This window comes from Pholis gunnellus, assembly GCF_910591455.1.
Source record: "Pholis gunnellus genome assembly, chromosome: 19".
Lineage (NCBI taxonomy): Eukaryota > Metazoa > Chordata > Actinopteri > Perciformes > Pholidae > Pholis > Pholis gunnellus.
This window is the reverse complement of record NC_136546.1, coordinates 17,355,668-17,419,667: the sequence shown is the minus strand read 5'-3', so window position 1 is coordinate 17,419,667 and position 64,000 is coordinate 17,355,668. Positions and strand designations below refer to the sequence as shown.

The 64,000-nt window shown below is 42.6% G+C and overlaps 5 protein-coding genes across 6 annotated transcripts; 2 read left to right on the top strand and 3 right to left on the bottom strand.

Moving 5' to 3' along the window:
• Positions 1-22,722: 22,722 nt before the first annotated feature.
• On the bottom strand, positions 22,723-31,635 carry LOC306711204 (E3 ubiquitin-protein ligase pellino homolog 2). Its single transcript, XM_079180024.1, has 7 exons — positions 31,345-31,635; positions 26,678-26,807; positions 26,200-26,301; positions 25,513-25,710; positions 25,235-25,420; positions 24,931-25,136; positions 22,723-24,781 (listed from the first exon to the last, which is right to left on the bottom strand). Exons 1-7 carry the CDS (start codon positions 31,422-31,424, stop codon positions 24,397-24,399), a joined length of 1,287 nt encoding a protein of 428 aa, XP_079036150.1. The 5' UTR covers positions 31,425-31,635; the 3' UTR covers positions 22,723-24,396.
• A 10,438-nt stretch (positions 31,636-42,073) lies between these two features.
• Positions 42,074-43,895, bottom strand: arf6a (ADP-ribosylation factor 6a). Its single transcript, XM_079180026.1, has 2 exons — positions 43,762-43,895; positions 42,074-43,636 (listed from the first exon to the last, which is right to left on the bottom strand). The coding sequence occupies exon 2, from the start codon at positions 42,927-42,929 to the stop codon at positions 42,402-42,404; it is 528 nt and encodes a 175-aa protein (XP_079036152.1). The 5' UTR covers positions 42,930-43,636; positions 43,762-43,895; the 3' UTR covers positions 42,074-42,401.
• Positions 43,896-46,051: 2,156 nt separating this feature from the next.
• Positions 46,052-53,423, top strand: prpf39 (PRP39 pre-mRNA processing factor 39 homolog (yeast)). 2 transcript variants are annotated; one of them, XM_079180023.1, is made up of 15 exons: positions 46,052-46,176; positions 47,000-47,449; positions 47,683-47,873; positions 47,974-48,099; positions 48,296-48,414; positions 48,624-48,791; positions 48,994-49,174; positions 49,591-49,698; positions 49,808-49,972; positions 50,409-50,535; positions 50,679-50,947; positions 51,350-51,534; positions 51,630-51,704; positions 52,456-52,567; positions 52,771-53,423. In XM_079180023.1, exons 1-15 carry the CDS (start codon positions 46,164-46,166, stop codon positions 52,858-52,860), a joined length of 2,379 nt encoding a protein of 792 aa, XP_079036149.1. In that variant the 5' UTR covers positions 46,052-46,163; the 3' UTR covers positions 52,861-53,423. The 2 variants fall into 2 exon arrangements, with proteins under 2 accessions (XP_079036149.1, XP_079036148.1); XM_079180022.1 differs by having other exon boundaries at positions 51,630-51,713.
• A 473-nt stretch (positions 53,424-53,896) lies between these two features.
• On the top strand, positions 53,897-56,124 carry faua (FAU ubiquitin like and ribosomal protein S30 fusion a). Its single transcript, XM_079180027.1, has 5 exons — positions 53,897-53,952; positions 54,394-54,475; positions 55,251-55,395; positions 55,667-55,722; positions 55,892-56,124. The coding sequence occupies exons 2-5, from the start codon at positions 54,401-54,403 to the stop codon at positions 56,015-56,017; spliced, it is 402 nt and encodes a 133-aa protein (XP_079036153.1). The 5' UTR covers positions 53,897-53,952; positions 54,394-54,400; the 3' UTR covers positions 56,018-56,124.
• Positions 56,125-56,918: 794 nt separating this feature from the next.
• fkbp3 (FKBP prolyl isomerase 3) lies at positions 56,919-58,924 on the bottom strand. Its single transcript, XM_079180025.1, has 7 exons — positions 58,812-58,924; positions 58,338-58,439; positions 58,143-58,241; positions 57,923-58,058; positions 57,747-57,814; positions 57,535-57,632; positions 56,919-57,271 (listed from the first exon to the last, which is right to left on the bottom strand). The coding sequence occupies exons 1-7, from the start codon at positions 58,914-58,916 to the stop codon at positions 57,217-57,219; spliced, it is 663 nt and encodes a 220-aa protein (XP_079036151.1). The 5' UTR covers positions 58,917-58,924; the 3' UTR covers positions 56,919-57,216.
• Between the last annotated feature and the right edge of the window lie 5,076 nt (positions 58,925-64,000).

Below are 64,000 nucleotides of genomic sequence, written 5' to 3'. Positions count from 1 at the left end.
TCATCTGTTTTGCATCTGAATCCACCTAAATACACACATTAGCGATGGCTGATTTAGATGTGAAAATATTTCCGAATGGCTTTGTATCATCTCTGTAGAAACATCACGCAGCCTGTTGTTGCAGCTCTTTTTGTACTCAGTTCATGGACTGATTGTTTTTTTTTTACTATTGAGTAAAGCAATATAACGGGCCGATTGGGAACAAATCAACTTGCCAATTAATGTCTGGAGAGAGGGAAGGCATGACGTGAAACATCAAGAAACATTTGTGATGAACAATTCATGATTTAAAGCAGCCTATCAGAGTTAATTTAAATAGACTATGCTGTTATCAGCTGTGCAATGTCACTGACAGGCATATGACTTTGTTTTTGTAAGAAGAAAAGAATTAGTGAAAGTACTGGGGCAACAATCCTGCACATTTGAATACAGTAACCGCCATTTGGTGATGGACCTGATTTCACGACAGCAGTTGCATAAAATAAGCGGATGATAATCTGAATGTAGTTTTCTTTCAGGAAGAAAAGAACACAGGAGATAAACGGACAGTTTGTTGGTGAGAATATAACTAAAGACTATTGTTATGCATAAGTATGTGTCCTACATTCCCCGAGAGACGTCTATCACATATCAACACATACATAATTCATCTCCGACAACAGCAGTCATGGGATCTCATTTAAATGAATGAAACAATAGTGTTTCTGTACTATTCAGACTGGCGGTTGAGGAATATGGTAAATGGTTAAAAGTACACAGCCGTAACTCTTTATGACCTTCTATCTGTGTTAAGCCACGTAATGGGACGAGTGATTTCATCTCGTGGATTACACAATTTTATGAGATTAAACTCAATTCTATCAGATGCACACGCTATAATGTTGCCATGTGATGTTTTAATGGGACTTAAAGCGGCACAAAATGTCCTTTTAATTGGGATCCAGGAATGCCGTGGGGCTGCTGATGAAGGCAGCGCCGGCTCAAAGAGAACTCATTCGGCTCTAATGTAAAACACTGTTTTCACATTCGTAAATTGTTTCTTGAAAAGGAGGCACAGAGTTGACAAAGTGAAGCAGAGCTCCAGGGGGAAGTGTTTGTTTTAAATGTTGCTGCTGCCGACAGAGCTCAGCAGGGGTGGAAGAAGTATTTAGATCCTGTAGTTCGGTAGAAGTACAACACAACAATGCAAAAGTACTCTGTTGAAAGTAAATTCCTGCATTCAAAATTCTGTATTATCAGTAAGATGTGCTCAAAGTAACATAAGTGAAAGCACCTGTTCTGCAGTACAAATGGCCCCTGGGACTGATCTGCGTATTTCATTATAGATAGTTAACACTGTGGCCTTAGGAGTGGTGCGATAGGGTATTGGCGATAACTGTGATATTCAAGAAATGAAACATTGATTTCATGTTAATAATACAAAAAAAACATAATATCGTGTAAATAATCCTGCACCTTTTAAACAGTAACTGTGGTATTTTTCACATGAATGGTCCAATGTTTTTGTGTCTAAGGGGCTAATGGTGACAACAACTTTCTGAGATTGGTCCATCATTGAATGAGAATGCTGCAGACAGCAGCAGCTAAACAGGCTGCAAAGTAGTCATATCGTACAAGTGCACATGTCAACGTAGGTCCAATAGAAGAACTTGTTTTTGTGACTGACAGGCTCGGATTGTTATGAGTATCTGACAACGTTTCGGAAAGGACCCTACGGAGAAATAAGATGTTTTTTCTTTACCTTTCACTTGATCCGGACTATTTGTTATTGTGTCGAACCAAATCTTGTTCTAAAATCTTGCATCGCATCTACATTGTCAATATCAGATAAATATTCAGCAATGACTTTGAGAATATTTTAGATAACAATAAGCTACGTTTTCTGGATAATAGAAAGGACCCTACAGAGAAATAAAACCATTTTTCTAACCTTTCCTTTGATCCAGTGTTTGTTATTGTGTCATGTGACTTTTACTGGAAGACAATGGTGGAAACATGAGCGGGAATTTGAGAGAGGAGTGTCGGTGTTGCCACAGATTGTTGTATTGGAATGCGACGCCAGACAAACAAGACGCACAATATACAAACAGACCGGATCAAGCGAAAGCTAAGAAAAAGGTTTATTTCCCTGTAGGGTCCTTTCATAATGTTAACAGACACTTATTATAACAATCAGAGCCTGTCAGTGGCAAAAACAAGTATGAAGGTGCATAATTACCTGATATTGTTACATGTGCAGCGTTCTCGCTCAATACCGGATCAATTAAAATAATTGTTGTCCCAGTTAGTCATTTTGACTCAATAACATTGGAAAATAGGATCCAGGTGGAAAATTACCAAATGCTTTGAACTAATTCTAACTACTTAGTATTGAGCTTAGCCGTTAAGTCCAGTGCTACTTAAGGGTCTGGCCCCCTCCAAAAGGGTCGCACTATAAATCCGAAGGGTCTGGTGATGATCGATGGGAGATGAAAGAAGAAAAGACAAAAATGTGTTGTGCAAATTGGTCTTTTTTGGGGGGTGATTTTTTTCTTTGGTGGAACTGCGAGTAACTCATATATCTGAAACAGGGCAAAGAAAACCATCAATACTCTGCTATTTAATGAGGTGTCAAAACAGAGAGACACTGGGTTTAATCCTTGTTGTTTTTTAATAGCTTATCATATGTTTTTTATATAAAATTGTAACCTGAAAAGTAAGCTCGATAGAGCTGTCAGATACACGTACTGGAGTGAAAAGTACAATATTTCCCATATTAATGTAAGAATATAAAGAATCATACAATGAAAATAGTCAAGTAAAATACAAGTAACTCAAAATGGTTGAATTAATGCACTTTCCACCACTGAGAGTCAATATAGTAATTAAATTAGGTGACATACATGGTTTTGATGATCAGATTTATACATTTTCATATTTCTTTTGAACAGTCCATTGCATCATCAAACAGGACACAAGTGATACTGTATGAAGCCAACGTTTTCCTTATATAACAAAGTCAACGTGACATTGCTGTTAATATATAGTATTAGATATAAAACCCTGCTGGACAACACGAGTCTACTATTGACTCTGAGTTTGTTGTTATTGTGCATAATATTAGGATGACGGGCCGTTTAGCATGTTTATTACCAGGTTTGTTTGGCTCTTTTCCCAATTTACGTTGGAAATTGCTGCAGGAAATGCTTATCAGCTGGACCTCCTGCGTGCGTCTTTAATAACTAATAGCTGCTTGAGCCTTCTGCTGATGCTATTTTCGTTTTGCAAGCATGGCACACTGCATGCATGCTTTTTATTTTCATGTAAGGAGAGGGACACGAAACACAAACGCATGTTTGTATCCAAGATAACGTGATTATGCGTTAAAACGCTTCTCTGTGAGAGCATGTAAGTACATTGTGCACTGACGAAGGCCTCGTGCTGAAATGTCTGCATTCCTTCTTTTTTAAGTCCTTTTTAATTTAATTAAGAGCTGTTTGGTTTCTCTTATCTTGTCATCTCATCTTGACTTAAAAAAAACTTTATAGATTTCACGATGAGCACGATCCCGCTCAAAAATCAAAACACTTGATCTCATTTGTATCATAATCTGTACATTAATCTCACCCAATAATAAGTGAATTTATGTAGAATTAACTGATTTTCAAGACTTGAGCCTGTTACGAATGGATGAAAACCTCTTATAAAGGAAACATTAGTGAAATGTTAAACTAAATGACTTTCGAATGGGGCTATGATTTGAGCCGGGCGTCTCCACCATATGGCCGGAGTTAAACATGTGAGCCAAAATATGAATAATGCTGAGATACTGTCATTTGAGGAAATACAGCACTGGCTGTAAAAACACACAGTATGTTTCACACACACACACACACACACACACACACACACACACATAAAGCTGAAAGCTGATTACAGGTTTAGAGAAAATCCCAGCATATGTAAAAAAATAAAAATAAAATTGCCATCAAAGAATTAATGCTTTACATAGAGTTAATGCCTAGTTAATGTTTCTTTCTCTCTTTTTTGACCCTTCTGGCTTCCGGACCTAACGACCCTGGATTATGTGGACAGTGGACCTCCAGCCAACAAAGCACTCTCATGAGAACAGACCATTAGCAGGGAAAAAAAAAAAATTCATAAATCTCCTTATAAGAGCAAAAGGGAGATGTTGTAATAACAGATTACATGCATTTACTGTAATGGCCAAATTTACATCCATAAGCTGAAGCTAAAAGCATTTGACGCAAACAGACGATTGAGCGAAGCTTCGTTTAGGAAGCTATAGGACAGCGAGGAGGAGGCAGAGTTTCAAATAATGAAATCAAAAACACACACCTGGTTGAGGCCCCTTTGTTAAACCACGTTTGATCTGAGCAGGTCCATCTGAAGCTGCCTGTCTTGTTTGGCTCAAGAGTGATGCTACATGTCTTCTAATTCAAGTTGCTGAGAGCATTAAACTTGAAATGAGCTGTCGGTGCCGCACTGTTGTCGTTAACTTTGAAAACTAAAACCCCAAACGGTAAATTAGACACGAGTGTGTTCCTGATGCAACACAGTAAGATCAACATCTAGACATGGAAACCTTCCTTTATGAGTCTGATATGTAGCTAGAAACTGGACTGAGCTGCACTGGATATCTGATGCTGGTCATGTTAACAGGTAAACATGTGAGCTGCTAATGGAAGTAACGCATTTAACTTTCCCTCAATGTGTGTTGTTATCAGAGCCTCTCCTTGCTTTGTTGACATAGCCGGGCCAGCTGCGCGTGTTTTTAGTGCATGTTAGTGCATGTGATCGTGTCCCACTGGTTCGCTCACAGCCGCCGCTCAGCTCTGCTCTCATACAGCGGTTACTGTAGCTGATAACGCCGTCCTGACCGACAGCGTCATCGCAGAAGCGTAGCACCCAACCACCTCCGGCTCCGTCAGTAGTTTGCACTGTTAGCGCCGTTAGCTACGAGCCACCGGCTCAGCCGTCGCCATGTTGAGAAGCCGTTGACAGGGAACTGAAATGCTCCCAAAATGTAACAACTTTCCACTAATGTTAACCCGCAAAATCCAATGAAACAGTTGAAAAGATCTGAGTATATATATATTGAAAGATATGTAATAAATAAATAATTAAAAAACTGTGATAATTCCTGAAAATAAGGTGAAATCAGGGCGAACAGCTAACTAAGTGCATAACTTGTTAAACACACATTGACCTCAACTGCCAAACCTCTCCTCTACTGCAGTTACAATACAGAGGTCAGAGGTCAAGGGGCCTCCCAATGAAAATCTCACGAAACAACACACAGCTTCATTCTTGTCCATCTATACCGCAGTTACAGACAAGTAAGACATGATTTCTACAGATAAATCCTGATGACTACAGTATCCATTGCTGTATTTACCTTCCTGCTCACTGTGTCTGTCTCTGGGCAGATGGAGAGGTAGTACGGTGGAGGAGGAAGGATGCAGAGTTTGTTGACAGATGCCTCTCTATCCCTGCCCCGCCTCGCCTCCGACCCACCTGTTAAGGGCGGCGGTGAGCTCCTGGAGGCAAGCGTGTGTCTGTTGCGGACGCACGCCGTGAGGAGGTGGCCGGGGAGGGGCGGACTGGAGATGCTGGCACGTGCTGCCCTGCGGAGATCTTCCTCCAGTTACAAGTGTTGTGACAGAACAGTATGTGCGTGTGTTGCACTGGGCGAATGAGCGCAGGTGTTTCCTCTGCTCTGTGGTAATATGATGTGTTTATGGGTTTGTGGATCAATCATATGTGTGTGTGTGTGTGTGTGTTAGTGTGTGTTTAGGGGAGCAGGAGGAGTGTGCCCTCTTTGCACCCCCACAGTCGCCACACGCCTGGCCACCTGCTCTGGGATTAGAGAGCATGCGGATTACACGCGTCACAATGGAGATACACAAACACAAATATGCCCTCGGCCAACAAAGGACACACACACACACACACACACACACACACTGGACAGCATCGTCGCTAATCGCTTTTAGCATCTTCAATATTTTCATAGTTTGGGAAACAATGACTCTGGATGCGGTGCACGACACGGCAGATTATATCCACGTTTATGTTGACTGATGCTTTCAGATGTAGGAGCGGAGATTTTGACCTGTAGACCTTTTCTGTGGATTCATTATTGTACGTGTTTATTGAGGATTATTGTTGCTTATTGCACCACTCTGGACTTGTTGTTTCAGTGAGTTTTATCATGTGTGTGTGTGTGTGTGTGTGTGTGACCCACAACAGATCTGCTTGTCCTACTTTTCAACCATAAAAACACGGTGACGTCAACACGCAGAAACCAAGAGAGCTCCTCAAAACAGAGCATCACGATTAACAACAACAGCACGGACAACGCAAACACAAACAACAATTATTATTCACGACGAGGGGTGGCTGTATTTGATCAATACTAGCACGCTTATTCTTTTTGATTATATTGAAAAAGAATGAAAAAGAGAATCGACATTTGTTTATTATATGGTAACAAATAGTCTTTCTTTAGTAGCAGTACTAGAAGTTCCAAAATCCTTCAAATACATTCGCAGCTAAACAATTAGCTGAGCGATTAGCTTTCATATATTCGCAAACTATGTATGGAAAACACATCACGTACAACGTGACCTCAGAATAACTCAGCAAGACTTTAGCATCTTGGCGTCGGTATCGGGCTGTAATATTATAATATAACATTTGCATGCGAACTACATAATTATCTCAGTCATTCTTTAATATTATTGAGAAAAGGTAAACCTGCTGAGAGCTTTGACTCAGTTCCCCGCAATCATTTAAAGGGGCATTCCGTCTATTTTACACATCAGAGACAATTTAATATTTTTGCTCGTCACAGGGAGCACTAGACAGCCTGTAAAATCACCTCAATAATACTTTCTCTGGCTTTTAGGGACTGAAAATCCAATCAAAGAACACAATGGAAATAAACTGAGAAAGTAAATGTCTATAATAATTATAATGTTAAACTACAGAACTACACAGACTTTTCATTAACAAATCATTCAAAGTTGAATTGAAACTGAACTAGTATTTGTCTAATTTCAGAGTTATGAATTAAACAAAATTCAGCGTTTTCTGTATGAAGTAAATGAAGTGTAATCTCTCACATATAAGTCAGACATATAAATGAGAAAATGTCAGTCGTGATGAAACAAAAGAAGGCAACATAACGAGCATCACCGAGAGGCTTGAGGGTAGCCGTCATTTTTTGGGATGTTAATCTAACAGTCATCACCGTGACATGTGTCTGGATGATGTAATTCTGGGCTTCAGTGTCATCTAAATATATTTTAATGACATTTTTTTTAAGTGATCCCGATGTACAGCAAAAAAAAAGAGATGAACGCCACACGAACTACCCGCTCCCTTTGTGTTCAGTGACATTCATAAAAGCATTTGACGTCTCACACTTGTTGTGTAAGAGGCCTTTGGGCCTCTGCTCGAGTGCTTAAAAACAGTCATGGTGGGATGTCGGGGGGGTTGAAGATCTTCCCCCTCTTCCTCGCCTCCTTTTGCCCCACGGGGTCGGCGGGTTTGTTTTGCTAATGACCCCATCCCGTTATGACCTCATTGAGTTTGCGCTCAGTAATTGGTGGCACACTGACACACTGCGGTGTTGGGGGGGAGGGGCTCACACGCCTAGAGGGGGGGCGATCCTATTGTAAACATTCCTCCCTGACAAATAAGGTATTGTTATTGATGATTAACGACAATGAGGGGTACTGTGTGTGTGTGCGTGTGTGTGTGTGTGTGTGTGTGTGTGTGTGTGTGTGTGTGTGTGTGTGTGTGTGTTTGGGCAGGGAAAAGGATAATGAGGATGATGTAGGTGATGAATGATGATGACAAGTGAGGTGTTACCACAGATTAGCCTCGGCATGGAGGGAAGTGGCAGTAATGAAGATAACTGATGGTGACAGTAAATTGTTTGTCAGTGCTCTGTTAATGATGATGCTCTCCCCACACCTTCAGTTGCTGAAGTGCCATTGTGCAAGGCACTGAGTCCCGAGTAGCTACAGGACAAGGGATCCATGTTTCCCTGTTTAATTCAGGCTGCAACCTCCGGGTCTGAAAAGTGAAGCTAATGCGCAAGAGCCTTGAAACTTGCGTTCTCTCTAATGGCCATAAGGGGGCGACTCCTCTGTTTGCTTAAATAAGTCAGATTGTATAGAAGTCTATGAGAAAATGACTATCTACCTCTAACTTGATTTATTAACTCAATAAACTTTGTAAACATGAGTTTATGGTCTCAATCGCTAGTTTCAAGTCTTCTTCAATGCAGTTTCGAGTCACATAGACCATAAAGCAGAGTATGCTTTAGGGCGGGGCTACCTTGTGATTGACAGGTCGCTACCAAGCTGTCCGGTCTGAGAGTTGTCTGTGTTTTTGTCTTCAACCCTTTCACAGTGTGTTGTCAGTTGATGAAAGTAAATTTGAACCTTTAACCTAAAAATATCGTATTCAGCTCGACCCTCTCGTGTCTCTTCTGGTTGCAAAAAGCCAACATGGCGACGGCCAAAATACAAGATGGCGACTGCCAAAAAGCCAAACGTGAGGCTTCAAAACAAACATTGAGGCAATACACAAACTAATGGGTGATGTCACTGTGCTTAGCTCCACTTCTTATATACAGTCGATGGTAAAATGGCTTTATTTTTTTGAAGAAACCAGTTCTGTATGGAACAATTGTATAATCTGGATTAATGTGGATCTGAGGAGATTATATTTGTATTATATTATCATTAGGAAGTCAGGGGCTTTGAGGTACTTGTACTTCTATGCATCCACACCCTCAATGCATGGTGCTGCTGGTGGCTGAAGGTGGATGGGCCCTCTTGGTGGGGAGTCTCTCCTTTCTTTGCTGACACTTGTCTTTTGTAGCACAGTCAACCTCTTCATAATCTGCAGCTCCTGCAGGGACTTTGTTTATTCATGTGTTTCTGGTTCAAGCTAAATCCTCGCAGTTGCTGCCGCCGATTGAACCTTTTGTAGACTGATCTTGATGTCTCTGTTTGACCTTCAGGTCCTCGTTGGATCTGAGATTAAGTGTAGGTAAATGTGAGACTGGCTTTCTTCACACGTGGCCAGTCCATCTGAGTTGATGTGAAATGATGGTGGTGGTGGTGTAGTTGGTGTTTGCTTCCTCATAGCACACTGATGTATCCGAGTTTGCCTCTCCAGCTGATGCTAAACATGTCTCTCTCAACTGTCTCATAACCGAGCAGTTTGGTCCTCACTTGTACGTCCACTAAACTCCTCTCTTGTGTTTTAAAAAGGCCTTTCTGGCACGGCTGATACGACGATGTATTTCTTTGTTGATGTCAGCTCTGAAGGAGAGGAGGCTGCCAGCCGGGAAAGAGGTCCGCACTTTGGAGATTGGAATCGTTAATGTGGATTGCAGTTGGACGAGCAATGATTTGTGGTGGCAGCTGGTGGGAAACTTGTGTCTTCTTGAGGCTGAGAGGGCATAGATTATAAGAACATTGAAGCTCCCAATATACAGTAAACATTTAGCAGATAATTCTTCCGTGCTTCTACTTCAGAGACATTATGAATTCAGGATTTGTACTTGTGATTTAGTATTTTTACATTTGTGTATTGCTATTAAAAAAATAATGTAAAATATCACAACAACACCACTGCACAACGAGAACATCTGAATATGCTGCACTAATATGGTGGATATAGTTATTATCTATGACAGGAGTGAATACGTTCTTGTTTCATCCTTCACCCTTTTTCCCCAGAACTTTAATTTGACTCGCGCATGGGGGCCTCTCTTGCATGGACGGAAGGTTAACTATTAGACTTGTAATATGGCACAAAATTATATCTTCATGGTCTGTGTGAGTGTGAGTGTGTGTGTGTGTGTGTGTGTGTGTGTGTGTGTGTGTGTGTGTGTGTGTTTAGGAGTTAAGTGGTTGCATATCTTCTGTGAGAAATGCCCGGGGTCATTCATGGATTTTTCTAATGCGTCTGTCTACATTATTCAAATGAATTCAAGGGGAAGTGTATAATCGTGTGTGTGTGTGTGTGTGTGTGTGTGTGTGTGTGTGTGTGCGTGTGTGAGTGCACTAATACATTCTTCTAAGGAAAAGCGCCATCGATTGTAAATCAAAAACAGTCACATGATAGCCATCAGTGTTAATTATCATCTGCTATGTGTAATAGGTAATTACACAGACATTACTATCATTAATTACAGAGCGTTTATAAATGAATTAGCATGTATTATGTCTCCCTTTGGTGTGTCTCTGTGCGCGTGCTCTGCGGCAACGGATTTGGCAGGTAAACAAAATGCTCTGCTGCTGTTACATCGCTTGTGTCATGCAGGTAAGCGCCACAGGAACCCTCCAAACAACAACAACAAACAATGAACAAGGGATGAAAAGTGCTCCTGCTTGTGTCTGGTTCATATCAGGAAAAAAAAAAACAACAAAAACATCTGCGCACATGCGCCCACCAATACCCACAAATGCAAACGCACACAAGCCCTATCTTGCTTTTTTTTATTTTTATTTTGTACTTTTAGTGGGTGGCAGCAAAAGTCAGCCATGCAAGCTCCCCTCCTCCTCCTTCACCCCCCTCTCCCCCCCCCCCCCCCCCCCCCCCCTTCTCTCTCCTCATCCCACTATCACATCGGACAGGGTCTACTTATAGTACCACGCCAGAGAGCAGAGAATGGGGAGAGAAAGGGTATTATGACAGTGAGGAGAGAAAAGAGAGGGAGCGAGAGAAAAGAAGGGCAGACAGGGTATTATGAGAGAGAGGGATGAGAGCAGTGAAGGCATTTGGAGTCTTTATTCGCCTTCCTAAGCCACGGGCTGCGCTCCCAATCCGATTGGTCGATACGGCCAGCCATGTAAATGAAATGCAAAGCAGAGAGACCCTGACTTCCCTTTGCCAATTTGTGGGGCCCTTTCTCTCTTCCTCCGCTGATGGCTTCCTCCTTTTATCAGTCTGTCTTCCTCTCAACGTGACGCCTTTCTTCCTCAGTATCGCATCCCGCCGCCTTCCACCTCTGATTCTCTCTCTGGAAGATAATGATTTGCCTCTTTTTCTGTAAGAGCTGAACTCTGCACTTCTCTAATGTTCAGCTCGAAGGATTTAATCCACGCTTTTTTTTATATATTTCCTGGGAAACTCCAGTGGTGATTAAGCATATGCTCTTTTGCATGTGTGCAGCTCTGTTTGCGTGTGTGTGTGTGTGTGTGTGTGCAGAAGCATTTATACATGTCCTCACGCTCTTTGCTTAACGCTGGATTCGAGGCCATTAGAGGTTGTTTGCTCTTCTCTTGAAGTTTTCTTCAGCTGCATCAGGTCTGACCCTGACTGGACTTCCACGCATTATTTACTCATATCAATACACTCCTCCTCCTTTTAGACATTTCATTTAATGTCCAGGATGCAGACCGTCCTCCACCCCGGCAGGAGGATGGTCTGTTGACACTAAACTCTTCCCAGGGGGGCAGAGTACCAGTAATGGGGGCTCTGGCTGCGTAAAGCCCTGGCTGTGAGATTTAGGTTACCGTTTATTTATTTTATTTATTTATTTTAAAGAGTCTAATCAGCTCCAGCAGTGTTTTTTCTTCTCTTAACGGGATGGGACGGGGTGACAGGCTGATAGATGGGGCAGGACTGATGACAGCTTTTAAGTGCAGACAAATGCCACAGTCTGTCCCAGATTAAAAATGCCCACTACCGCTGTAATCCCTGTAGCGCTGCCAAATTGGTATTTCCTTCCTTCCCCTGAGCTGAGCAGCACTGAATGAGCAGAGACGGGGACAGGAAGAGAATGAGCATCACAGAGCGACTTGTGAGGACTGATCCGACTGAACTCCCTGGCCCTGTGGTTGGTTGGAGTGGACTGAATTTCTCTCTTAAATTCTTCAGCAGAAACACAGTTCATGCCAACAATATGTTACTCGGAATTAGTCGCAGGAATTTGTTGCGTCGGTGCTCACGAAAGGAAAAATAAGCATCATGCTCAGCTTTAGCTCTGCTGAGGAAATATGCGTAAAGGGAGATGCGGATGCACTTCTGAAAACTGATAATTATAATGAATGGCAAAAGAGAGTGAGAGAGAGAGAGAGAGAGAGAAGAGAGACACAATACAGTAAATGATCAGATAGATACAAATGCAAGAATGGAACAAAGTGGAGAGGGAAGTGGCCCATTGGTCAGTAACCATCCTCTTCACTGTTTATAATGCAAACACTGCCACCTGCAGGCTGCTCCGAAAAACACAACTGCTTCATAACACTACTAACAAACATGCACAGAAATCACACACACCTTCAAACACACACACACAAAATCACAAAACATGACAGAAAATTGTCTGTCGGGGAGTCTCTCTTCAGAAGTTTATATAAAAAAAAACCTAACTGCTGATAATATAACACACAAATAAAAACGGCCTATAATGTAATAAAAATGTTGAATGCACAGCGTAATGCATGTAAGCCATTAATAAGTGTTGTGGTTTTGTTGCATCATGATTCTGGGGGCAATTCTTGCAATGAAAAATGTAACTTCATATAAAATGTAATAACAAAACAAAAACAAAATAATCCACACGTAATCCACACTGAAGCTTGTGATAACTCCGCTAGAGCTCTTTCCCCAAACCAGGTGAAGTCCTTATTGCACAAACCAGCACAGAAGCACTCACTGGATTCCCACCTATCGGTGCCGGTTGTGTTATTTACAATCAGAGCGAGACCGATAAATCGTCCAGATCGAGATATCAGCCAATATTAGCTCATTGCTGGTATATCGGTATCAGTGTAAATGACGCGCAATAAGAAACAAGAAGCTGCAGTACAGAAATAATGAACTAGGTTTGCGGTAACTTTTTAAAAACAGACCAGAGACAACTTGATTTGTCAAATGTTCCTTCCAAGCCAATAAAAAATAAACTAATAGATCCGTAAGATTGTTGTTTAAGTTGTAAAATGACATTATTGGATAAAAAAAAATGTATATGTTGATATCAGTATTGGCCTCAGATCCAGTATTGGTTGAGTATAGTCACATGGACACTAGAGGATCAGATATCACAAATGAAACATTTATCCATTTAACATTTCTTATTTGCAAATATAGTCAGCTTATATTCATTATCCATATCTAGATAAACTCGAGACATGTCATCTATTGAAACTAGAGTTTTTGTGGAAGACATTGGAACACGTCTAAGTAAGAAATGCAGGTGAACATAATGAAATGAGTGTAATGAAGGCTGAACTCCATTTTGCACGCTGACTCACTGTCACACAGTCGAGGCTTACAGGGACACTTAGCAGACAACTGCTGTTCCCACGATGACAAGTCAGCTGTGTCTGCTGCGAAAAGGTTCTACTGTATTTATTGCCAAAATAATGATGGGCTTGTTTTTGATGACAACTCAATGCGCAAAAGAAAAATGGCTTAAAGCTCAATAAACTACAAAAAAAAGTTGACTTTTTGATCATATTTTATTGTGAAACCTGTATTTTCAAGGTAAAAAATGAACAGTCAAACCCAAGTTTTGTCGGTTTTATCTTCACTGCTGATCCCGGCACAAATGTAAAGTGCCCAATCACCCAATTCACCAAAAAACTAAACTTGCTGTTAGTGTAGCCAAATGTTTAGGTTGGATTTTTCCAGGTTTACGTGTCTGTCTCTGAGATTTTTGATCTCACTCCTGTACAATGGAGGTAAACAGGCATTTGTTTTGTGGTGCTCACAGCATCAAAAAATTACATAAAAAAAAAAAAGAACAGCAACGTATCTTTCCAGCAACAATACTCTGGATAATGTTGTAAATAACAACTACTGTTGATATCTCACAACCTGGACACCTCAAACCAAAACTACATACACGGCTAGAGAAGAAATAAACGAGCAAATTGTGATATTTTGTGGGAACCGGCCCCTTTAATAATGGCAAGTCAACCTGTACTGTATTTACCTGTGAATGTGTGTGTGTGTGTGTGTGTGTGTGTGTGTGTGTGTGCAGATTTGTGATGGACAACGTGTGAGAAGCTACTCTACAGCTTCCTGACAAGAGGGAGGAGGCCTAACATAACACACGTCAAGACACACACAAACACACACTCACACTCCCTCCTCCTCATCAGCCTCTCCTTCCTCGTCCTCCCATCAACCCTCTCTTCGTTGCCCCCCCCCCCTCCCCCCCGCGCCCCCCGTTCCCGTTCCCTCCCGCCCCAAACAGTCCTGCCAAGCTGACAGCTCCAAGCTCCGTGGAAAATGAGTCTCGCTCGCATTACAATCGCGCAGGACAGATTCCATTAGCACTATCTGAAATTGAGCGCGGGGAGCAGAGAGCGGGAGGCAGCGGCGCGTGGCCTTATCAGAGGGAGAGGGTGAGTTCCGCCGACGTCACTAATCCACCGGGTGGGATTGAGCGCACACACACAGAGAGAGAGAAAGGCAACTTGGGAAAGACGCAGAATGCGCACACACACACACACACACACACACACACACACACACACACACTCTCTCTTTCATATACTGAAGACAACAGGGACAAACAGATAGATACCTACTGGAAATGAAAGGCTCATAAACACACACACACACACACACACACACAGATGCCACAACTGCAACTCTCCCATTCTACAATGTAGTGAAAAGGAACCAAGATTTGCATTTAGCTAAAAGACATGATGAAACTGGTGGAAAACCGGCAACAGCTCAACTGTCACACAGCCTCTGAGTGTGTGTGTGTGTGTGTGTGTGTGTGTGTGTGTGTGTGTGTGTGTGTGTGTGTGTGTGTGTGTGTGAAGAGCTGGCAGGTCTGTTCAGTGCTGCTGGTGGGATTTGTAACATGTCAGTCCGTCGGTTTGAGATGAAACTGAGCCCCTCTCGCACTTGCTGTGTGATTTCTACCTCCCTGCATGTGTCCTCTCAGGCCTCGTCTACGCGTATACACGTAACTGATATTTCGGCCTACGTTTTTGGCCTCTCGTCCAACACAGAGTTTCAGGTCACTGGAAAGGATATTTTTTTAAACGATTTTTAAAACCTCCTGTTACTTAATATCTGTGTGGACATGTAAAAACTGAGCGTTTTCAACGTTATCAAACGGACCAGAAGTGAATCCCATCGTTCCGCTCACAGATATTTGCCATGTTTATCATGTCTCTCAGAGTCTTCCTCGGCAGGATACTGTTCCTAAAAGGACACTGAGATGTCTGAGTATTTAGTATAACAAGACTCCCAATCAATGTTTTCTTGGGCTTTCATCGCCTTATATTGTAAAGTGACGGTATGCAGCAACTCCACTTCGTCGTCCGTCCACACATATGAGTCAATTTTAGTTTTTGCCACAGCACCAACTATCAAATATGTAGAAATAAGAAGCTATCGCTTTACTATTGTTTATTATTTGTTAACACCGCCAAAAGAGGACAAGCTCACTGCACATGCTCAGAATCATTTTCTCTGTTTTGTTGCCTTATTGTTGCCGTATTGTTGCCGTAGCCTTTATGGCCACCCACGGGCCCGGCCAGCGTTTGGAGTCATTTATGTGTTCTAGTGTGGACGGAGGTATTTTGTAAAACGAAGGTCGGGTGGACATCATTTTATTTTAAAACGTAGAGGAAAATATCTATATAAGTGAAGACACGGGCCTCAGTCTCTCCCCCTCTCTGCTCACACACAAACATCCTCACATGCATGCAAACATAATCTACATACATATAAGCCCACGCACACGTGTGCATTTTTCCAGAACACCCCACATGAACCCCCCCCCCCCCCCCCCCAGTGTCCTCATCCTCATAGTTATTAACCCCTGACACATAAATCCAAGGGTATGTGGGTGTGTGATATTAGCCGTGTGTGAGTGGGAGGGAGGGAGGATGGGGTTAATCTTTATGTAGTGGGGATCTTTCACAGAAGATCACTCAATTTAAATAGAGCGGGAATGCTTTGATGTCTCCAACCCTCCCTCCTTTTTTTTTTCGCTCTCCGTCTCTCATTCACCCCTCTAATTTGCTTCATGTCGCCCCCCCTCTGTGCCCCAGTGATAAGGTGTAATGAGAAATGTTTTCAAAATGGCTCTCACCTACCATGCGGTGCTAATTGGGCGTGTGCTTGATACAGCCATAAGAGGGGAGTGCTCATCCTCGACTGTCGGAGGTGCTGAGGAGAGGGGAAGAGAAAAGAGGAACACTTAGTCTTCCATGAGTGGATAGCAGAGAGGGAAATAAACATGGCTTGCATCAACCGAGCTCCACCGAAAGCCCTGCCCCCCCCCCCCCCCCCCTCAAAGACACAAAGTAATGAGGGGAAATACCATCTTCATTAGTTGTCATTTACGGGGAATTACGACGATGCCTCCTCGGGGCTCTTATTGGTCACGCTGAGAGCGAGCAGCGAGATTCAGAGAGGAAAAGAAAGAAGTTTTGGAAGATGTGGGAACAGAGGAGTGTTTGGCCTATATTCCAACACATGTTCTCACATCCAATTCTTCAAATACCAGCGATCGGTGGCCCTAAGCTTGACGCTTTTAGGTTCCCCTCTGGCGTCAGTTTTGGACGTGACAGGGACGGCGTGTCGATGTGATGATGTCAGCTGTTCTGACCGGCTAATGATAATAATAACGCCGGTGGGTTTACATAGGAGTTAGTTAAAAGCGCCGTGCGTCGGCATCAGACGCCATGGGGCACTAACCCAAGTGTTTGTACTTGAACGGTTGAGAGTGAGACCAATTTGTATATTAGTTTAGCAGCAGAGGGAGCACTTGGGAGCAAAATGGGGAACATGAAAAGGCAAATGAGCTCGGATTCAAAAGCAAAACACAAAATAAATCAAACGGGAACAGAAAGAGAAATTAGCGAGTAGAGATTCAGGCATTATATGTAAACAAACATTGAATGTGAAATCAGAGCTGCAGACTTTAGGAATCACAAAAACCACAGAAAAGATGAGTCACAATAGGTTGAATGCTAAATTCCCACATTTCTCAGCTCAAAATGGTAACAAACCATCAGGCTGATATGATAACAGGCCAAGTTCACAAATAGAAGCATTAGCCATTAATTTGTTCTGCACAGGATATGACCATGTTGAAGAAAACACTAACAGACATATGTTCAACGGGGACAAAGAGCATTAAGTAAGTAGTTAACTTGTTCATTTCGTCATATTATCTGTTTGAATTCACTAGTTTCAGTAGCAAAACCAGCTAAAGAGCATCCAATCACTATATAAATACACTAACATATATTTCATGCTGAAACACCAACAATATTGGTTTAATAGCTATTTAGGAGAAACTTACCACGAATTGCGAGAATCCAGGTCGGTTATCCGGGTCCTTACGTCCATGTCCAACGCTCGAAGAGGGGCGTGGCCTCCCACTGCGGCGTTTAACTGCGCCGGTTTTCACATCATATTGCGTTATTATTTTTAATTCCTGCTGTGTACGTTTCCCAGAACATTTAAATTAAAATCTAAACTATTAAGTTATTGAAGGTTTTGTCTTTGTCAGGAAGTAAAAGACCAAATGAAAAAGTATATATATTCAATATCTGTCAAATTAATTAATAATAAAATAATAATAAAAATAACATATATTTATATATAGTTATTATTATTATTATTATTATTATTATTATTATTATTATTATTATTATTATTAGGATCAGTTCACCCAAGTCACAGAATCACTTATCTAGCTTGGCAGATAACAGCATTTATTTAATAGAGATGTAACCCAAAAACAATGTAGGTGATCCTGATCAGCCAGGATAGTAAACAGCATTTTAGAAAAAACTGAGGTCATGAGGTCTGCTTCATCCAATGCAGAAAAAAAAGACCGGACAAAATGATTTGGATTTTTTATATCTAATAATTGTTAAATCATACTTTACATAATATCTCAACTGAAGGGTTTAATTCTGCCTGCATCACACTGCCAGGAATAAAATCCTAGAGGAGAAATACTGAATTCTTAATAATTAACCAAAAGCGTATGCAAATGTAATTACATAGCCTGAAATATAGGATTCAGCCTTTAAAATACCCACCATGCGCACGTTTTGGACTGTTTAATGTAACCTCAGAGTCTCCTTGCTCTAATGCTGTATTTGACATTTTAAGCAAAATGAAATGATGTATATATAAAAGTGAGAGAGATCTTGTGGTAACTGGAGTAAGTGGAGATGGAAAGTGAAGCATAGCATCATCAGCAGTGAGGAAATATAGGAGCTATATATGACAGGTGTTAGATGTGAAGTTCTCATCCAGGTTGGGCCTTCCCCTCCAAAGCGGTGACGTGTGACGCCAGCCTCCACGGTGGTAGACTGGGAGACCACTTGATGAGACACAAGACAGTCTGGATTACCAACCCACTGCCACAACATCACCTCCCTAACAGGATAACACAGCATAATAAACTCCATAAAATAATCAAACTTATTACAACTCTTAACCCCTGTTTAATACATTCTGCTCAGCTTACGTGCGCCGGCATTCTCTGCGAGCAGACGCACAAAAGAGAAAAGTCTTATAAGACTAGAGAACACAGGACAGCAGCTTGTGATGCCTTAATATTGGCTTTAATTGGATTTGTAAATTATGTGGCTAAATTAACACTTTCTATGGCTCACTGACTTAGTGAAATGTGTAGAAGGGAAGAAAAAGAAGTGAAAGTCTTAAAGTTAATTAATCGTCTGTGGCCCCCAGCTTAATTAAACTTTCCCAGTGTTTGTAGTTAATGGGTGGATTGATGAAACAATGGCACAAACGCCGCTGTTACCTCCAGAGTGAGTCCGCAGAGAGGAAGATATCTGAGTCGTTGATTAACACTCAAACACACACACACACACACACACACATACACACGACTCAGATGCCTTCACATGCTCCTCACAAGCTAATACACTGTGTCTGTATGCATGCACGCACAGAGACATATGCATGTACACTTTCACGTACACACACACACACACACACACACACACACACACACACAGTCCCCTTCAAACTTCCCAGCCACAGATACCCGTTACTCCCCATTGAGGGTTTCACATTAATTAGCTGGGATCAAAACCTACAAATCCCTCCGCTGAGAATTGAACTGTATTGCTAAACCCTGCCTCCATCATCTATGCTAGGTCCCATGACACACACACACACACACACACACACACACACACACACACACACACACACACACACACACACACACACACACACACACACAGAGCATGACTGGATCAACCTGCAAGGGAGCCTCAGGGCCGGAAAGAGCTGCTGGGCCCCCATTAACCCCCAACCGCCCCCTTCTCTGTTGAGCATGTACAGTTATTTCCTATAGTGGTCATATGATTAAAACCAAATTAATTTAGGAACATACAGCATTTAAAACCAAAATCTTACATTAATAAAAAACAGTTGGCTTTGGACAGTTGCCTCTTCAAGACAAGCACTCAAATGTTCCTGCTGGAGCAGGACTCACTTTAAAGCAGCAGCAGTGGTCTAAAAGCTGAGGTGTCTTAAACTTGCATTCTTTCTACTGGCCATCAGGGGGCGACTCCTCTGGTCGCAAAAGAGGTCAGAAGTCTGTGAGAAGATGACTCTACTTCTCTCTTGATTTATTACCTCAGTAAACATTGTAAACATGAGTTTATGGTCTCAATCTCTAGTTTCAAGTCTTCTTCGATACAGAATGATGTTCTTTTAGTAAATTATGGTCCATTCAGAGTAAAACTACCGTGTGATTGACAGGTCGCTAGGTAGTTGTCTGTGTTTTCGTCTTACAACTTTAACCCTTTCACAGTGTGTTGTCAGTTCATATTTAATAATTGTAACCTTTTGGGTCACCTCAAAATGTCTTATTCAGCGGTTACACTTAGCCCCGCCCCCTCGTGTCACTTCTGGTTGCCAAAAGCCAAGATGGTGACGGTCAAAGTGCCGAACTCAAGGCTTCAGAACCGTAGTCCACAAACTACCGGGTGACGTGTACGATCGGGATATTTTTTACTTTGAGGTGTTCTTCCCCATTAAAATATTTCTCTGAGCTAAATTGTTTAACCGTCTAGAGAAACGTTTACCTTTCTGAGTTCATTGAAAACTGGAAGAAGGTTGAACTGATTATCAGAGCATTGAAGCAAACTGTATAACAAAATGCTACCAAATGTGTTAGTTCACTCATGAATAAGGACACGTCACTTATTCCAACCTATGAAATGAAAATCTCATAATATCTTAACATAAACCAGAATTTACTTCTGTTCAAACTGTCTATAGAGTTTCAGCTTTGGGCTTTCTCTCGCCCATGCTTTGGAATAAATTAACTGCAGTGTGGCACTGACATACCCATGAAATGGGTTTCATAATCTTTGAAAGAAACAGAAAGCCTCTTCCCCATGGTTCAACGGGGAAATAATTTATGAACAAACTTCTGAGTAACGCCACTCTCAGCAGGTCTTCAGGAGTCTTTCGGCACAAATCCTGAATACTTTTTCAAAGAAACAAACTTAAATCGTTTCAATTGCTGTTTCAAATCAGGCATTCTGTACATTTTGAAGCGTCTTATCACATTTGCGTGGTGATGAACATGACTGCCAAAACTGCTCATTAAAACGGTTGATTATTTTAAAGAGGTGATGCAACTCAGAGTAACCTCATCTTCCCTGTGTGTGTGTGTGTGTGTGTGTGTGTGTGTGTGTGTGTCAGCTTCAGTGCTTGTAGAGAGCGCCCTCTGCTGGCAGCAGCACATATGACTTTCACTTCTTTACTTTTCTTCTTAATGAATACAATGAACTGTGTTCTGTGTAATCTGGACTTTATTGCTGGTCTATTTCCTGGAGAAGAACTCAGAAGTGACAAGACAAGCCAGAAGAAATTCATGTTTAACAGGTTTATTGACATGTGTATAGCGATTGTCTGTGCACCGGACGATTACAGAAGAATATGATATCAAATAATACAAAATGGCTGTACATAACACAGATGTATTAAAAGGGAATGCATTGTCAACTGTGAGGTTTTACGCTGTATACGTGTCAGCTACTCACTCACCTTTAGAAAGATGAGTTAATTAGATGAGGAGGTTGAGGTTTTGCCATTTGAAGTGAAGCTCAATTGAAACATAATAAAAAATAAAAACAAAGTTAGAGACACTGCTAATGATGTAACTAGTGGTTTAAAACAACCTAAAATACTTTATCTGAAAAAATTCACCAATACTAAAAATCTAAAAACAAGGGAGAGGAAATTGCATATGGACACCTATAACCCAAAGAGGGCTTAAAGGAAGAATAAAATAAAGGAAACGTAAAGGAAAATGAGCTAAAATAAATATATCAGCTTATGAACTAGAAGCCAATGAGGGTGCTGCAGCGGTTCTTCCATCCACATGCCAATGGTGTTACATTAATTGTTGTATACGTTGTCTTCAAAAGCAGGATTCACTGGATTTGGCGTGCAGCTGATCGAGATGTTTTCATAGCCTGTTCGTGCCCCTTTAAGACCCGTATGTGACTGATGCTAGACCTGTGGCCATCTACCCAACAGTATGTCCTCTACAACGTGTCATTTACATCAGATGATCACTCTCACACTGAGTTTATGTGGTTTTTTGACTGAAGGTGTGTCCTACCAGGCTCCCGTCACGTCTCTCTATGAATCTGAAATCACTAATCCTGAGCTACAGTAATTATCAACACTGCGTCAACGATCCACTATCGGGAGTTCAAATCTTGTATTTAAACATCAAACAGGATTTTTTTTTTTTTTTAAACAGCAGGCTGGCCTTCAGTCACTTTAAATGTTCCACGATCGGTCTGAATACAAAATGCTTTCTGCAGTGAATTGGTTTGGTGGGAAATATTAGCATAGTAGTACAAAGTGGGATTGGACAGGTCTCATTCACAAATGTCACGCATCTATCAAGTATGAGGATTTCTTTTTCTTTTTTAGTCTCTCTCTCTCTCTCTCTCTCTCCTTCTATTTTTCTTTTTTCTTTTAGAGAGGTCTTCCAAAACGAAAGAAAAGAAAGAAACTGAAATGCTGTAGTTTTACCAGCTGAGGGCTCGGAAGACATCTTGGTCTGCGACAAACGCTCTCAGCATGAATAACAGGTTGGCAATCAACCGTGCAAAGTTTTTCAGGTACGTGTACGTGTAGTGTACATACTGTATGTGTACGTTCAGCACATGCAAGCTAGACACAGTTTCCATGTGAGTGTGTGTTATCAATTATACGTCTTCCACACTTTGAGGCTATTATTGAAAATTATCTTGACTTTTTTCAAGCTAGTTCACCAAGCAACACCATAATATTCAGTTACAAAAATAGTATCACAATATAGACCATTCAATATGAGCACCAGGGAAGGCTAAATATAGCCTGAGTATTTGGCTACATTCATTGTCTGGGCAATGTTTTACGGTAGCAGTGTGTTAAGTGTGTGTTTGTTGGACACAGTGTTGGCAATGTTTTCTCACTCACAAGCTCTCCTAGATCTACCACACGAGAACAATTCAGAAACATACAGAACCTGCTTACACTGAGTAACAAGAGTTCACTAAAACAAATTATCAGTTAGAAAAATAGTTGCTGTTTTTTTTTTTTTTAAACACTGAACATCTAAAAGAATTCCTCCCGCTTCCCCCAAATAAACCCCTCCCCCTTTCCTAATAAAATAGTTTTCTTTAAAACAACAACAAAAAAGGTTATCTTTTGAGGTTATGCATACCATTCTAACACGGACCCTGTTTAGCAGAATGCAGCAACCGGAGGCGTGTTCAGAATAACAGTAGCGATGCAATTTCTTCTGTTATGACGGCTGCTGTGTTCTTCGGCAGCGTAAACGTGCTCGTTTCTGTCAACACGTTTAGGCAATTAATGAGTAGTTAAATGAATGTCAGGTGTTTCCTCGCTGATTCAGTTGCTCATCTTTAAATTCTAGTGCTTTGGTTACAACACACACACACACACACACACACTCACACACACACAGACGCACATACTCACAACACCACATTTGGAAATAAAACTAATCGTGATATTGAACACGCCTCTGGTTGAGCCCTTAACCTGGAAACCATTTCAGCCATGTTCAAAGCGACCGCCGACCTCACGCGTGGCTAAACGTAGCACATCTAGCTTATCTATGGGACTGCTATTATTGCTGTAGAGAGTTATGAAGTGGATTTTAACCCAGTTTCACTCCCAGCCCGTGCTTATCCTCTTGCCCGCTTGATAGTCAGCATAAGATGTGTCCTTAAGAGGTGAACTATTTGACTCAGCGTAGTGTAGCGGGTCCCTCTAGTGCTTCAGAGTCTGCAGGTTTTCATTCCAACCTCATACGACACACGGAGGCTAATTCATGACGTCTGATACATGAAGACAAAAGATGAGAACTTCTTATACTCGCGTAAAGAAGCGCTAGTGATTCACTGGAAATGCAGTGTAGAAGCACAAGCCTCTGATCTCACCGTGTAACCTCCCACACGTTCACCACGAGGAGTTAAACCTGCCCGCTGAGAACACGGCTATGAGTATAAAGCAGCCGGTCATTGAGGGAGGAAGACGGGGGACGTCAGGGTGCAAATCTATAAAGAGACTAGGTGTGAGAGGTGAAGGTTGTTTTTTTTTTTGCATAAGCTGAGACCGGATGGGTTATACTGTTTGATGAGTGGCAGCGTTTCACAACAATTACGGTGACGTGTCTGAGAAATTAAGAAGTGGGTCGGATATCCGGCCGAGAAGTGCAAGAGGCGGCGTTTCACCGAGTTTAAGGACACACGGGCGCTGCAGGCGAGTCAGGCGCTGCAGATGAACTGAGTAAGAAAGGCCATTCCTTTCTTTTGTGCAAAAAGCTACTCGTCATTTCAGACATGGCTTCTGAGACATACAAATGAACGCGTTAAGATACGTTTGTCATTTGATAATGGAGGGAAAATAATTGTTTTCAAAAAGGGGTCAAGCAGCATCGGTTAAGCTCCTGTGTGTGATTTGTTGTACTTGTGAGGACCCTCTCCTGTTGAAGGTCGTCAGCGAAATCAGCTCATGTTTTGTTGGAATGAAAAACAGCAGAATCTTCCCTGACAAGAGGACCATTTAGAGTAAATGCTGTCCACCTATTCTCCAGATCTTATACCAATCAAACAAGCACTGACGGATGAACGAGGGCAGGGATTCAGCTTTGGGCGACATCCAGTCACAACGTTGGACAGTGTTTTTTGTACACTCAGAATGTGTGGCGCACACCTGCTGTTATAACGTGAAAACGACAGGCACTCCTAATCAATTTACCTGTCCACACTGAACACTGACCAACGATCGCAACGCGGGTGAAGCTCAGGCATCCGGCTGTTACTGTGACAGTGGTTGTGTGTTGTGTAGCGACTAGTCGATGGGGCCCTGGAAGATGAGCCGCGTCCAGCCGGGGGTGCTGAGGGCGGCGGAGCAGAAGGGGCAGACGGCTCTGAAGGCGTGCGTCCCGTGGGGCAGCGGGGTCTCGGCCCAGTACCTGGCTGTCCTCTCTGAGCAGACGTGGCCACACGGCACAAAAGCGTGAGTGGGAGCTCCAGCGTCCACGTACACGGCCGGCTCACAGCCCAGCCACAGGGGCACGTAGGGACCCACGGTCCGGCACAGGGGACATTCTCGGCGGGTTGTGGAGCCCTCGCCCTCTCGCGGCTCCGCCACTCCCTCGGATCTCTGGCCCCAGTCGTGGCGTCCGTGGACATGGCCGCAAGTGAGGTAGACCCAAGGCTGACGCTCTTCAAGGCTGAAGCGAACACATGAACAGCATCAGTATTTCATTTTCTGTTGTTTTTTTTAAATAATGTGGAGGTGTCTTTAAAAAGGCAGGCTACTGGAAATGAAACAAGATGAATACCATGATAGAAAATAAGTAGTTTTGAAACATACTCCCACCTGTGGCTGCGTGGCATGCTGGGGAAGGCCAGTGTGCTGAGGCCTACGGGACACTGGGGCCGGGACGCATTGAGCTCCTGGCGAAGTGCTTCCAGGTGACGCAGGGTGGGAGCGCGCATGAGCCCCTCACCTGTACGCCACAGCAGGGTGGCACCGCACAGGTCGACCAGGGACCCGTCGCGCAGTGCACTGCTCTCACCCTCCGCCTGAAAAACGTTGACACAGATAAGACACGATACTTTACAATCAAAAGAAAAAACCTCACTACCTTGATGGGGCAGCAACGTGGACGCTGGTGACTCACCAGTTTTCCCCGGGTGGGTCCAGAGCGCGTCTCGCGCAGGGCGTAAACATCCCCACAGACGGAGATCTCCCGCCACAGACCCTGCTTGGGGTCCTCTGGGAACCCCTCCGGGTGCATCACCAGCACCCCGTTGGTGGTCAGGCCGTCCATGTGCCCGTCAGGGTTTTTCCATTTGGTTGCTTTCTCCTGAGGTGGCCAAGACAATTCAAATTACATACAATACGGATACCATGACTGGATTTTTTTTTTAACGTTACTTGGATCATCAGTCCGCTCACCCCTAAGAAGATGTTTTTGGAGGAGTCAAAGCCAGCGGCGTAGATTCGCGCAGTGTAAGGTGGGTTGCGTTCACACACCACTCTGCAGGCAAAACGCGAGATGGTGCTCGGAGCGATGGAGGGGTCCTCCCCCTCCTTCCCCACCCCGGAGGTGTCGGTCACCACAAAGTCAATGGGACTCTCTGTGGAGCGTCCGATCTGCAGGGCACAGCACAGAGAGGTGTTCACTACGACTCATTGACATTCATGTGTACATTACATCAAAACAAATGGCTTTTTAAATGATATTAGTACAAAATTATTAATAGTTATAGACGCACACTAGCTTAAAGTGAGTTTATGGATTTTCCACAACCTTAAAGAACATTTAATAACCCGTGAGTGTAACTTTTACCACCGTGGGTGAAAGACGCGTCATCATTAGCAGGAAACTAGATAAATATGTGATGCTATTAAAAGACCAGAACTTTGTGTATAAAAATAGACTTCCTTGGAGAAGTGTTTACTCGTAATACTCAACGGTCACAACAAAACCAAAATAATCAACCTACTGTAGAAATCCCTGTGATGGCGTTACATAACAGCGTATTTTTGGGAGACGCTTGCACGTGATCACAAATCTGGGATTATTTGTTGCGTGAAACGAGCCACTGTTGACCCTGTTTTTCTTATTTCCTCGGTGGTTACCTGGAACATGTCTGTGCTGTTGTCATGGCAGTACTCCACCACCACCGTCTGGTTGCGAGACAGCGTGAAAGAGATGCTGTGCTGCCCCCTGCTGTGGACAGCCTGCAACAACAACCGCAACGAGCTCAGTGGATCCACTCTTCTAGAAAAGTCTTTCATTTTGACAGAACATACATCAGACTGAATGACAATGATACTCAAAAATCAGATGTTCCTCCATTAATGATTATGGGGAAAAAAATACATTGTAACGTTACATGTGACAGCAACATGAGACAATAACCTGATTGTGATAAAAAAACACACACACACACACACACACAAACGTATATAGGACAGACAGCCCACATATAGCAGTCGTCATGCTTAGTCATTCTTCCTGTAGCTCATTTATAAAAGACAACAGGGAGTCACAGGAAGGAAACCAATGTTGCACACAGATAAAACAGTACACACACACACACACACACACACGTACCTTGCTGTCCTGCGGTGTGTTGAGGATGTGCACAGCGCTGGGTTTGACCCCGTTGGCCTTGGCCCTTCGGTACAGAGCGAAGCGGCTCTTTCTGCGCCCGCGGTCTCCGCTTGGAAGAGAGCCATTGTACCTGAAGAAAGGGACAGAAATGTGAGCACAAGCACATCAGACCCGACCAATCGAGACCAGAATCTCTAGACTAGAATACGGCTCAAGCTCACACGTGTTGATGCCAGTTCATCTCGCTTCACTGAGAGAGCCGAACGACGGGGGGAAAACACAGTTCCGTTGTTTGCATGCTGTATTTATGATCGGCCATTTCTTCTGGGGAAACTAAAGCTATAAATAAAACGCCACTGACGGTGCCGAGATAACTGCAATTAGAGTGCAAGCTCCAATGATCTGGTGCATCTTTAGGGCGACATTATCAGAGATTCTTTTAGAAGAGCAGCCCACTCAGGCCACTGGTGAACTACCCACTTGATCTCACTCAGCTTCCACTTGATGCTCACACTCAGTGAAGAGGAGCTCACTCTTCATCTAATCGCTTTTGTTTTTTACAATAAAAAGCAGTTTCAGCAGAACAGAATCATTTTCATGACGCCGTTAACAGAAACAGAAAATTCAGATTATTCTCATGAGAGCAGTAATATTCTGAACCTTTATGTCACATTTCATGTTTTAATAAAAAACAATGGAAGCTTGATGTTAAGATCTTTCCGGTGTCCGTGCTGACTAAACAGTTTTTAAGTGGAACATCATTTTCACAGTTTGAGTTCACACAGAAGGTAGAATGCTGGTTTTAGGCTTTTCTAATCAGCAGCGCGTGGTCTTTATTAGAAACTATTCAGAGGATAACCGGCGGGCAGGAAGACTTTGAGGGACATAGCGGTCTTTACTGGCCTTCATTCTGGATCGGATCAGAGGACTCTGTTGTGATCCGCCTCACAGCGGGGGCTGAGGAAACCACTGCCTGCTTTGACAGCGTTTAGTACAAAAAAGCTGAAACTGTGATTGATTCATCAAGCAGCCGCTCACAAGAAAATGAATCAATGATCATTTAAAAAAAGTGATTTACTTATTAATACATGAAATGGAAATGCTAATAAGCGGCTCATCACAGCTTCCTTCTTCATCATTACAAATTGAATACTTTTCCTCTCATTAATTGTCAACGATTCTTAAGTCATTTTTTATGCAAAATACAAAAACAAAATAATAGTTTTGTCAGTTTTCTTTGTCTTTTATGATACTAAACTGAATATCTTTGGGTTTTGTACTTTTAATCAGATAAAAAAAGATATTTCTAAATGTTCACTTTCTTCTGACATCAACAGGATTGTTTAATCAGTTAACTGCACAAATCCACAGTGAAAGTAAGTTGTAGGTCTGAATATATATAAATGTAGCTATTGACAACTATTTAAAACTTTCGTTTTGATAAATTATAACAGACCGGCACAATTGTGCTCTCAACTTGGCAACAGCTGATCCGGCGGCTTGCAGCTCACGGTGCCGACACATCTAACGGTGTTTACGTGAGGGGGGAACCGGAGCTTTAGGCGCTACGCTTCTACAACAACGCTGTCGGTCGGGATGGCGTTGTTAGCTGTAACCGCCATATGAGAGCAATGCAGAGTGGGACACACTCACATGTACGAACATGCATCAAAAGTGTAACCGCCGGACTGTGTCAACAAAGCAAGGAGAGGCTCTGATTACAGCCCACACAGGGAGAGCGACTTCATTCTCTGCTCATCACGCCAATAGATCTTTACATCGCTGTTTGCTGCTATTTAATGCTCCGAATATCAAATATAACACCTTTATTATCTATTCAAAACCTGAGTTAGAGCTCCGCATGCCACTTGTTCTCTTTTGTTTGGAATTTCCCTCAGACAAATCTTGGAAAAAAGTTATGTGTTTACAAATTAAATACCAGATAAGACTTAATCTGAACATATGACAGGAAATAACCCAGTCAATCATCAACATTTCCGACCTTTCTGAGTTGTAGCAAAGTGAAAATCACAAAACCTTTGCCTATATTTACCTCTCTTATATTAATATATATCAATGGTTTCTGGTGGTTACATTTGTGTGTGTCTGTAAGGGACGTTTGTTGACATTATGCATTTTTAATGAGCTACACTTCCATGAATCACAGGAAGCAAAAATCATTTTCTGTAGGGAACAAACCCTGAGGCCAGAGCAGGGCAGGCAGTCAGCGGCATGTTGGTAAGAGGATCGGGTGTTCAAACAGGCCAGATTCTCTTGTGATAATCACAGAAGACAGTGCTACTTGCTCCCTCCATGAGCCTGCCCGGCAGGTTGAACTGGACCCCGGCTGACAAGAGAAGGTCTGGGTCAGGAAAAGAAGACACACGAGAACAAGCTTCTGAGGGCTCTGGTTTAAAAGGCAGAGGATATGAAATGGGACCACGGATAAGAGAGCACAGGAGAGAGAGAATCAGCTTATAGAAAGAGAAAAGGTAGCCAGCGCTTTTGACAGAAACAGAGAGAGAAAATATGTCTGAAGCTATATCATGAGCAGTGGAGCAAGCTAAACGGAGGACAGGGTGCAAGGAGACAAGACGGCGAGAGGAGGCTAGGAGACAAGAGGGTGGAGGGTAAAGGCCAGAGGAAGAGCAGCTCCACAAGATCTGCCCGGGCAGTTCTGGCCTGCATCACGCATGTGCGCACATCATAAAGCACAATATGAAATATTCACTCCTTCTGCCCCTCGACAGAGTTTATTTTTGTTGAGGGCAAACCACCAAGGGGGCCTGCCTCTGTGAAAGTCAGCACTCAGCAAAACACTGGGAGGCTGCCAGGGAAGGGACCGGGGCGAGAGACGGAGGAATGCGACAGAGGCGGCGTTAAGAGGGGTTAAGGGGGAGATAAAAAAGGTGTGCGGGGGTGATAAATGCAGAGAGGACGGGGGAGGAGGGGGTGTTTGCGGGGTAATGAGCGAGTGGATCTTTGCCAGGCTGCTGGACAGGGCGACGCTGTACACGGTGTCCAGGCTAACTAAGGTAATGAGCGATGGCAGGCAGCCACTGCAAAGATCACACGGCCTGCAGTGAGGCCCGGCATCGACCACACGGGGCATGTGATCGTCAAGCCTGACACATGCAAAGTCAAACCACACTCGCACAAAGCAGGCCAGGCAAATAGGATATGTGACAGGAAGCAGGGGAAAGAACAGCCCGTTCTGACTGCGGGTGTGTGCTGTCAAAGTTACCTGCTGTAACACACCGGTCATGGGTCTGAACCCTAATACGTCCAACTGATCCGTATAAGGGATCACCCATGTAATAATGTTGACATCAATAGTGTATTGTCTACCACTCTATAGGAGACTGTGACATTTCTAACATACTAACAGCGATAACGGAAGGCGCTTAAAATCTATTTCCCCATAACACTCGGGCCTCGTTTAAAACCACAGAGAGGATACCGATCACAGCCTGCCAGCTTGTGGCAGAACAAGATCACACCAAACCTCTATTGCTCCAGTTTTGAAATGAGCAAATACAAATGCTTTTTGGACCCCTCAATGAGGCGCATTAAGCGGCGTGGCACCCACCGCAGAGCACGCTTTGTGTGTTCAAGTTGCCTGCCCCCCAAAAAAAACCTCATAATGGGCATTAAACGAACCAATTCCTCACTCTGGTCTGGAGGATGTAAAAGGGCCGCTCTGTTCAAACAGTCAGATGCCGACGAGGGCGACTAATCAGTATTCTGATGCGGGCGGACTACGGCCTCCTCACTCCATGTACAGCCGGAGGGGAAGAGACAGGCCATTAGGTCAGTTATCTTTGGCATACACAGGAAGCTCTGCGGGGGCAAGAGGGAGGCCTGTGTAAGCCTGGATATGACTGTGTGTGTGTGTGTGTGTGTGTTGTGGCATTTCTGCTCCCTGCAGACCCTGCACAGTGTGGAACTGTATCGGGCTGGAAATGCTGTGGAAGCTGGTGGCTGTCATCAGCACATCCTGCCCACTGTGTGCTGGTGATGTAGAGAGAGGGGGGGGGGGGGGGGGGGGGGGGGGCTTTTCTCCGCCTCCTCCTCCTTTTTTTTTTTTAATGGCATGGGTGGTCATCTGGCAGCGACGTTTTTATTTATTTATTATAGTAATAAAAGAGACTTTATGACTAAATAACATGAGCAGGATTCCTGTATTTTTTTTTTCCAGACAATGAAATCATCGCCGGTCCTACTTTTTAGATCCAGCATAGTATGACATCATTGGGATTTTCAGCCCCCACTACAACCATTGATGAAAAAAAAAGCGGCTACATCCGTATAGTAGCCTGTGCTATATGGCTACACCACATTTTATTTGTGCACCTTAAAACACTCAAACGCATCATTACTTACTTGATGTGGAAAACAACAGTCTCAAGAGAAAATGTAGCCATTTGAGACATAAAGTTACTTTGTAACATTACTACACAGGCGGGTGGTGTGCAGCGGTATTGTGCAATAAAGGAGGTATAAATGTGTTACTGTGATGCTATCTTTAATAAGAGCAGTGGATTAAATCTAAACTCGTCATCTGGTGGTTCATTGTGCTACATATTAAACCTTAATTTACCGCTGGAGGGTTTTCTCCGTCCTCACAATTTTTCTTACTATCGGTGTAGGTTTTTTAAGAGACTTACCCCAAAATGACCAATTCTCCGTATTTTACCGGGTCTTTAACGGGCACATCATCATCTCCGTCTTTTTTCGGTGAATTCATCAGACTGGACTGCTCCAGAAGAAGATAAAAACGCGTCCGACGGCAATAGTGGCGAGAGATAAAACAATGCTAACACACTCGAAACTGAAGGGAAGTGATTTGGGTTGTAGTCTACCAAAGTTTGGGCACAGTTGGGCAAAGTTTTTCCAGACTTCTTGTTGTTTGTTTTATTGTTTTAATCCCGTGAAGGCGCATCTTTTCGTGGCTTTAATGCCAGCGTGTAGCAACATATCTGTTCACTAGCATTTGGATACAACAACGGCTAACGGCAGGGAGTGGGGCGTACCATGTTTCGTAGGGGTGGTCGTTCAAAAATGGATTTTTAAAAATAGTCGACAAAATGACCTATGTGTGGAGAAATATTTCAAAGTCCAAGAATACCGATCTAGCGATTAGGAGAATACAAGTGATTCATGATTCAATTTAGAAAAATTCACTTTAAGCACGGCCCCTCCTGTGGAACAAGAAATGGACGCAGCCCTGACGAGAGTCTGGCTCCCACCGATAGAATAAAATGAGGCATTTGGAAATCCAGAGGAAGTGCCCACGTACATCCCGTGGCATGCAGAGGCGTTACTGGCACATTTAAAGTTAAATACCAGACCATTCGGTGGTGTGTATGGGAATCATATAGCTCAGATCGCGTGGGTCATTATGGAGTCTGATGTAATGAGATGCTTTGGGGGGGGGGGGGGTGTAGCTGGGATGTGGGTCACCATTGCGCCCCAGACAAGATACCTTCTTTTCTCCTTATCTGCATTTCATGTGGGAGTGGGGAGACAGATATAGGCCGGCTGGATCCCACACTTTCATCTCTCTCTCTCTGTCTCTCTCCCTCCCTCCCTTTCGCTCACACTCAGAAGAGTGGAGTCTCTGTGTTACTTACTCATAATGCTGTGACCACATGAGGGCAGTGCATCTCAGTTGCAAAGTACAACTTTCGTCTATGAAGTTAGTCAACTGTAACTATTTGAGCTAATTTGTATATCTAAACATCAGTTATACCTATTCACTGAACCATTAACCCCCACTGTTTTCTTTATTTATTGGGGGAAATGCTTTGATATTCAAATGTTTAGATTAATATGAATGAATGGGATGGAGACCTGCATGCCCGTGGCACATACCTGACACACATTTTCCTCCAACAACCTGGTTTGCTGTTCATTGTTATTTAATGAGACAGAAAGCAAAGCCTTCGCTGCGGGTCCTTTTGGACAGAACACAGAGCTGGGGAGTCAGTAACCGAATCTGTTCAGTCTGCAAAGTGGCGTGGCCTCCCTCAACTGGAACAGTGAGTAGCCTACCTTGTGATTTTGGCGGGGTGGAGTAACATGTAGTGGCTTGCATGCAGGGTAAAGCACACGCAGTATTGTACATGACTGCAGCGTGGGTGGGGGGGGGGGGGATGCTGGCCCCTCGCTATCGGGTACGTCGGTGTCATTGAAACATGAAACATGTGCTTGTGCAAATTCACAGACGTTACCTGAGTGATATGATATCAGATTCAAACCGGTAACGGTGGAGCCCTCCCTCACACACTGGTGCAGCTACAGAGAGGCAGTTGAGGACACTATGACTCATGAATGATCTTCAGCATAAACCAAACAACCACACCCTCGATCTATGAATGACAGCCCACTGAGTAACTCATGAAGCGACTGGAGTGCTGACTCACCTCATAAGGGTATAGCACGCCAGACGTTTAACCTCTCACATACTTTTCGTCTAAAATGCAAAGTAGAAACTGGATGGACCAGATGTGTGTGCATGTTTTAGTGAGTGTGAGTTCCTTTCCCACTCTGGGATTAGGGTCACACCCTCTTCTCTATCTCTCTCTCCCTTCCCATGTTCTCAGTCTCTCTCCTCTGCTCTCTCTTTTCTCTCTGTCCCTGTCCATGTCCATGTTTGGCTGAATTTTAGCTTTAAAGTAGAACACATTTGGCCTCCATCATGCAGGAGGAATCTTCGCTGCTCCCATTAATTTGCGTGGATTATTAACTCAGTCTAACCAGGACTCTACAATGTAAAAAAATGCTCTGAATGAATGAAATCCACGTTTAGCTTTCCACACAGGTCATAAAACAGAGTGGATTCCTCAACCTGCCGAAGGAGACTTATCAGGGAAGGTGTTTGTAATCACAGATTGGACGTTTTGTTCATAAACTGTCTTTCTTACTCAACCTCACCGCCATAAATAGGCAAGGAAACTGTTTATATATAGAGAGTGTCTGTCCATGATGTCATCAGCTCTGTCATCTGGATCCTGTCGTAGTTAAAGAGATAAAGAGAAGCAGATGTAATTAATACAAAAATAATTGGACATGGCGCTTTTGATTGACAGCCACTTTGTTCTATGATGGCCTCATCAGCCAGACAAATTCTCATGAGTTGATCACAGCGCGAGGTCTCGACTGGCTTTCACGTTTTCGCTACTGTGGCTTAGTATTTATCTTCACAAAATATACAATACTGACATGTGCGGTACATTACAATTTTGAATCTCCATTTATGGCGGCTTGCATGCATATTAGGGATCTAAAGAGCCAAATTGGATGTGTGGTCCACTTTGTACCTCACTGTTGTAGTAGCGAACAACCATGTTGCATCACACAAGTCTCATCTAGGAACCATATTTGGTGAGCAAATCCCAGATCCAATTGTATGCCTAATTGTGAACATGTGGAATGCATTACTTCTGCTGTCATTATGCAGCTTACGGCAGGCTGCATTTCAAGTCAAGCCAAACATAGTAGAGGTAGCTGCAAATCATGTATAAGTGCACGTTCATGCAGAATGTACACAAATAAGGACCTTTCTGGAGAAACTCTCCTCTCGAATGTTCCTCATGACAGTGGATCCTCTGATATACCCAAATAGAGCCATATGTTCACTTATAACAACACAATACTGAACGCATACCGTAAAATGAATGAAAAACAGACCTTCAGTATACTCTCCTTAGACACGCTATATAACTGCGTGATGCCACTAATGCTTTTGTATTTTGCTTAGGAGCATGTTTCACATACACCAACAGACAGAGTTCATGATGAATGTGACGTCTGGATTGTTTCCATGATTTATACCCAGAACGCCTGTGCATCCGGGACGCAAAGACGCCTCTGGACCGACTTCCTCGTTCTGGATTTAGTTGGCGCTGCTTTAAAACGGTGGAAACAGATATTTGAGGTACGATAAGTAAGAGATGCCAGTTAAGACATTCAACTTAGACCCGCTTAGATGTGCCACAGCCATCTGCTGCTGAGTCTTTGTCAATGTTTCCATAGAGACAAGAGCAAACAAAGAAAAGGTATTTTCTTTCATTTCATTCAGAAACCCCGTGTCCCGTTTGTAGTTGCAGCTCAGATGGACGAAGCTAAGACTCCTAGAAACCAAACAGAGCAACACGAGCTATTGCATCACCTTAATGCAAAGAATAAAATCACGCCATGAACTCTTATAGGTTAGCATCACCGGGCGCTTGTACAAGTACATGAGGCTGCGTATGCAACAAAACGGCAGTGTCCTACCTGTGAGGCACGAGTGCACAAATGCCTGCTGGGTGTGTGTGTGTGTGTGTGTGTGTGTGTGAGAGACACCATACTCCCTCTACTTGGGGAGGCGGCAGACACCGACATAGGACAGGCATGATACTGCAGATGGCTCAGCATATTCCCATTCCTGGACACAACAGGCTCCACTTGGCTCCCCACAGGGAAGACTAATTACATACACAAGCAGGTTTGTCGCAAAACACTGACAGTGAATGGCATTATAAACCGATTGTATACAGTGTACATAATAGCTTTAGCAGACCGTCGTACACAGTCACATACAGTATGTGCAGTTTAGTTTAAACGCTACAGTTTTTACTCTTTTTATCTCTTTGCTGTTGTTGGAAAGAAGAGGAAAGATCATGTGAGATCATGTGAGAAGCAGGAGATGATGACATCATTCATTGACCTCGTAGAAACCGCTTTTGAGCCAAATCACAGTCAGATGTGTGAAAAATTAACCTTTGTAGTGAGACAGTACACTTTATGTCTTTCAATTTGAATGAATCATTGATTAAGTTCCATCGCAGTATACAAAAATAACGCAATAAATGCAGCTTTTGCAAGGCGAACCGTCATTACAGCTTAATCCCAACACTCTCAAAGTGTAATTTACAGAGAAACAGGAAACACTGTCCCAGCGTGGGATATGAAACTGGCCTTTTAGCAGGACGACCGCAGCTCGGCTTAAACACTGACTAGTGAGCTGGGACGTTCTTCTCCGATTGCTTTCCGCACACGGAGTCCCTTCACAAATCATTGAGCACCACGGAGCACCTGCCAACAACCTGCCATACATGTACATGACCTGAGCACATAGGCGGCACACACAGCTGCTGGTGTGAGTGCCTTACACAAAAGCAGATGGCTCCTCAGACAGGGTCATTAATAAGAGCCGCCATGCAGGCTGTGTGCGGTGGGTTATTTTTGGATATCGTGTTGTGTGTTATTTAGAGATGAAAGTTGTGTTGGTGACTCTATTTCTGTGTTTGTGTAAGTGGGAGGTAGCCAACAGGCACCAGAGAGAGAGAGAGAGAGAGAGAGAGAGAGAGAAAGAGGGAGCAACATTTAGAGTAATTGGCTTCCACAGCAGACCTATTAATAATTACACAACGTGTGAAGGACAGCCTTTGACCTGGGTTCAACAGGTTGTTATTACTGCAGCTTTTAAAGAATGTGTGAAGGCATACTGACACTTGTTGATTCAGCGATCACGATGAAGTAACAGAAGGGAATTTACTGAGATAGAAATAAAGTTCACTCCACTCTTCTTGGCCAAACTCATGTTAAAAACAGTCAGACTTTCTGCATCAAGACTGTATTACGTCTCCGTTTCGTCAATCCAGGTAATTACAGTGCCGTATAACAGACGCATAATTTACTTCAACCCTGCATTCTTTTATTTAGACCTAAGCAGCCATGTCTATTGTACGTCTCTCTGCTAATCTCTTGTTTCAATCTCAATGTGTCCATCTGTTGCTGTGGTGTGCCATGTGTTAGACAGGAAGGTTGCAGCGTATGTCACTTCCTGTCATAAATGAAAGCACAACTCAAAACCTACCCATCAGTTTAGGTTTTTCTCTTTAGAAAAAAGTATTTTTGTGATTCGAAAAATCCTGTAGCTTCCTGTTATTTACACTGCAGTTCAAAGGTTTGGGGTCGCCTCCCCCACACAGTCAGATGAGAGGACGACTGAATAAGTTTGTCTTTCATGCTTTTCGGTTGTAGAAAGTCCTCTTTATAAATAGATGTCATTTGGTATGAAGGGTTCGTAAAAAGTTTGGTACATGGAGAACAAAACCCTGTAAAATGGTTCAACCATACTAACAATTGAAAGGACAGAAAGAGATAGAGATCCCTCTGAGCCACAGTTGAATAAGAATAGAATAAATCATCATCGGTGAAAGAAACTGGAAGCTGAGCATCAACATGTGTGCAGATTTGAAAAAGGCAAGATTCCTGTTTCATAATGCAGCCTTTAACAAGGTGGAATATTAACCGGTGTGTTGCTTAAGCAAAGCTATTCTTCAAGCGTCACGATAGAAACAGAAGGTTAGTGTAGAGTTAGCACTATTGGAATATCAGCTGAATATATTATGGGCTGATAAATCACTGAGTAGACTGCAGAGGGCCCAAAGAAAAACGGCTACCCAAAATATTTAGAGGCCAAAACGCACTGTTGTGGTTTAATACTTATCGAGGGTCCATTATGTTGGACTGGAAAACAAATTAAAAATAAAATGTTTGGGTGGAAAATGATTCATAATAAACAGCATTCTCCCCTGGCATGTAACACTGGGGGGGACATGGACTAAAGTTTTAATCAATAATAATTCATTCTTCTTCTTTTAGGGGCCAAATCGATTTCAAATGTAAAAAATACATTTGGTGTCTGAATTATTCTCTTCTTGTCTCTGTTAAAATCATTACTGAAAGAAAGAAGAAAAACATCAGCGAAGCAACGTGAAAATCTGTGCACCAGGCCTGACAGTATTTCGTTCCACTGTTATACGCAAACACAAGGTCCCTCCACCTGCTCTTCTTTCACACACAAAATACAACACTTTCAATGCAGAGCCTCCATTAATTACATCTGTGAGACTGAATCATTACTGCAACACACATCCCTCCCACTGCACAACCTCTCCGCCAAATGCAAACACAGGCCCCGGGCTCCCTGTAATTATTAGCACATTGTCCACGGCGGAGGGGAAAGCACTGTGCGACAGATTCTGAGGAGCTTACAACTGCCTGGGAGCCTGAATGTCGCTCCGCATGCTGCTTTTACGACACTGTTTAAACGGACTCCATGACAACTGAGACACTCTCTGAGCTGTGGCTCCGGCCCATCCAGCCAGCCCCGAAGAGCCTTGTGTGTGTGTGTGTGTGTGTGTGTGTGTGTGTGTGTGTGTGTGTGTGTGTGTGTGTGTGTGTGTGTGTGTGTGTCAATAGTGGATGTTGTTTGACCGGAAATGCCTGTGACAATAATCATTCAGTCAAAAGACAGAGGTTTTTTGGAAAAGTATGGAAAACAATAGAAGTCCAATGATGAATCCAATTCTCAATGGCCACTTTTCTTATGAGCTTCTAATTTGAGAGACACATGTCATGGCCGCGGTCTTTGTGTAGTTTACATGCTATTTCCATAACAGATCATGTTCATGCCAACAGTTACTGATAAACCCAAAGACTAATTCATCTTGTTTAAAAGGAAAAGTTCAACATTTTTAGAAATGCACTTTTTACTTTCTGGCAAAAAAAGAGTTTTAAAAGAGAAGCTTGATACCACTCTCATGTCTATCTGTTGAGTATGAATCTACAGCCAGCTACCTGTTAGCTTAGCATAAAGACTGGAAACGGGGGGAACAGCTAGCCTAGCTCTGTCCAAAGGTAACCATATCTGCCAACCTGAACCAGCCCCTCTGAATTGCCCTAATTAACATCCCTCTCTATATATAATGATAATATATACAAAAATATAATATACAACATTAACATATCTTGTTTAATTTGTGTAAAAACTAAAGTGTGAAAATGACATATCCACCAATTCTGTACATATCTACACCAGCCAATCGAACTGTCCCTTTATATACACACATCTGTTCAAAGATGACGAGAGAAAGCTTGAGGGGCTCTGACTCTGAGCCCGTCGGATGTAAAGTAGTACCATCTCTAAATTTCCCAGCTCAATGGAAACAACTGTGGGTGGAGACTGCTGTGAGGAAAGCAGTGACTCTAACTCTCACTATGTGACAGTTAGTGTAGGTGTGGTTGTAGCTAACAGAAACACAATCAGTGCTTGTACTGCAGTAAAGCAAACAGACAGGTTAACATTTCCTTGGAAGCACGTTAGCTAATGTGTGTGTGTGTGTGTGTGTGTTCTTTGTCTTTAAATATGAGTTTCATGAGCAGCTGACTCCTTCCTGTTGAGACGTGCGCTTGTCTGTATGTGACAGTTTCCTGGTTTTGCTCGATGAACAACTGAAGTGAGATTCAAATCAAAGAGGGACGCCTGAGTAAACACATGACAGAGGGACTGCCAATGAGCTCCATTTAAAAGTATTCTTTGAAACCACCCCATTCAAAAAGGCGTACAATAGTCCAGCCCTCCTCCCCCCCCCCCCCACGAGCAACATACAATAGCAGAGCACGGGGTTCAAGCTGGACACCAAAGAAAACGGTGCAGGTCATCCAAATCAAACACTTCACCGGGAGACGTGTCACAGAAAACACACCACAAGTGAATCACACATGAAGTCCCGGTGTGACTGATGATGAAGAGGAACTGAAAGAAGTGTCTCATTGAACAAACTTCAGAATGCGTGTCTGCAGCAGACTCTCTGGAGGCAGGTTCTTCTTGGCAAAAAAAAACGCCGTTGAGTTCATATAGACTCCATGCGGTTAAGCCGGAGTGACACTACAGAACTCTTAAATCGTGTCTTTTAACTGAGGGCCACAGGTGAGCCTGACAGCATTTGACACCAGCCAATGTGCGCAGTGCATCTGCTGCCGAAGTGCAGTGACAGCTGTACAAAAGGCCTCCGACATGTGCGCCATGATTCACCGGCTCGGCGCTGACGTAACATCAGGAGCCGTTTCAAAGCGGCTCTCCCTTTCCCCCCCAGTTTCCCCTTCCCGGGAGAAGAAAAAGGCGTTTGTAGATTTCACTTTGGAATTTCCACCTCCACAATGGCAGCCATGAACGCAGGAATCATAAGCAAACAAGATCATACTTGACACAGCAGAGGCACTGCCCTCAACTGTTCAAATAATGTGGTTTTGTTGCAATGGTGCTCTTCTAATTCCCCCCTCTCAAAAAAAATGCAGTGCAAAGTGAGCAGTTTCAGGAGAGATAAGGGCCTTTACGCGTTTATCTCAGTTGAACTGCATGTCCCCGACCTTCATGCTGGACACGTCACATGCACGGTGCTGCTTTCAAACACAGCAACAGGTCAAACTTCACATCAGCAGCGACAGAACAAACACCACATGAGCAAACTGAGCAAATACACAGACGGAGAACAAGCATTCCTGGACTGTGACTCTCCTTAACATTGCTACAGTAACATATTAGGGGGGGGGGGGGGTCATACCTTTTAAAATGTAATATTTTCAGGATATTTTAGTGATTTTTGTGCTTCTTACTGCAAAAATAGACACACGCCTGCACTAGAATTAGTACTCTACCTGTTTTACATCTTTACAGTTCAACCCGACACTTACTGTGCTGCTGCTCACCAACAGGCAGCACAGTCCTAAACCACAGATTTCCACGACAACAATTTTCTTCTTTCAAGCGTTTCCTGACCTTACACAGCGATGTCACCGTCCGCAATTCACATCCGCCTCTTTGGATTCATGGAGAGTTGAAGCTGACCTTAGACACACATGGCTCAGGGAAACTCGGGAGCAGCGGTACACAGCGGGGCGGTTAAAACAAATGAAACATGAATGGCTTCAAAAGATTGCGACCTGATCTCCAGTCTGCCCCTCATGACGACTCACGTACCCGGGGGGGTGAAATGCCAGGCTGGCTGAGACCTTTAGTGAGGCCGTCACCCTGACCTCAGTCGTTACACAAGTAACACTCGGCTCTTATCGGGTTCTCAGTGACCCACATTTGCTCTTCTTATGAACAAATTCTCAACACAATGTAAGATATTTTTTTCCTGATGACGATATGAATCTTGTGAGAAATGTGTCATTTCCATTAAACTTTGAACAGCACCCTTGTAGTACAAGTTCTTGAGTTCTTCCATTAGTGTTCTTCTGTTCTCTCTTTAAAAGTTTAAGCTTGGTGACGTCTACCCTCCATGTTACCTCTTTCATTTGCTTCTTCTGTTCGAAAAAAATGTCAAAAGCCACCCGAGGAGCCGGCTCCTTCGTCGACAAAGCCGATACTCTGAGACCAGCGGCAAAGCGCGGTTTACCTGACAATCAGAACTCTGAAACTAGAGAGCTCATCATTTATTCACAGCCGGTGACTCACACACGCAAGTGCAGAGAGCAAAGAGGCCGAGGCCTCAGCTCACTTCGCTCTAACGGGTCCTTCTTTCAACATCCTAAACTCTCACTTCCTTCTTTCACCGGCACAACTCTTTCAGAAGTGAAGTATTACTTTTGATACTCTTTAACGGTTGCAGCTGCGTATTGAAAAGGCGTTACTTCCGTTCTGATCTGGATATATTTTTTTTATTATTTCATCAGCATAGCAAAAAAAAAATAAAAAAATAGGGAACAAAAAAATAAAAACAGAGCAGTGTCTATGAACTATTAACAGAGGTTTGATATGTGTCTGCAGGACCTTAACACGCAGATGATGATGATGTAAAGGAAGGAAGAAGGGTTGCAGTCACTGAAGCACCAACATTGGAGATGGTTGGGGGGGGATTTCGTAAACATTTGCTGAGGTCCAAAAGTCAGTCACAGAAAATCTAAATGTGCACAGCCAGCTAGTTGGTAACCACCCCTCCCCCCCGCCCCCCCCTCCCAAAGTGCAAACTCAGCAGTTGAGAACACCTTCTGCCGCAGTAACTGTCTGGATTTTGGGGGCACCTGTAACCCGGGCCCCTCCTAAGGCAGCTGAAGCTACAAATACTCAACAGTAAAGGAAGCTCTGGGAGAAACAAAAGAGGCGGCAATACGACTGGTGGCAACAGATTCAGACCCTGAAACAACAAAAATATATATCCATATCACAGTGTGTGTGTGTGAATATCCAGTGTCCACAGTGTCTTTCACAACAAACCGCCACAGTAGACGCGATGGATGTGACCACGGCACAGGAAATAAGTACGAACACATTTCCTCAACAATCCCAATACAATCAATTTAGAAACTTTTTTTTTTTTTCCCTTTCCTCGAGGTCCGAACACATCCAATAATACACATTCGTTCAAATTACAGCGGCAGTTTGAGCCATGAAAGTGATATGCTGATGTAGGCGATGGTTTCTGGAGTTTCCCATCCTTTGGATATGCAGCTGGGTCATGAGAATACTGAATAAGAGCTAAGCGGGCGCAAAAAACGTATACATGTGTGTCCCACAAAAAGACCCCTAAAAGAAATGATACAAAAAGGAGATCAAAAGAGCTCAAAAGTAAGCGTGTTGTATATTTAAACAGAACTGATTATACAGAATGTGATCCAAAGCAAACTACAAAAAAAATAAAGAAAAACAGCCAAAAAAAATAAATTGTCTTTTGTTTAAATGAAATCTGGGGTTATATTGAAGTCATCATTATCAAAAAAGAAAAAGAAAACAAAATATAATTGCTACTCTCTTTGATATACACTCAGCAGAGAGAGGTTGTGGTATTAATTGCTTCAGATTGCATTTTTTTTTTTTCATTCTCAGCTACTTATTTCTAATTTTTTTTTTTGCATCCAAGTGTCCAGGCTGGTGAGGGGAGAAACATTACGATTTGTAATTTGAGGTAAGCCAGGTCAGGCCCTCGTATAGTCCATCCCCTGTTGTCGCACACGAGGGCTGAACGTACCAATTCCTATCCCTGATCCGGGTCAGGCCCAGCTTCTCCTGGATCTCGTGGGGCTTCATGGCATCTGGGAGGTCTTGTTTGTTGGCGAAGATCAGGATGATGGCGTCCCTCATCTCCCGGTCGTTGATGATTCGGTGGAGCTCCTGCTTCGCCTCGTCAATCCGGTCCCTGTCGGCGCAGTCCACCACGAAAATGAGGCCCTGGGTGCCCGTGTAGTAATGTCTCCAAAGGGGCCTGATCTTGTCCTGTCCCCCAACGTCCCACACGTTGAACTTCACATTCTTATAGGTGACGGTCTCCACGTTGAAGCCAACGGTGGGGATGGTGGTGACCGACTGTCCCAGTTTCAGCTTGTACAGGACGGTGGTTTTACCGGCAGCATCAAGTCCAAGCATCAATATTCTCATCTCCTTGTTGCCAAAGATCTTTGAGATCATTTTGCCCATCTTGTTTGCTGTGCATAAATACTTTGTAAGTAAAAAAAAAATCAAGACTTCTCTTATGAGGAAAAGAATACAAAGTTACAGTTTCAGTGTGTGTGTGAAAGCCCCCCACGTGACCAGCGGTGGGCTGACACGAGTGTCAATACTCAAAAGGCGGTGACTTCTCAAGTTGGTACAGTTGGATAACGGACCACTACAATTAGCTGGACTATGATGATCGAACCTGAGCGGGTGACTTCGAGCCCTCAATGGGAGCAGTGTGCGCGTGTCCTCGTAGTATTGGGTGGGGATATATTTTCATGATCCACTGCCCTCCGATGTAGGAAGAAAATATTACATCCCCTCTTGTTTCAAACGCAGACCTCCTTCAAAATCCACATTTCAAGTCAAAAAAATCCATTTACTCTCAGTCCGGCTGGACTTGAAACAGAGTAGATTTTTTTTTCTTCTTCTACTGAAAAAAAACCCACTGTATAAAATCAGGCCCTGTCCAAGCCCGAGGTTCCCACTTCCTCCTTGTCTGCCGGCTGTCCACACTTGCCCTTTAGCCGATCCCAGTCGGTGGATTTCAAAAGCACGGTGGTGGTTTTTCTTCTGATCAAAACACACCCGGATACAAGCTCCCCGGTCCGTCTCTGCACCGGGACATCCAGAGGAAGAGCGTGTTCAAAAAAGCTCATTGATTCATCAGACTTTCTTCCGTCTACCCCCTGTGACACAAGAGCGGGTTCAGAAGAAGGGAGGGGTGTTAGTAGCGCACAGAGGACAACTTTGGATCCGAAAAAAATGTTCTCCCTGCGCACGGAAAGGCTGCAGAAAAACAAAGAATACATACCTAGTTCTGCGGCAATCATCCCCCAGTCCCCCGGCCGTTTCTCCCCTCTCTTGCCGCTCTCTGTCTCTCTCTTCCTCCCTCTCTCTCTCTCTACCCCAGCCCGTTCAGTCACGGCGGTGGCGGGTGCTGTGTTACCGGAAAAGGTGCGGACCCAGATCAGCCGCCACTTCCTCTACGCTGCTCTCACACACACTGCTGCTGCGTTCAGGGGCTCCTCATGAGCTCCGAAATCTGAAGACGCAAAGAAAACCTAAAAACACATCCTACAATAAGCTGCTCATACACTGCTTTTATACGGTTATTGTTTATCTGTTGTATTTTTTTAAATCATAATATCATTGTGATTATAGTAAGCTGTATCAAATATATTAATAATCACGTTTATTAATTAGCTTATTACTATATCATTTCAACGTTTTTTAAATTTATTTTACAGGTGACTGCTGTTTTAATTACACACAGATGCAATACCTGTATGTTGGTTTTGAAGTTTTGGTGCTGGTCAATGAGAAAATACTTAACAACTCGTGGTTATTTCACATTTCTTTATTTCTTTCATTTTCAATGATCTTCTCACTAGTTTAAAAACAAGTTATTTAGAAAAGAAGGTGATGCCACGTTCTGTGCAAAATCCGGATTTAACAATATTTGTATTGAAATCTGATGACGCTTTGTGGGTTGTTTAGTTACTGTCAATCAAACTAGATCAAACATCATCCAAACCTGGTGAAGTGGGTTAGCTGAGATGTTGAGTTCTGAATCATTAACATTAAATGTTATAAATAAGATTCAAATGTCAAAGTTGCAGTGGTTTTGATACCAAGTTGAAGCAGTGTTGCTGCCCCATCTGGTTGAAAGTTGCACCTTTGACCACACCCTGCACGGATGTCATTCAGTACAAAACCTGGAGTACACTTCTACATCATCAAGGTGAGACGTTTTATTTAGTTTACCTTTATTTAACCAGGGCGACCTGGCAGAAAAGGCAACAACAGGAGGAGTTAAACCACAGTGTAAACAAAATAAATAGCTGCAGTTTCTTTGTAAACAGTGTGCCACCTAAAAATGAAATATGATCAAACTCACAGAACGTTAGCAGTAATACTGACGCATAACAGTTGTCTTATAATCAAAGAATCTGAAATAATTATTACCTTTTTTACCTTAATAATTCATAATTTAAATGTCATTAAATATATTCATTGTGACTTTATCATTTACAATAATTAAACACAGTAAACGTCTAAAGTCAAGGGTGGGCACTTCAATTTCAAGATTTACGACTGCACATAAAAGCACCATACGCCATTTCGCATGCGCGCCTCACAGCCACTGAACTGCAGACCGGTCCAGTAACTGAAGCGTTGACGCCATTTGAGCGTTCATTATGAATTAAATCGCCTCTAATATTGCGTCTGCCACAATATTTAGATGTAGAGCTGTACACATGAAACAGATGTCAGGATTTAGTGGGCCTAGTTAACTCAGAAGGGGGGTTTACAGCCGGGTCTTTCCGATATGTCTGATCATTCAAAACCGGTATGACGTGGAGGTTGAGAGTCTATGGCCGTGAGCAAAAAGGCAAAAGGGGGAACTACAGTGTGACACACTGCAGCAAGCAGTCTATTATACGATACCTGCTTATTTAAACTGATTCAAAACACAATTAACAGAAGATATAGCCTTACTGAACAACCGTATGTCGCATAGAGGTAGGATAAGGTTATGGGAGCAATAACAAAATCCATAAAATGCTGATTTCAGTAAGATAATGAATCATGATAAACAGGAAAATTGTGTTGTAGAGCATCGATTAATTTGGTTTGAGTAAAGAAAAATATGCTGCCCATCACCTCTGTAAAAACTGCAATAATTTAATTTCAGTGTAATTATTACCACGTGGAAGGTGCTAAATTCTGCGTGCTGTCCTGTGCAGGTTTATGCAGGCAAGTCTTCATAAATGTGCCACCCACAGTCTACTAATCCCTTTCAACAACGGACTATAGTTTTTGTTGCTATATGGACTCATTTGTCTGGAAATAAAGATGAATAATAATAATATTTGACTTTGTGTCATTCTCACAAAGAGTGTCAAAATAGTTCCGCCATAGACAGTAAAGGCTAAATGATTCAACTTCTTGTATTCCGTGGGTAACCCGTAACCACGTTTATTTCTCTATTTTGTATTCATTAATAATCTTGTGAGGCATATTTGAAAACTTTTATTACAAACGTCGTCACCACACACATGTGGGCGGGGCGCTACGCCGCGCATGCGCACACCCTCTCTAGGTTCTTCCGCTTAAGATAAGTATGGTGGGCGAAGCGCGCCTGGCCATTTTTAGGTTAAATTAAGTGACTTCTAAAGCTGCACACAAGTTTATAAGGTTGACCAAAATTTCATGGAAGACAAAGGTAATATCCTAAAACGTATCTTGACTATTATCGTGGTAACTTAGAAGCCAGCTAACGCTAGCTGCTAGTGCGAACGTTAGCTACGGAAATTGCCCAACGCTAGGCTGCTAGCTAACGTGGAGAAGCCGTTGGGTGCCGACTAATATCTGGAGACGGAGGCAAATACGTAGCACGTTGTAGTTGATCTAGTTAGCTTAAGGTGAAACGAAATTGTGAAGTAATCGATGCTTTGTTGTGTACACTTTGCTAATACCAAATCATGTGGCACATGTACGATGCAATTAGTAACGTTAGTTAATATTAATTTAACTAAATTACCGTAATCCGAGGTCATGTGCAACGTCAAAACCTGTGGTCGCTCGAGTGCTGTGATGCTTCTCAGGAAATAGACGGCAGTCAGGGCCCAACTTCTGATTGAACTTTGACTGTGCAAACATGGCGTCAAACAGCAACCACGTCTAAAGCTAACATTAGCTTTCGACGGAACACGTAACATTAACGTCACGGGGTTAACGTGACATTATTTTTAGTGGTGTTGGCTAACGTTGGGGTCTAAGCTAAAGATGATATCTGTTTTTAATATTTGAACAAGGAAGTATCGTGTAGCAACAGCTGCGGCTTCTACGGGGCTGACCTCATTTTGGTGTAAAGCTAGTTAACATAGTAAGCATAACTTAAATATGACGATACTTTTTAATTAATTACACGTACATTTGATCAAATGTAACAAATGTTGGTTAATTAATTATCAAAATAGTTTATATTTTTGTTGTTGATTGACTAATGTTGCAGCTCTAGTAGTAATCATCCTGCTTTTCAACAGAACTGCAACTTTCAGACGACCCCATTACTGGAATGCTAGACACTGAGTCCCCTGCCATGGAGAGCAACGGGGATGCCTTTCTTCCTGACCTTCCTGTTATAGGCCAAACTGCAGACTGGTCCCCTGACCAGGTTACTCCAGAACCACTTTCAAATATCTTGCCGGAGGACTCGGATGCATCCCAGGATGCGACCCAGATGCAACAGCAGTCACCAGACGACCAGATGAATTCCCCAGAGATGGGATCTGTGGAGAAGGCCGTGGAACAGTTTCAGATTGCCAGTGCTCAGCTCTTCCAAGTTGAGCAGCCACCACCTCCACCTCAGCCTGCAGAAATGGAAGAACAGCCAGAACAGCCAGCAGAACACAAACCAGAGTCTGGAGAATCTGAGCAAGACGGCCAGGAGATGACCGTAGAGCCAGAACCTGTGGTTCAGGATAGCAGTCAAGGTAATCAAAATAGTTGATTCGTTGTTGGCAAAATTGGTCCCCTTACATGACAACAATAGATCTACAACTTAAGTGAAAACGTGTTAACATTTAGGATGTTTCATCATCACCAATGCACTTATTTGTAAAATCTTAACTACAATGCAAGCCGACTAACCAAACAAATTTACTACCAACGCCTTGCTTGCTCCTCTACGGGGTGAACCTTCATGATTTCTTGTTGCCTTCTCCAGATGGGACTGAGGCCCCGCAGGTGACAGAGGATGGCATGGAGCTGGAAGAACCACTCAAAGAGACAACGGAAGAATCAACTGTTCCAGAGCCAGAGCTGCCAAGTGAGTTTGAAAAACTCTTCAAAGGATGCGAGGACAACCCAGAAGACTTCAATAGCTGGGTCTACTTGCTGCAGTTTGTGGAGCAAGAGGTAAGAGAAGACATGCAGGTTGTTCAGATATGTTTGTATATTACCAAGATTGAACAGTAGGATTATTATACTAAATAATCTATTTGTCTCTCCCTTGTAGAATGCCCTTCCAGCTGTGAGAAGCGCATTTGATGCGTTCTTCCTACGTTATCCCTACTGCTATGGCTACTGGAAGAAGTATGCTGATATTGAGAAAAAACACGAGAATATACAGATTGCAGAAGAGGTAAATATAAATATCTCATGGACACGCATGCGTTCTTTTCTATAGTTTAGTCTTTGGTGAGGCTACATGACTCAAGACCATGCAGCAAACAGCAACTGTTATTAATCGGGCACTAAACCAGAGGGCTAAAGAGAGCGACTTTAATGAATACAGGAAAGAGTCCAGCCATTGACGGGCTTGTTTGGTCTCTCCTAAGGTATACAGAAGAGGCTTGCAGGCCATCCCTCTCAGTGTGGATCTGTGGCTGCATTACCTGACCTACATCAAAGAGAACTCAGACCTGAGTGACCCGGAGACCGAGGGACGCATTAGAGCGTAAGTAAAAGACTCTTACTTAATAGATTCTTTTTTCCTCCTCCTTGTTATGTGACGCTTGCTTATATGACAGCGGAAACGTTCTACATTTAAAGCTATTACGTCTCAATGCCCCTATTTTTCTTTAAATTATTTTTAACCAGATATTTGAGGAGACAACACAAATTTGCACACGATTCACAATCTTTCCTGTTATTTTCTCCTATCAGTGCCTATGAACATGCAGTGCTTGCAGCGGGCACAGACTTTCGCTCAGACCGTCTGTGGGAGTCCTTCATCAACTGGGAGACGGAGCAGGAGAAACTGGCTAACGTCACCGCCATCTATGACCGCGTCTTGGGCATCCCAACCCAGCTGTATTCCCAGCACTTCCAGAGGTAAAGGAAAGACTGTATAAAACTCTGGTTGCAGCAATGTCGTCATTTTCTATCAGCTCCTTATAGTCCAGAGACACATGTCCTCTGTGGTTAGAAAGAGATCCTTTTTATGTCCAGTCCTCTCTTAGTTTTACACCTACATATAAAACTATTGTAAAACTGTCTGAGTTGAATCTTATATTCCTGTTTTTAATCTTTGCAGGTTCAAAGATCACGTGCAGGACAACAACCCCAAACACTACTTGTCAGAAGAGGAGTTCGTTCAGCTGAGGCTCGAGCTCTCTAAAGCCAGCCTGTTGGCGATGATTGGCGAGGTTGAGGAGACGCCTATTGCTCAGGAGGAGTTGCCACCTGGTACAGATGATCTTGTGGATCCTGCAAAGGTAAACATCCACTTGCCTCCTGCAAGGGAGACACATTTACCAAAGCACTGTTTGCAGGGTTTAGCAGGAGCTTGCCTGTTCTCCATGAGATGGAAAGCTTTGTTCTGGTGTGAAGAGGTGTCTTTATGTCAGCAGCCAAGCCAATGAATGTCCTGGGGGGATTCAAGTTGGCATCCAGTCAGGGATTCGCCCTAAAACTAAAAGGATCAACTGAGGCCGGGCCCCTGCACCCAGTGACTGATATGCAGGGTGCATACATTCCTTCCCCCCCTCCCCAGGCTTCTTGTCTGTGGCAAGCTCATGGTGATGTAAATCCTTGGCTGCAGGACTAGCAGTTTCTACATCAAGTGGAGAATGTGGTCTGTGAAGAATACATGTGGGTGTTGACCATGTGTTTTCTGTGTGTGTTTATGTAGAGAGTGACCGAGATCGAGAATATGCGCCACAAGGTGATCGAGGTTCGGCAGGAGGTGTTCAACCACAACGAACATGAAGTCAGCAAGCGCTGGACCTTTGAAGAAGGGGTACGCGTCTCGTTTTCTCCACCACGATGTTAATGGTTGAAAATGTGTTTTTTTGTAAATGTTTTATTCTTCGACAATGTTAAACATTTATTTTATTAATTTTTTTTAGATTAAGAGACCATACTTCCACGTCAAAGCCTTAGAGAAGACCCAGCTGAACAACTGGAAGGAGTACCTGGACTTTGAAATTGAGAATGGGATCCCTGAGCGCGTGGTTGTTCTTTTTGAACGATGCCTCATCGCTTGTGCGCTCTACGAGGACTTCTGGACCAAGGTAATGTGGCCTTCAACCTCTCTCTCACTCCCGCTACCTCCCTGCACTTCCCCACCAACGATGATATCACATCGACACAGTAAATCGTCCTGCACTCTCTTTGCGTGTAACGTTGATATTTGACTGTATCTGTTGTATTAGGGGATGGCCAGCTTGCCACACAAGATTTGACTGCAGCATTTGCCAACTACTACGTTGCATCTTCTTCGTCTCCCACTACCTTACAGAAACTTATCTAATTGGTTCCATGAAGGTGCTGATGGGTTTACACAGAAAATTTCTAAAAACGATCTTGTCAATGAAGAAATTCAGTTTCTGTTAACTGAAAATTTAGGTTTAAAATGTGCTGTCTCTTTTGCCTTTCTCCTCTGTTCTTCTCCTCCGTTCTTTTTCTCCTACATCTCTTCCAACTCGCTCTCTGTTTTTCACTCTAAAGTATGCAAAATATCTAGAGGGCTACAGCATTGATGGTGTGAGACATGTCTACAAGAAAGCGTCTACCATCCATATGCCCAAGAAACCTGCCATCCATCTGCTGTGGGCTGCTTTTGAGGAGCAGCAAGGTGAGCGTTCCTCTTCAAAACCAGCATGCAACTTGAACTCAGTCAAATTACCAAGGAGATTTTGATAAGACGTCTCTAACGGATTAATATCATTTATTATGTTATGCCATGCTGACAGTGTTGTGCTTCTTTTCTTTGCCCAGGTAACGTAGAGGAGGCTCGTAGCATCCTGAAGTCCCTGGAGGAAGCGGTCCCGGGTCTGGCCATGGTGCGCCTTCGGAGGGTCAGTCTTGAGCGCCGCCACGGTAACTTGGAGGAGGCGGAGGCCCTGTTGAGGGAGGCCATGGAGTCCGCGAAGAATGTCACCGAGACATCGTTCTATGCTGTGAAGCTGGCCAGGCAGATGATGAAGGTGCAGAGAAGTCTGAGCAAGGCCAGGAAAGTGCTGCTGGATGCCATCGAGAAAGACCAGGTGAGAACTGATGCATACGACAGAGAATTTAGTCAGCAAGTCCTTATTAAATCGTGAAACGCCATGCTTATTAAAGGTTCTATTTATTCATTTTCACACTCTTGGGGGGGGGGGGGGGGGGGACGTAGCCCTCTTTTTTTCTTTTCAGTAAAATTTTCAACAGTGTCTACAGACCAACACACTAACCACATGATTCACCTCTTCTCTGAACAACTGCTGCAGGAACTAGACGTCCTCACATCAGTGAACACGTTGTCTTCCCTAAACGGGACATCTGATTGGTTAACACTTTTCGGTGTTGCATTTGTGTAACTTGCATGTATAGTTTATAATTATTTTTTGTGATTTGTACAACTTTCCACAACGGCTGTTTTACACACTAATATTTTTGTGTCTTTACAGACGAGTCCAAAGCTCTTTCTTAACCTGCTCGAGCTGGAGTACAGCGGGGATGTGCTGCAGAACGAGGCTGAGATCTTGGCTTGTTTCGACCGAGCCCTGAAGAGCCAGATGCCCCTTGAGTCCCGCCTCGTCTTCTGCCAGCGCAAGGTTGAGTTCCTCGAGGACTTTGGCAGCGACATCAATGTGTGAGTTTTATTGTTACTTCTAGGGACGTTGTGCTTTTATTCCTTTTAACATGTTTGACATTGAGTCATTTTTCATTTGTTTTACACCTTTTCAGGCTTGTGGCCGCATATGAGGAACACCAGAAGCTACAGAAAGAAAGCGAACCCTCAAAGAGGAAGGCCGAGAACGGGTATGACAGGTGGATAATGGGACAGGGCTTGGGTCACATCAACACATTATTTTCACTTGTTCAGTTCCTTTTCTCAGAACCTACCACATGCTCGTCCTGTAGTGTTGCTGCTTGCAGCTTTCTCAACACTCATACATTTCACACTTTGCATCTCTGTCACCTTTTTCAACCCTGATGAGTTTGCACGCCAGACTTCTAAAAGAGCTTTTGAGTTGCAGTCTTTTTCTACCACTGCCAATACCAACTTTCCCAGTTAGAGGGTGAAAAGTAAAGAGACTGCGTTTCCCTGGGGCCACCCCTGTAAAAACCACACCTTTTGGCTGATGATAACGTTATAAGTTAGTAGTATCAAGTCCATACAGCCCTACTCACTGCCTAGACATCTGTGATATACACTCTGGTTCGATCCTGCTTCCAGTAGACTCTCTGCTCGGGTTGACTCGGTCACTGAAGAGGGTTCCAGTTGTAATGTTTTATCAATCATTTATGTAACCTCAGGATATCCAGCATCCATGTGACACTAACAGGCTTTGTCCAGCATGCGGCAGCAAGAGGTCATGCTGGACTCGGTCCTCAGAGGCCTGAAGCCCCGCCCCTCTTCTGCACAGAGCGCTGTGTGCAAATATTATTGATCGTGTCCAAATTGTCCCATATTCGAGACATATGTCTGTATGTGTTCTGTAGTTAGTCATTAAGTCACAGTGACCTCTTAAAAATAGGGTTTTATTAACTTGAAACTATTGGTCTGCAGCTCTCAAGAGCCTGATGCCAAGAGACAGCGTGTGGAGGACAATTCCTCGGGTGATGTCAACGCAGCGACCGACGCTCAGGCAAACAACTCTGCATACAACAACTGGTACCAGGTGGGTTTCTTATCTGAGCAGTTGATGGCACTAAAAAAAGTTTTCTTAACATTTAGTTTGTGTCAAACCAGTCGTTTATGGCCATTTACAGTTATGTGTTTTGAGCAGACAAAAGTGCACTATAGTTCGGCTCATGTTTGTTTAAGCCTGTTGAAGATGGCGGTGATCGTGGTGAATTTATCTTTTGTTCTTTCTCTTTACAGCAGCAGTATGGCGGTTGGGGACAAAACTCCTGGGGACAGTACAACCAATATGCCCAGTATAACCAGTACTACCCCCCTCCCCCTACATGATGGACTAAATCCTGATTTAAGATGGAGACTCAGAGGAAAGCATCCTTTCTGCCCTGCCTACACGTCTAAACGGGGCTACTTAACGTGGTGTCATGGAGCTTTCAAACCAACCACTGAAGCTGATTTGTTCCTTCTTTTTGCTTTAATTAGTTACACGGTGTAGTCGGTTGGTTGGAATATAACACACAGGCCTCCGTGACAGTCATCTTGATCAGTCATGTTTAATAAAAGAAAACAAACCCATTAATTGCTACATTCATCTCCAACACTGGTTGCTTTTTTGGTTCTTCAATGCATGTCATTTGAGAAGGAAGACAGATATATTTTTTCTTGTGTGATTAAAGCTTTTTAATTCTTAGATTGAATGACTTAGTTTGGTCTCTTTCTTTGTGTTTTAAGATTTAAACTGGTAAAGGAGGCATTCATTGATGTACCTCTGAGTCTTGTACACCCCCCAAAAACTGAAAGATTTTTAATATGTCATGGTAATGTTTCCATAAAGAAAATGAAGAGTTCCTCCTTTTTTATTTTGTCTTGATTTCATAATAAAGAGATTGATATCCTGAAGTGTCTCTTGTTCGGTTCCTTATGACTCAAGTAAAATGTATGTAGATCGAAATTATTTACAGTCATAACACAATAACGTCATATAATAATATATTACATATATATTTTTTATTATCCTATTACTTTAACCTAATAGTTAATGTGACGTATTTCACCTGTGTTGAAGAGTGACTTTATAAAAACTAACGAGCTGACAGCTTATTTTTCTATTTATGAGCCACGTGAAGGAACGTGGCTCATAAAGTTTAAAACAACTATCTAAATAAACCTAACTGCTCATGACCTGATTGGGCATACTGTTAAATGATTGGGTCCTAACCTTACGGATTAAAAAGCTGTGATATTTTAATGCATAAAAACAACTTCAAAGACAATAATTGATACTTAAGTAATTGAAGCGGCCTCCAAAACGTGATGGGCGTGGCCACTGCTTCCGAGTTGGCTTACGTAAATCCACACATGCGCAGTCTCGACCGTCAAACAGCCCTTTCTATGCCTAGCGTTGAACGACTAGCATCAAACGAGGTAAGGCCTGTGCAATTTAAGTGAAAAACGCTAGTATTGTGACACACAGGTATGTTTTGGGTGCGTGAATGTAGCTCCTAAATAAACATGAATCCTACATTGTACTTTATTTGAACACTTTAACCCACATTTCATGTGTTTTTAAGCGACTTTATGAATCGCGTGCCCCATGCGGCTAGTGAAGCTAACATAGCATTAGCAAGCTAACAAGCGAGACATGTCTGTTCCAGCTCCCGGCATGTTGATTTCTACTGCTATTTTTTACCACTTGCCCGTTTTGTGACAGGATATACTTTCTTAATGTATTCCCACGTTATAGTTCGTTAGTGGCGGGCTCGGTGGCCAATGTTTGCATTCACTAATAACGCTAATTCCAACGCCACAAGCTGATTTCCGCAGTATAGCAACACTGATGACCAACGTCTCTTCTTTTTCTTCCAGCATCAAGATGCAGCTCTTCTTGCGTGCCCAGAACACTCACACCCTTGAGGTGACCGGACAGGAGACTGTTGGACAAATCAAGGTAACGTGACTACAAGCTGGAGAGAACCTGAGGTTTATGTCTGATAAACAAGCGCAGAAAACAACTGAAAACTGTCGCTGCTTACTTTCCAGCTTCATTCGTGTTGAGTAGAAAGTGAATGCTCAACAACTTTGAATAGAGTTGGAAAAACGTATTAAATATGTTTACAATGGTGGAATGTCACCAAGTACATTTACTATTCAAGTACTGTGCTGAAGTGAACAATTTTGATGTACTTAGTTACTTATTTTTATTTTTATAGATTAAAGTCCATTAATGCATCAATGATCGTAATCAAACGGTATAATATGTATTCTTCTGAACTGGGCCATTCTGCATGATGAATACTTTTAGTAGCTTACATTAAATACATTTTGAAATTAATACTTAAGTACTTTTACCTATTAACACGTAACAGTTATGTATTCCACCACTGTATGTTACATGGTTTCGTTGAAATATTAGTTTTCTTTCACACACAACTTCCAGATAGAGTTCCTGCAGCGTGCTCTGTTCTTGCCATCATCTGCTGCTGTCTTTCTTTGTCTCTCCTGTAGTAAAATTTGTCTTTTACATGCACAGTAATGTCATGCAACGTAAGTCTTGTAAAATACAAGAGCACCTACAATCATAATTAAGATAATTATATTTCATATTATATACCATAACTTATAGGTTGTTTTCTTAACCTTCCTTCTCTTTTCCCGCTGTGAGTCACCAAATCCCTCTACACACACACAGAATTAAAACGTTTATTCTTCGCTGTGTCTCTCAGGCCCATGTCCAGGGTCTGGAGGGTCTCCTGGTTGAGGATCAGGTCCTGTTGCTCGCTGGATGCCCACTAGAGGATGAGTCCTCCCTTGCATCCTGTGGTGTCTCAGATCTCTGCACCCTGGAGGTAGCTGGCAGGCTGCTGGGAGGTTAGTACACAAAAACGCAACTCTGCACACAACCCTAACCCTGTGAATTGTGAAAGAGCGTTTGACAAATTTAGTTTTATCTGGGTGTACTGCTGTTTGTATAAGACCAGTTATGTTAAACTAAACAATCATCACTGTGGTACAAGCTATTATATTTAAGATAATCATGGATGAGCACACAAATGGCCCCCATTTTAGTGTTGTGAACAATGGCAGAAGCTTTAGTTTGTCTAAGAAATATCACAATTAACAATTTCCTTCTTCCCTCAAGGTAAGGTTCACGGCTCTCTGGCCCGTGCCGGAAAAGTGAGGGGACAGACTCCCAAGGTACGGTTTTATGATTTGTTACAGAATAAAAACAATCACCCTTTTACACAAGTTAGTGTATTTGTGAAATGGCTTTTACATTCTTCTGTTTTGGATGAGCTAGTCTTTAAGAAGCGTACATTATGATGTGAGAGAAATAACAGTTGCCTCTTCCTGTCATGTTGTCCAGGTGGAAAAGCAGGAGAAGAAGAAAAAGAAGACTGGCCGCGCCAAGCGTCGCATCCAGTACAACAGGCGCTTTGTGAACGTGGTGCCCACCTTCGGAAAGAAGAAGGGACCCAACGCCAACTCCTAAGTGCCCCAATGCCCCGAAGGAGAAACATGATCACCACCCATCTGTTTTTACCAGGTTCAATGTTATCCTGCTGTACAGAATAAAAATGTGGCTTGGACAAAATAAAACTGATTTTGTGGTTTCTTGCAATTAAAGGAGTCTTCTTACCATTTGCAGGTTTAGTTGACAAAACTATTAATCACAAGTTATGGTATCCCTTGGAAATGGCAGGTTCTGTTTTCAGATTTGCTAGTGATGTGTCGAGTAACCCAGGAAGATTTTGGTGAAGCGCGTATCAAGGCTTGTGACGTTGGAAGCCTCACGGGCCGCCCGTACCACGTGACTGATTCAGGAAATGGTTGGCGGGAAGTGAAACGCAATGGATCCCCCCCTCACATTGTGTGGACTTGGGACTTTATTGAGTTTGTTTGCAACCTATTCAAGCATCAAACATTTATTAAAGTTTCACACAGCCATGGTGTCATAATCACTGCTTGTTTTACATTTATTGTCCACTTGATGGCAGAGCAAATGAAGCGTCTGCTCATGAGTGAACCAATTGGATGGTACGCTTCAATGCTTCATGACGCTTCATCTCGCCATCACTAATATTTGCCTCAGATTATCAATCGGTAATGATCTCAAGAGTTTAATATCTGAGCAGATCAAGTCTGAATTCAATGTGCCGTTCTGCCCTTGTATCTAAATTGGCATCATACTGTAAACATTTAATGGAATAGTGAAAGTAAAGCTGAATACCAGTGAACATGAATGTAGTTGTAGCTTTATACCAAACCAGAAAAACTGCTAAATCTAGTTTTGCTCTACCAGTGACATGCATGTGAATTAAGCTGCACAATTTCCACAACCAAACTAGGTCAACTTGATGAAATGAAAACCATAAATGAAACTGCTGCATACATGTAGTCTCTGAAACAGGTTTATTAATCATTTACATTGTAGATGCAAAAGAAAATGCAGAGAATAAGGTTTCAGGGTGTCTCATATGTACATTATTGACAAGCCATCACATTTTGGCCAGAACCTAAAACGCTGTAATAACTGCCCGTTTCTTTTAAACGTGATTAATGAGACAAAGTAGAAACAGAACGTTACAATAAAAAACAAATGCCATTCTAACGTCAATCTTTACAGCAAGGCAATTCAACATTTTCTTGTCCCGTCTCAAACTGCGGTGCATGCTGGTCAGCGGCGATCGGTTAATCCACAGCCACCAGCTCAACCTCGAAGATCAGCTTTGCATTGGGGGGAATTCTGGTAGAGTTGAGGTTAAGGAATAGACGGCAGTCAGTGCAAAATTAAAAAAGTTTTCATCCAAACAACAACTGCAGTACAGGAAACAATACTGTGTGCAGACACTCCCAAAAGGAGGCTCGCCCCAAAAACAACTTACAGCCGCACGACACCTGAATAACCTGATTGTAGGAGGGACAATTAAGCTAAAATTAACAGCGCATCACATGTTTAAAATATATATTTACACAGTGAAGCTTAAAACCAGCCAGAGAAAAGGATACTTTGCGTCGGGGAGACCCTTCCTCCCGTAGGCCCACTCTGGTTCAATCTCCACCCGAGCCGTCTCACCCTTGCTCATTGTCAGAATGGCTTCATCCCACTGTGAACGTAAAGGATTACTGATGACTACATGCAGTGGAGAAGAAGTGTCAGAAGTGTCATACTCGAACTCTTAAAAATAAATCCGGATGCAGAGCAAAACATCACTACTCACCCCTCTGATGACTCGGCCCAGGCCGGCTTTAAAGGTCAGGGGTTTGGTTTGCTTCTTCTTTCTTGCCGCTGCGGAGAGAAAACGGGTTTAAAACCTGAAGACAGAACCTTTATAGCATATTAATTAAACCTATAACGGGTCCGATTGACAATATTTTGGGTGCAGGTCTGTCATACTTGGGGGAATATTGGTGTCGAAGACGGTTCCATCCTCCAAGGACCCGGTGTACCAGCAGCTCACATTGTCGCCTTTCTTTGGAAAGTTGCTCTTGTCCCCTTTCTTCAGCACCGACTTGAAGTACTTGGGCGGACCCTAAGAACAGTAGTTATATGTCAGTACACGTGCAGAGCTAAACTGACAACAATCCCCATCAAACTCAGCACCCTGGACCAGTACCTCGTCCACAATCTCTGTGGCTTCTTTGGGCTTCTCTTCAATTTTCACAGCTCTGACCTGCTCCGTCACTTCCTCGACTGGTTCCGTTCCTTTAAACCTCTGCAGATGAAACACACATACACACATTAATTCATTGTGGAATGAGTTCACTGCATCTGTGTGGTGGATGTAAAGCCTCATTAATATCACACTTACTTTGCTCTCAAAGAGCTGATGGTAGGCAATCATCAGTTGCTCTTTCTTTGCCGTTTTGGCGACATTTTTTATGTTTCCCAGCAGCTTGTGCTCGTTGAGGAACTGAAAGAGAAAATGCAATAACAAAAGGGAGAAAGTTAGCACATGGTAACATTCACTGTTTTTAACATCACCCGCGTGCTGCTCCGACCCAAATTAATTACGGCTAATTTACACAAAAATCATGTTCAACGGTAAACGCGGCCGTTCTGCTCCGGACGTCATGAATTAATGATACGATGAAATGCGCAGGACTGTTCAGCAGAAATATGACCGCATTGTTGTACTGTCTTCCCTCCACGATGCTAGAACAGCCGTCCTGATGTGGCTACGCTTAGCTAACCACGCAGCATGCCGCAGCTCCAGTGAGCGGTAATATTTAAACCTGCAGATATTCAACCTCGAATCACAAACGGACTAAAAAGATAAACATACCGAGTGTGCTGCGTTGTCCTGGATGAACTTTATAAGGTCTTTTTTGGGCAAATCATCACTTTTGAGCTGCTCATCGCTCCACTCCCGTGTTGGTTCATCCGCCATTTTGAGAGGCGAACTACTTAAATTTGTCCCTCCTGGCGCATCTTAAAAACTGCGCTCAAACCCGGAAAAACAGTTGTTTTGCTTTATTATGAACCCGACTGCAGTGGTATTTGTATTACAACGCAAGTTAATTTACCTCATACTATCAGGTGATATTCTTCACTATTTAGTAAGACAAAAAAAACAACAACAGTGGAGAGCTCATTACGGGACAAATGAACGCTTAATCAGTCAAGTATTAAATTCATAAGATATGCAGAGAGTATAAAACGTAACTGTAAAAGAGCCCGTTACCCTTAGAATTAAGGATTTAAATCAGTATTTGAGCAACGTACGTCTCTCCACAGCCTGTGTGTCTGCCACCTAGTGGACAGTTAAATAAATACATAAATACACGTTTCAATGAACTGAAAAAAAAGAGGGAAATAAATGGTCATTTCTATCACCTCCAAATGAAAAATCTGAAATGAAATAGTTTTAATTTGGATTTGATAAGAATCATGTTCCTTACTAAAAAGTTAAACAATGTTTCTGTCTTGCATTACTGGAGGTTAACCCTCTGAACTTGATTCAATGGGGCCTCTTTTTCACTGCAATATACAAGTGCTGCACCTCTCAAATCATAAAAAAGCGTTAGTTGAATTGCTTTGATCGTTTATTTTACAAAAAATGGGAAATAATGTATTCTACAAATCCAACATTGTTCCTAGTGCCCACAAGTGTTCCCAATAGTGGAACAAAATCGAGGCTCCACGTCCTGCACGTATTTCACTTTTTACATTTTTACAACTTCTAGTTATAACCTCCCGTCCGCTCCTCTCTACTCTGTGTTCAGCAGCCTGCACAGTGAAACATTCTTTGGGGAATCCTGGAACTCCCTGGTCGAGCACCACTGAGCTATAGTTTGACTTATTTTAATTTTTTTTACTATCACTTTATTTGACGTACTATATACTATGACTATTATAAGACTTTTTTTTCCCGTCATACTGCAGTATCACTTTATTTGACATACTATACTATGATTTTTTTCATAATTGTTTTTGACATACATTCTATGAATTTATCGACAATCTAAACTTTTCAGACTTTTCAACATACTGTAGTATCACTATATTTGACATGCTATACTGAGGCTTTTTTCGACATATACTTTGACTTTTTTATGATTTTGTTTTACATTCTGTGACTTTGTTCGACATTGTATACTATGATTTATTTTACATACTATACTATCATTATTTTACAACTTTTTTTCATACTGTTCTCTGATTTTATTCAACATACTGTGCAATTACTTCTTTTTTCATAATAAACTATGACGTGTTTATGATATTTTTCAACAATGACTTTTTGATGACACATACATACTGTGACTATGTCTGATTTTAGAATTATTTTCGACATATTATACCATGACTTTTGTATGACTTTTTTCAACATACTATACTATGACTTTTTTATGATTTATTTTGACATACCTTACTTTTACTTTCTTTGACATACTAGCTATACGATACTTCCCTGAGGTCTCTTCTTGTTTTTTTCTCCCTGTTAAAGGGTTTTGTTTAGGGGGGAGTTTTTCCTGCAGCGATGTGAGGGTCCCGGGACAGAGGATGTCGCATGTGTACAGATTGTAAAGCTCTCTGAGGCAAATTTGTGATTTGAATTTAATTGAATTAAATACGATTACTTTTTTACGATTTCTTTCGATATTCTATACTATGACTTTTTTATGTCTCCATCATTATCACCATCATCCATATACACTGTACTCGTCAGAGACTACCTCCACACCTACCTATGGCTGAATAAGGCAGCCGTTCAAATTTCACTTCATGCATTTGCTGGAAAGAAAAAATCTTTTCACTGAAAATGTTTTTGGGGTTTCTGTACATTTGACGTAAAGTGTTCTACACCTGAATAAGATGTTCAATTTTTATAGATGTTAAAACCAATGTGGCTAAGACATTTAGAGAAAACTAAATAGGTACTCTTCCTGGCAGTTCCAAATTCCTACAGAATTGTAAAATATAAAGTTAAAGCTTGAAAAGTACCATTTCAAATAAGTACTGTCTTGCTGTATTTTGTCTTGTTACAAAATCCCTTAAAACATCGTACCGGTGTTACTTACAGACTTGCTGTATGCTTCCCAACAATACATATTATAGCCAATGCTTATGCTCACGGTAATGTTGATCCTAAAGAAAGAAAGAAAGGAAAGACGGGTTACATAAAGCAGGTTACCATAGCAAGAGCTTCATGCGTCAGTTTTATCACTTATTAGTTTGCAGCCTTTCTCAGATTCATCATTTCAGTCTCATCTTTGCATCAGCCAGCCTTTCAGTTTGCGCCTGCTGGTCGACTGAAAATCTTGCCTCTATTCCCCAATATAACCTTTAAAAAACAGTGAGATGATGATTTTCCACCCCTGCACCTGGAGCACAGGCTCATGCAGAGTTCTTACCCTTGTCTTGACGGGGCAGCAGCAGTTGTGTGAAGAGGACTATTGCTTTAGAGGAAACCCTCCCATGGTCTCATCTCAACTCATCTCTTTTGATGCCTGTGAAAGATAGATAGTACCAACAGCACAAACTGTTGAAGTGAGTTGGATTTAGAAGAGTTTAAATCATTTTACAACTCTGTACTTTATGAAACAAGAACAAAAAAGGAATAAATGGGCCTCCAATGCCTTTTGCTATAGAGACGTGATGTTTTCTTTATGTTGACATCTTGCACACTTCATATTTATCTGTGAGTTTTTTTGTCATCACTCACTACAACAATTTAAAATCTCTCTATCTCTGTCTTTCTTTGATTCGTATGCCGCCAGCATTGTGTTTGCTTCCGCATTTTGGAGTGATGAGTGTGTCTGTCTTTGTTTACGAGTGTCTGGATGAAACTTGCGCCACAGGAAGTTTCAGGAGGAGAGACAAGGCGACAGAGGATCACGTCTGTTGCATCGTGTTGTGATGAAGTAGCCTGTTTCTTAGGAATGCAAAGCAGTGGAGCTTAAACAAGCTCACATATCAAGGCAGGAAGAAATCTAATTTGATGCAGCTCCTGAGAGCTCTTCACATCTACAGGTTACACAAACAAGCGGTACACATTCTCAAAGATGCGCCTCTCAGGACAGACATTGCAAACAATGTAATCCTCACGTAATCTTTGCAGAAAAATGTCCTTAGTTAACTAAATTCAAACACATAATATTGGCAGCTTTTCGGTAAGACATTTATTCCTGAGGTTAATAATAGTTTGACTTTTTCCGACGGTGAGCTGATGTTTACCTTCCATGATTACAGTTGAATATGTCATAGTGCTCCACCAAGGATCTACATCTCTGTCTTTATGCGGCTCTGAATTGGTAAGCTCTCTAATTTATCATTAAAGTCATATTATTTGACATATTGTCATCCTATTGACACTGGATCAATTCAGTTTTTGTGCGCATGCCAAATAAGTTTGAATACTGTCTGAAACAGACTTTATATCTCCTCGCAGGGAACAAAGATATGATCAGCTACGTCAAGAAGATATTGAAATGTCTTTCATGCAAAGAGGAAAGTCTACTTCACCTCTAAACCTCCTCTTATAGTTACATGCTTAACTATCTGTACACAATTTCCATAACTCTACCTATTAACATATAACTTGACATCATGTACACTATACTTACAGATTTGCGTGGAATCCCCATATTAACAGGAATATATTGTGCTGACGATTCTATCAAATAATACATTACTTGGACTGCAGATAGATCACCGCAGTCACTACAGAAGTCCACTCTGATCGCAGTTACAGCCTTTGACCTCAAGGGGGTAGTATGCACACATTGTTGATATGGGTGAAGCAGTGACAAAAGATTGATATTTTCAATATATGATGTTTACTATAAGGCTCGATAGGAGGGAAAATGGCAATGATTCACCCAGTTGAAGAGCACAACAATAGTAATAACAGCGTAAATAAATAACAGGTGCATGGTGAGGGGAACAAAAGGTTTGCAATGATGCTACAGAGCCTAAATCACTGCCTGGGTGGATGGTAGTACGTTAGTGTTTATGGTTAAAATACATAATACAAAGTCTGCATCTGTTTTTATGTATGTGCAAAAAGGAAGAAAACAGTAGGAGTCATTCTATGTTTGTATCTCATTTGTCGGTTTCCTTTCAGACATTCTGCAAAAGATAACTCAGATATACCGCGTAACTGCACCCATATGAAGCATCTTTCTGTGTTGCTGTCTGAGCAACACATCTACTGTAGCTAGATCTAGCATGAATTAGATCAATAAGCTTTTGTTCTGTTGTTTATCAGTGAAACCATCGTAAGTACAGGAGGAAATTCAACAAAGCTTTTCAAATCCATTCATTTGCAGGCCTTGAGTTTCCTCATAAACTCTTACTTCTATTTACAACAAACACCCTGAGGGTTAATTTGATTCATCTTAAAAGTTTAAAGGAAAGAGAGCAACAAGGGGAAAGGGAACGAGGATCATCAGTTGGTGGGTCATTTGTTTTATCAATAACTAACAAAACTGTGTTCAGGGAACAAACCAGAGAACTAACATTTCCCCTTCAATGCCAGTCAGGAGTAGACCTTGAAGATATCATCCACCCATACATTAGCCAAGCAGCCAGGGAGCAGCGCTTCTCCTGGAGCGTTTTTCCACATTTCCACTCCCCCCTCCTCCTCACACCAGTGGAATTAAAGGCTTTCATAATAGAAATTATCCCTCGGTGGCCTTGGTCTACTGTGGATAATGTGTTTTCTGCTCGGAGTCTAATAAGACCCTCTAAGCCATATGGCAAGCTGAGTTCACCTGCCTGTACATCGGGCTGTGAGAACACATCTTTAGCTTCATATGGAATATGATTCATATGCTGCTGCAGCTCACATTTCATGAGATGCAGGCAAAGCACCTCTGGGTTGCTCTGTCAGAGTAGATCATAGGTCAGCAGTTCCACCAACATCTGGCAGTGAGAAAGTTGAAGCTGTTACCTCGTTCCATAAAACATCCACTAATAATAATGTCTCTTGGGAGGGCAGCAAAAGGTTGGACTAAAGAGTGATATAGC

Excerpts from the sequence above, each read along its gene's own strand:
- LOC306711204 (XM_079180024.1), bottom strand. The coding sequence starts at position 31,424 with ATGAATTCACCGAAAAAAGACGGAGATGATGATGTGCCCGTTAAAGAC. Across the intron at positions 26,302-26,677 it reads ACACACCGCAGGACAGCAAG|GCTGTCCACAGCAGGGGGCA; the intron begins GTACGTGTGTGT and ends TTGTTGTTGCAG. Across the intron at positions 25,711-26,199 it reads ACAGCACAGACATGTTCCAG|ATCGGACGCTCCACAGAGAG; the intron begins GTAACCACCGAG and ends TGTGCCCTGCAG.
- prpf39 (XM_079180022.1), top strand. Across the intron at positions 48,100-48,295 it reads ATATACAGATTGCAGAAGAG|GTATACAGAAGAGGCTTGCA; the intron begins GTAAATATAAAT and ends GTCTCTCCTAAG. Across the intron at positions 48,415-48,623 it reads ACCGAGGGACGCATTAGAGC|TGCCTATGAACATGCAGTGC; the intron begins GTAAGTAAAAGA and ends TTCTCCTATCAG.
- arf6a (XM_079180026.1), bottom strand. The coding sequence starts at position 42,929 with ATGGGCAAAATGATCTCAAAGATCTTTGGCAACAAGGAGATGAGAATA.
- fkbp3 (XM_079180025.1), bottom strand. The coding sequence starts at position 58,916 with ATGGCGGATGAACCAACACGGGAGTGGAGCGATGAGCAGCTCAAAAGT. Across the intron at positions 58,242-58,337 it reads ATCAGCTCTTTGAGAGCAAA|AGGTTTAAAGGAACGGAACC; the intron begins GTAAGTGTGATA and ends TTTCATCTGCAG. Across the intron at positions 57,815-57,922 it reads CGACACCAATATTCCCCCAA|CGGCAAGAAAGAAGAAGCAA; the intron begins GTATGACAGACC and ends TTCTCTCCGCAG.
- faua (XM_079180027.1), top strand. The coding sequence starts at position 54,401 with ATGCAGCTCTTCTTGCGTGCCCAGAACACTCACACCCTTGAGGTGACC. Across the intron at positions 54,476-55,250 it reads AGACTGTTGGACAAATCAAG|GCCCATGTCCAGGGTCTGGA; the intron begins GTAACGTGACTA and ends TGTGTCTCTCAG. Across the intron at positions 55,396-55,666 it reads AGCTGGCAGGCTGCTGGGAG|GTAAGGTTCACGGCTCTCTG; the intron begins GTTAGTACACAA and ends TCTTCCCTCAAG.